Source organism: Danio aesculapii, chromosome 11 (assembly GCF_903798145.1).
Source record: "Danio aesculapii chromosome 11, fDanAes4.1, whole genome shotgun sequence".
NCBI lineage: Eukaryota > Metazoa > Chordata > Actinopteri > Cypriniformes > Danionidae > Danio > Danio aesculapii.
The window spans coordinates 28819349-28891437 of NC_079445.1; the positions used below are offsets into that span (position 1 = coordinate 28819349).

Below are 72089 nucleotides of genomic sequence, written 5' to 3' on the forward strand. Positions count from 1 at the left end.
ACTAAGACACTTGGTCTGTGGCCTTGAGCCAACACACACTGCTACTCATGTGATATTGTTCATATAAATAAAATAATAGTTTCTTTATGAATATTGAATGTTATTATGATTATATTATCAGATAATTACATCATAAATACTTTATTCTATCAACAAAAATTGTCTAAATATTATCTTAACAATGAAACAATTTTATAATATAATATCATCATTATATTTAAATATTATTATGAATGCTTTTTAATAACTACTTTTAATTACAAAGTCTAATCGAAATACTGAATGATTGTTTCTAAGTATTATTTAATAGCCTTTCATTGGCACATTGATAATGCAATTCCAACTGTGTCCACTAGAGGGCCGGTGCCACCCATGACACCATCCAAAATTACTCCAAAGCCTGTTAACACTTTCAAACAGGTTGTGCCTTAAACAATCAAACATGCAAACCTATGACTTTGTTCATAAAATGTTGTCGTTAGCATAAAACAACCATAACCGTGAGATCCCTCTTCACAAGGCAGAAGACTTGACATCTGCTGAAGCGGAGAAAAACATGGAGCTCACTTTGATAGCCCCGTCATCATTTGGCTGTCATGCTCACATAAACGCCTCCTGTAATAGCACGGGTGTGAAGGATGCTGAGACGCTAATGCTGTCGACTAGCAAAACCGAAGCCAGACTCGGGGATGAGGACGGGCGGCAAGGGCAGGTGGCAAACAACGTGATGAGGGAATGAGAAACTAAATAGATGTCACCTCTAGCTCGCCCTGTTTGTTTTATCTTCTCTCTTTTTTTTTTTTTACTTTTTGTCTCAAGGCGGATTGTGTCATTGTCGCCTCACGGTGTTCCTGTGGGGGAGGGAGGCGAGCGATTCGCACCCATTCCTCCTGCTGAGACGTGACACAGTTAAAAAGAGGAAAACAGTGAGTCCCCACCACAACACAATCGATGTAGTGCCCTCGCAATCCATACTTTTCATTTCCTCACACTACGAGCCCAGAACTACTGTAGACTCTGTTCTTGTTGCTAGGGTTGAAGCTGGAGGATAAAAAAAGTCTAATTTCACTCAAAATATATATTTATTAGCTTCAGATATGAGTGCTGATAGTTTTATAGTTGAGATGAAATAGGTTGTGATTTTAATATTATGATTTTTTTGCCTGTTGTAAAGTAGGGGAGAGCTGGGATAAAAGTACCATTTTGTATAAAAACCTCTTTTTCAAAGATAATGTTCTAGACAGAAATATACAGTATTTTTGCTGTGGTTACTAACTCACGAGTGTGGTCTATCAATATTAGGTGGTATTTTGAGCAAATGTAGAACCATTTCAAAGTAATTTAACTTTAAACATAAATTGCACATTGTTACTTTGACCCCATCAGTAGGGACAAAAGTAACACAGAGTTAAGTTAAGGCTGATTTATAATTCTGCATCGAGTGATCATCGAATTGTGCATTTATACTACTGCGTGCTTTTTGTGTTGCTCTGCAATAACACTTTAGAAACGGTATAGCTGGCAGCAGGTGTTTATGTTCCTCTGTGTTGGGTTTCTTCGCAGGTCTTTTGTTTTTTTCTGAACACTACCTTAATGTAAAAGTAGCTCCAACGACATGAACTGGCGGACGTGCAGTTAGTTTAATTATAAGATAATTGCAAAACTTGTAAACACTCGCTCCATCTGGCTCCCGGCTCTCCTCACTCTCATCAGCGCTACCAAGCGGACCAATCACAGAGCTTGCGCTACGCATCGTTGCGACATGTAGTTACATTTTTTGAGAGGTGCGTGACAGCATTAGCGTCAGCCACAGCGACCGCGTCCGACCGCGCAAAGGCTGCTCTGGACCATACGCGTGCGCTTGATGCAGAAGTATAAATCAGCTTTAACACAACATTTACTAGCTTAATCTTCAGTCATTTATTAATTTTCCTTCGGCTTAGTCCCTTTATTCATCAGCGGTCACCACAGTGGACTGAACTGCCAACTTATCCAGCATATGTTTTACACAGCGGATGCCCTTCCAGCCGCAACCCAGCACTGGGAAACACCCATACACTCTCACATTCACACACATACACTACGACCAATTTAGTTTATTCAATTCACCCATACTGCATGTCTTTGAACTGTGGGGGAAATTGGAGCACCAGGAGGAAACCAACACGAACATGCTTGGGGAGAACATGCAAACTCCACACAGAAATGCCAACTCACCCAGCCGGGACTCGAACCAGAGATCTTTTTGCTGTAAGGCCTCAGTTCTAACCACTGGGCCACTGTGTTAGCTTCAAATATATTTCGCCCTTTATTTTTGCCAAAAAAATATTAAACGGCATTTTCATTTTAAATTTCAGTTCAATCAAATGTTTCAAAAGCAATCCAACAATGTCAAATGGTAAAATTTTATAAAATTGTTCAATATTCTTCTTATTATTGGCAATATGCATTAATCTTATAAAACATATGAATGAAAAATTTTTAATGTTTTAATGTGAAAGTGAAAATTGAGGCATGCTATTAGCAGTGGGACATTTATTTTGTTGGTCCATTTGACTATTAGTAGACTGTCTGCTTAATATCTGTTAATACTGCTCCTTCAACAGACATTTAACTGACTATAAGAAACTTTGCAAGTACTTGTCAACTTACACAAACCTAAACCCTAACCCCAGCCTTTACCCCAACTACTACAGTTTACTTATAATCAAATGAGAGTTAGTTGGCATGTAGATGCAATGTAACTTAAATTCATCAAACGGCCCATCAAAATAAAGTGTAACCAAACTCAGAGATTGCAAACTTAAGGATGTGTTACTGCACTAAATAACCTTTAGATTAATCATTACAGTCATTCATAAAAGGAGAAACACATTTTGTGATAAGAATAAAAGAATCGCTACAAAAATTGACTTTCTTCTCTTAAAAACTAAAATTTGGACCTATCCGCAGGACACACTCCCAAAATCAGGTGATATTTGGCAGCTCCATCAAGAGTTGCATGCTGAATGTGCTGTCATAGCCTGGAAAGCAAATGGTGTCAGGGTTTCGACAAAATCGCTTTGTTACTTTCGTCCCACGTTACTTTTTGTTACTTCCCTATGTTTGAGTGAAACAGCTTCTTTAAAAAGTAGAGAGGGACTTGATTTTGGGATTTGGGAATTGATTGGATTGTTGTGGTTTGCTACTTGTGGATCTTACAGCATGTGAGAGACAGGTTGCTAGTAAGCTTTAGAGAAGTTTACAAAATGTTATTGCAAGAATGAGGGAAGTTAATTTAATTAAAGTTCATTCATTCATTTTCCTTCTATATTTTAGAGGTTGCCACAGCGCGATGAATCACCAACCACTCCAGCATATGTTTTACACAGTTGATGCCCTTCCAGCCACAACCTAATATTGGGAAACACCCATACACACTCATTCACACACACACACACGCACGCACGCACGCACGCACGCACGCACGCACACACACACACACACACACACACACACACACACACACACACACACCACATACGCTATGGACAATTTAGTTTATTCAATTCACCTATAGCGCATGTCTTTGGACTGTTGTGGAAACCGGAGCACCCGGAGGAAACACACATTAACATGTGAAGAACATGCAGCTGGGACTCGAACCAGTGACCAGTGCTGTAAGCTAACAGTGGTAATCACTAAGTCACCGTGCCGCTTGATTAAAGGTACAAGGGCAAATACATTAATAATAATAATAATAATAACAAATAAATACAAAACAAAACCTCTCAATCATTGTTTCATCCATGCTTCCGCCCAATACACCAATTTTTTCACAGATATTTAAGATGAATTCGCAATACTTGGAATATAAAGAATATTAAGCAGCAAAATAGTTTTTAACATTGATGATAATAGTAAAATTTGGGTAATTCAAGTAAACCAAGTAAAATCTGCCTTGGTGTTCATGAGAGGTTTTATAATCTTTATCTTTTGAACATTATTACATGATAACACTATAATTTAACCTAAACCCCTCAGAACTAACTGCTTGGAAAAGAATGAATAGTACATTTCTCCTTTTGGCTCCACATATTGTAATAAACAGATTTGCAATTACATGAAACAGAATTGTCATATTCAGGTGAAGTATCGCTTTAAGAAGCTCAGTTCTGAGGCATTTTATCAGGAATTGTTCTGTTTCCTCTTTGTATCTGCTCCTGTCTTTGCTCATTTTCACAATTCACATCTGACCTTGAGACACACGGCTCTTCTAAAAGCTTTCAAGAACAAGGCCCTGGTAAACGTAGTAAATCTTTTTAGGCAAATTGCGCTTGATGTGACATTGGTACATCGGCTGTAGGTCATTAGGTTATTGCTGTTTTATATCCACCATGAGTAAATGGAGAATGTTAATGGATCTTTCGGAAGATGGAACGGGAATATATATTTATGCAGCTCTGTCCATTAATCTCAGCGCATGATATACATCTCATGTGACTTACAGGTTCTTATTCACACCAACATGTCAGATTTATTTTTAGAAGCTCTCACTTTTACTTGGTAATACATCGCTTGTTTATAGTGTGTAGCTGAAGAGTTATGTAACGCAGCGCACTTGTGTGAATCAACATTATCACGGCTCAGGATCAGATGTGTCCGCTTCCATCACCTGCTCTTCTCCATGATAACACATTCATCCTTGATATCTAAGCGCTATTCTGACTTGGCGCAAACTTGGCATCTTTTCTTTCTACCCACAGCTTTAGACTTGACAGCTGCCTGAGCGTTTTGAATGTCCAGCACATATTCCTCAAAGGGAGGTGACATTTCAAGTATTTCCAAAGCCTCTTTTTTTCCCTTCCTCTGGGAAAACGTTGGCCTTTTGCTCTATTCCAGGACTAGTTTGCTCGGTCCAGATGCTTATCGCTAACAATTGTGAGATAACCCTTAAAGCGGCTTGAGTCTAAGAATAAAAGGGCAACATCCGCCTACACCTGTTGTTTCTATGTTGCCCCCCCACTTGTCCCGCACTGGACATCCGCCTCCATGGGCCACCGGCACCCTGCTGAGCCAAACAACATGCTGCACTTGACATTCATTACTTATTGATGCGCAGGGCTTTAATTGCATCTGGGGAGCTTTCAGCTTGCTTCCTTTCAGCAGCTGGCTTTCCCATACCGACCCAAACCAGCTCATTCATGGCCTCACGCTGGCTTTTGCTGGTTGACTTGCCCTTTAACGATGCATGAACAATACAAAGGGTCCACTGGGTTGGTGGTTCATTTATGATAAAAAAAACTATTTACTTAAAACTAGGTATGCTTTTTAACTATTTACTTAAAACTAGGTGATTGGCTGATACAGAATACAGACTCCTTGTCATGGTGATTGGTCGATACAGAGTACAGATTCCTTGTCATGGTGATTGGTCGATACAGAGTACCAATTCCTTGTCATGGTGATTGGTCGATACAGAGTACCGATTCCTTGTCATGGTGATTGGTCGATACAGAGTACCGATTCCTTGTCATGGTGATTGGTCGATACAGAGTACCGATTCCTTGTCATGGTGATTGGTTGATACAGAGTACCGATTCCTTGTCATGGTGATTGGTCGATATAGAGTACCGATTTCTTGTCATGGTGATTGGTCGATACAGAGTACCGATTCCTTGTCATGGTGATTGGTCGATACAGAGTACCGATTCCTTGTCATGGTGATTGGTCGATACAGAGTACAGATTCCTTGTCATGGTGATTGGTCGATACAGAGTACCGATTCCTTGTCATGGTGATTGGTTGATACAGAGTACCGATTCCTTGTCATGGTGATTGGTCGATATAGAGTACCGATTCCTTGTCATGGTGACCGGCCCATACAGAAAACAGATTCCTTGTCATGGTGATCACCCGATACGAGTACCGATTCCTTGTCATGGTGATCACCCTATACCGAGTACCGATTCTAATGCTTCAAGCTTTATAATGCATTAAGCACATTTTCCCTCCATGTATAATGCTTAAGTAGAGATCTTGCCTTACATAAAAGAATATATTAAGGATGTTGCATATAATCCCTTAAACACATCTTTTTTAACCATTCAGGTGTGAACATATCATGTCCAGAAGCAGCTTTATAGAAAATAATATAGCACAAATAAAAATTGGTAAGAAATATTACAAACAATCGCTCCACTCATGTCACAGCAGCTCAAAACATAGTAAATACAATGGTTGCACTTGCAACAAAGAGACCATTACACACATAATTTACCCTCTCACATGTTGCGGCTGTTGTAGGCTATTTGGAAGCACAAGTGTGTCTTCCTGTGCTTGTAAACTCCTAAACAAACACTTTTGATCTGTTCATGAGATTGGCCAGAATGGCGAGATCGTTCTTCGGCCGATCAATCAGAGCATCTCTACTTAAAACTTATATCAATTAGCATTATTAAATTGATATATTTTTAAATCAGGTTATGCAAATATAGCTTCTATATTTTATTTTATCAACTATAATCAGGAATATTTTCAAACTAGGAGAATACATTTGTGCACACATTAAACAAAAATAATAACATGTACAAAGCCAGTTTGGGGGTTTTACCCAGGCACGTTTGAGATTAGTTTCAGTAAACTAAAAGAGTTTTGGGGCTCAAGAAGGTGCAACATAGGCTCATTCTGAAACCGTAGCCCTATATACATTTCTGAAGATCGTGAATTATTTAGCCAGAGCTACGTATGGCTACAGTTTGTCTTTAAAACGAAAGCTACGGGATGATATGACACCATTTCTTTTCTCGCTTACCAGCTGACCGCTTACCTGCGTATGGATAGCTTTCGCACTGTTACCAGTTTGTCCGGTAGCTCGACATGTACGTTGGCGGACTTGAGATGCAGAGCGAAGCTGACCATGACAACAGGGTTTGAGTCCTGTGAAGAACGGTTCCAGAAAGCAGGTAAGACAAAAACAAAAGCTAATGAATATAATAAACAAGTAAATAACAGGGTGAGAATGTGGTAAAATCTGAAAATGTGTTAAAAATCAGGAGAGGGCTTTTCTTTTTTCTGAATTGCTTTTTAAAACACTGTCTGTTGGGTTTAGGGAAGGGGGTTGGCGAGTCAATCTGTGCTTTTTAAAACACTATTGGTTGGGTTTAGGGAGAGGGGAGGGTGGCTCAGTCAATCAGTCAGTCATTAGACAGTCAGTCGACAGCGGCCTCTGGTGGATTTACACGAGAACAGCACGCGCGAATGGCACTCGTGAGTGAAATTTGATATCTGAAAAAGCATACACTGTGGCCTCTGATGGATTCACGAAAACAAAAACTGCAAAAAACGTAGCTCCTGGTATGTATTTGGCGCTCTCCAGAAATGAATTTAGGGCAATGTAATCAGAATAAGTCTGGGTTGAGAAGGTGGGTTGTTTTCAGTAACTATGTAACTTGCGCTACAGGGCTATTTTTATTCTAGGTTAGAGTTTGCAAATCCAAACTGGAGCAATCAGCTGTGAGTAAAGTCATGCATATCATGATAATATATAATGTGTGACTTCAAATAACTCACTTTACAAGTAAAAAGAACACTGCATTTTAGAGACTTGTATGGTAGTGTGGATACTGGCCTACATGAGGGTGAGCGAGTAATAACATAATTTTCATTTTCGGTGACCTAACATTTTAAGATGGTAACTCACGGTCCAATAATGTCACAAAGAAACAATGCTAAATAAATGGAGTCTAAAATGATTTGAGCTGAGAGAAAACTAATTTGATAATGTATTTTTTTAGACTGCTTTTCTACCTTGAAAAACCTGAATGGAAACACGAGTACAAGCGGTTACAAGAGACGCATTTGAAAGCACATTAATACGAGGTGGAAACGGTAATGAATCTCCACTGAACAGCTGTGATCGGATCGCTAAAAACTCATGTTATTACCAGGTAGAAACAGGACTGTTTGGTTAGTTAAGATACTTTCAATCAAGTGTTTAATTGGGACCATTAAAACAAAGTGTTACATATTAATGAAAAAAATTGCAATAAAAAAGAATGTTTCTTCATTGACATAGACAGTTCTTTGAAGGTCTTTTTCACTCATGGAACCATGGTTTTCAATTTTAATAACTTTTCTTACATTTTTTTAAGAACTGTTCCCCGTGAGACTCAAAAAGTTTCTTCTGTATATCTTAATCATTGCAAAATATCACCCGCTTCAAATGTTATTACTCGATTGAATGGGCGTTATCAGTGGTTATCAGCTGATAGATATGGGCCAGCAGAGGCCTTCTGTGCCTACTAGTAGGCTCAGAAGGCTGTTATCATCCATCCACATGGTTAATCACCTACTAATAGAAAAGACTCCAGATCCAGATCTGTTTTTACATTACTGTGACGGTTGGGTTTAGGGTTGGGGTAGGGGTAGACATTCATAAAATACAATTAATGGGAAACTTAATAAATAATATAAATAATTCTCGTTAACTTCCGGCCATAGCCGTATGTGATCTATAGCTGATTAACCATGTGGATGTATAATAACAGCCTTCTGAGCCCACTAGTAGGCGCAGAAGGCCCTTACTGGCCCATATCTAACAGCTGATAACCACTGATAATGCCCATTCAATTGGAGGATAACATTTGAATCGGCTGCAAAATGTACCCTTTAGAACTTTGATTTTTAAGAGTGTATGTGGCAAAAGCAGCTGTTCATAAGAACATCTGAGGTAAAACAAAAATGTTTTCATATTCCAGTAATGTCCTGGTTAACATCTAATAAACTTGTGTTTTTAGTCTAATGCCTTTTAAATTTCCTATGAACATTTTAAAAAGCTTATTCTCTTAAATAGCATTGAGTCTTCCATGAAGCACCTTTAAAATTTATGGAACATTTAATTATAGAGTGGAAGAGTTTTTAGAGTGGAAAAGGATCTTTATATCTTTAAAATGTTTGTTTGTCACTTAAAGAAATAAAATGGCCTTTTAAGGATTTGTCACAGATTTTTTTTAAGAACCAAAAATGCTGCATTAGTCACAATACAGCAAAACACTTTTTGAACCTTTATTTAATGCATTAACAGTTTTAATTATCAATACTGAATCATTTGCTATTAAATCCATCCACAAAGTGGACAAAAAGGACCAACCAAAAAGTGTTGTCTTCAAAAACCTATATTCTTGTAAGATTCCATTCTATCGGCCCAACGACGGAATTCGATAAATGGTCGAACGTTAAATGCGTGTGAGCCTTTTCTAGTGCTTCTTAAAAGAATTCTGTTATTTATTAGAATTTATTTATATTTGTTTTCAACTCTGAATTCAATCTGACTGCAGTTTTAAGTGACCATCAAATTTAGACCGTAATTCTAATTAGGAATGGGTCATATTTGTTGTTCATGAATCAATTTAGAGTTTTGATTTATAACTGATTTCATACTCTTCAGTTATACATCCATTAGGGACCCAATACCGGACAGAGTTTTCACACCCCGGGGTTTACATGTTTCTCATGGACAGGATCTCGACATTCTGAAGTTAGTCAGAGGGTGCAGGGTTAACTAATACCCGATTAGTCGGTTACCTCCTGCTCACTCGTACTAAAAAAGTAGTTTATTTAGTCATTTAAATTTAACTTGCTAAATCAGCAATAACCAGAAATCGAATAGTCTCCGAGCTGAAGTGCCGACTGCTCTAAACAGTCTCATGCAATTCGTTGGATATCATGTACACAGATCAAGGTAGTACCAGCCTCCACATAATCTACTAGATATTAAAGATTTCAGGAGAATTCCGAATGCATCAAAACTTGACACTTTAATTTTCAGATACAAGTCTATCATGCCAATTACAGATTCAAGCAGTAAAAGCCAATTTAGAAATAAATGCACAACACCAATTACTCAAAGATAAATCTAAGAGTATAAATTGAAGTCCAAATTATACAAAGAGTTGAGCTTGAGAGCTCTGTACTATGTGCCAGTCTTAGACTTGCGACCCCCAGATATTTCGTCCTTCTCTTTAAGTGAAGTTTCACAAACTAATTTCGAGAGGAGCATGTGATATGATTGACAGCAGCTGGCCACCAATCTACATTCATTAGTTAGCCAATCAGATTAATCCCAACTCACTATAAGTAGCCTAGCTAGAACTACTCTCTTATCTTCGTTTCCGAAATAAAAAAACATCCACCCCTTCTCCTCCTTTCCTCCTTTACCACGGGGAGCTCTCGAGAACCACCTGATCTCGTACTCCCCTTACATGCTCTATGGACCAGGCGGTAGCCCTGGCCTCAACTATCTCCGAGCTCAGGGTTCTCTCCCGGGACAGCATGCCAAACCTGCTAACATTTGTCAAGCAATTTCTAAGTGTGAACTCTTGAAATACCCTATGAGAGCAATGAATGTTTATTTTGTTAAAGTTAACCTGTGACTTAAAGATTTACTCATCTGTTGGGATTTAAGTAAAATTTATCAAAGATAGTGAACAAAACCTCATTACCAGACACACCTTAGTATTTATCAATACCAGAGGAAAGTTCAGGAAAGAGGGTGAAATGTGTCAAAGTCTATCTTAGGCCTTTTTCTTCAGATTCCAGAGTTCTGAGTAAAATCCATCTCTACACTCTTTAAAATCAAGTGTTGTTCACGCTAAAAAAAATATTTTTATTTATTTATTTTTGAAGAACTGTTCTCTGAAAAGTGCTTTGAAAAACTGAAAATGGATCTTCTTTTGCATAACCCCAAAACCCTGCCTTCCGAAACCTTTTTTTAAGGTGTAAAGACCAAATAAAACTAAAGTGTGAACATGCCTCATTTGTATGATGGACACACAATCAATCTCTATCGATCTGAGAGGTCGAGGCTGGTTTTATAAGCCTCAGAGGCCACATTTACAGCTGTCTGTACTCCTGAGCAGACTGGCAATTCTGTAATATTGTGCAAACCATGTCAGCCAAAAGAAATATTTCTTCTTGTAAAAAAAAAAAAAGGAAAGAAAAATCAGTTCCTGCTCAGTGGTTAGTACTGTTGCCTCACAGCAAGAAGGTTGCTGGTTCGAGTCCCGGCTGGGCCAGTGGGCATTTCTGTGTGAAGTTTGCATGTTCTCCCTTGCATGTTTCCTCTGGGTGCTTTGGTTTCCCCCATAGTCCAAAGACATGCACTATAATTGAATTGGATGAACTAAATTGGCTGTAGTGTGTGTGTGTGAATGTGAGTGTATGGGTGTTTCCCAGTAATGGGTTGCGGCTGGAAGGGCATCTGCTGCATAAAACATATGCTGGAGTAGTTGGCGGTTCATCCCCTTGATAAATAAGGGACTAAGCTGAAGGAAAATGGATGAATGAATGAATAAATTATGTTTTGCAATGATTGTTGTCTCTGATTTTCATTGTCATTTTTCTGTTTCTTGGTCTACGTGAGTTGTAAAGTTGAAGACAATATAAAATATAGGTGCATTAGTGTGTTTAGAAACTCTTGGTTGCTATACTGTAGTTTGTGCTGCAATGGAAAATTACAGAACTATTAATATTGTTGACTATGCCAACATTGTTGCTCTGTGCCAAATAGCAGTTGTAGCAGAAATCAATGATGAGAAACAGATTTGCTTTGTTCCCTCTCTAACATTGTCCTACTAAAAAAAATCCTTCCATCTTCTTTTTTTTAATATACCCTGTCATAAATAACAGCGTGTTTGTCCCATATAAAGTTCGATATTTATTCACACGGAATGGAAAATCATGATTACAATCCCCTGTCACAGATACACATGCCCCCTACATATTTTCCATGTGCATCTAATTAATTGTGCAGTTTTATGGTAATATGGCCTCATTCCAAAGATAATTTGAGGGATCCTTCAAAAGGCTTCCGTTCTTGGACCGGGTCTGGTGTCTGTGGGGATGAACCGAGAGGAGACTTAATTTTACACATGCAAAGTTAACTATGAAACTTCAATAGAGAACTTTACCTTTGGGAATGCGCACCATTAGGAAGATGTGAGGAATGTTCTAGATACATCTTCAATTTTCTTGCATTGCAGGATCCAATCTGTTTCGTGTCTTAGATCCTTTTTACATTTTGCACAGGAAGCGTTTTATTCTGTAGATAATGAAGTTCTGAATGCTATATACATTTATATCGTATTCATTTGCACTTTCATTCAAATCGGAAACCATGTCTTACAAATGTGTTGTGATAAAAGGATTACATTTGCATCCACCCTCAAGCATACCTTATACTGCAACTCTTAATTCTTCCCTCGTGGACACATTTGGGCATGAAGGTCTTAAGTGTGAACCTAATTTTTTTTTTAAACACAACAGTCAGTTCAGACCAACCAAAATCAAAAAAATGTAAGGACTTTGGTGGCAAATGATGGCAGATACTAAAATATCCAACATTTTGATGTCACTATTTGACTGTTGTACTAATAGGCTCTTTGGGGACAGGGGCTGTTTGTGGTGGGATGTGTAAGTGTTGACACATTGAGCATGTTGCAATGGGCTCCCAGCAAGCAGTTTTTGTTTTTAAAAGATGTCTAATAGATGTCTAAACATAGTCTCTTGGCTAAAACAAGGCTAAATTTGGACTGTCAGTAAAAATTTAATAGACGTCTGAGAATAGTCCAAAACTAGACTAGTCTAGTCATCAAATAAACAGAAATGAATGACTATAAAGTTTGTCTAATCTGTCTATTTGACAACTTTGACGACGAATTTTTAGCCTTGTTTTAGCCAAAATGTCTATGTTTAGATGTATATTAGATGTCTATTAACGACAAAATTGTTTGCTGGGCTCAGACCTTAATTTAGGTATACGTTTAATCTGTATTGTGTTGGATTTATTGATTTTTATAGAACATAAAAATTTTTTTAGTATTACCCATTGATTTCCTATGGGTCAAATTGTGTGTTTAGAAGGCAAATTTAGAAAAGGTATTTAGCCAAGTCTTGAACTGCTCAGATTACACTCCCCACCACACCACACAACAAAAAAAACCTCAAACATTATGCAATTCTGATTGTGCCTCACTTGACAAACCACCTGTAGAAAATACACTCGTTCATCTCTCTGACATTTTAACAGACACTTACACCAATTTGCGCCAGACACTTTCTTAAAATCACTCAAAATATCTATAAAACATTGCGTATTTCTGAGTGTGCTTCACACAGATGAGTGGGCTTTACAAACCACCTGAAGAAACCTCTCTCTCCATATGCATCAGACACTTTACATAAACTCCACCTTACAAAGACTCAATTATGACAAGTATGTTTACTTGTGAATGGACCACAAATCATGTTGCACTACTTGTTTTTATCTACCCTAAATACCTCCTTTGCACAATGTCTTGCACAATATTGTTATGTCTTATGTAAACCTACTTGTATAGTCTGCCTTAGGTTATGTGTATAGTTTAAGTATGTATAGTTGTTACTGATGGGGATGCTGGCAACAGAATTGAGGATCCACGTGCAGTACTTTATTCACAGCAACACAGAAGCATGCAGGTTATCCAAATGAGTAGTTAGGGTCACAGGCAAAGAGATCAGTTCAAGCAGCAAACAATCTAAAACAATTAATAAGGCGAGGGTCAGAAAACAGTGCAAGGCAAGACAATGGAACACTTCAAAATGTTAGAGGGTGTTTACCAAACCAAACTCAGCAATGTGTGTGTTTGAGAGCTGTATAAATAGTCTGTGTAATTAGTCCTGAACAGCTTCAGCTGTGTGTGTTTGCAATCATGGGGGATCTGGACCAGATGTGTGAGTGAAGTGCAAGATGGCATTTGTAGTTCATCAAAGAGCTGTTCTTCGGCGATCTGCACAGGCTGAACTGCTGGTGACTGTGACAATATGTACTGTACATAACAGATCTTAGTTATGTATAGGTTTTAAACATCCCTTACGTCCAGTGTTATGCTCATATTTATAAATGTTTATTTATGTAGCACCATGTTCCTGTGAAACAACTATTTTGTTCCGCTGTATTTCCACACATGTAGCTGAATGAAAATAAGGCTCAACTTGAATTAAGGAAACTCTTTTTTAAAAATCGAAATAAAATGGTTTTGCTCAAAATGTCCTTGATGTGAATCGTCACACCCCCAAGGTGAAATGGATAGACAGGAAATGCAATTCTGAGAAGTATAATAAAACAGCGCTAAATCATTAATTTGAACTGCTTTTAACTAATTTAAATATATATATATATATATATATATATATATATTAAAATAGATATATTTTCACATTAAAACAGAATTTATTAATATGTGATTTCTGGTTTTTGGAGTTTTGAACACAGACAAACACGCACGGTTGAAGTCAGAATTATTAGCCCCCCTTTATTTTTTTTTTCCTTTTTTAAATATTTTACAAATGATGTTTAACAGAGCAAAGAAATTTTCACAGTATGTCTGATAATATTTTATCTTCTGGAGAAAGTCTTATTTGTTTTATTTTGGCGAGAGTGAAGGCAGTTTTTAATTTTTAAAAATCATTTTATGGTCAAAATTATTAGCCACTTTAAGCTAATTTGATAGTCTACAGTACAAACCATCGTTATACAATATCTTGCCTAATTACCCTAACCTGCCTAGTTAACCTAGTTAAGCCTTTAAATGTCACTTTAAGCTGTCTAGAAGTGTCTTAAAAAATATCTAGTCAAATATTATTTACTGTCATCTTGGCAAAGATAAAATAAATCAGTTATTACAAATGAGTTATTAAAACTATTATGTTTAGAAATGTGTTGAAAAAAAAATCTTCTCTCCGTTAAACAGAAATTGGGGAAAAAATAGGGGGCTAATATTTCTGACTTCAACTGTATATCTAAACAAAAAGCATAAATGTAGATGGACAACCACATGCAATACATTTTAATATGACATATTTAAATCTTCCTTTTTTGTGCAAAAAAGGTAGCTAAGATCATTGTGTTCAAGGCGAAACTGGCAGAGAGAGAATGCCTTTCTTAGTGTCAGTTTTAAAGCCTGCCTTTATTCTGGTCGAGTGCACTAAGCAGTGAGCTTTAAATTACAGTATTCACTCTAGATCATGGCTTATCAAAATACACTGTTAGATTGCAAACAGATATCACTGTGACCCCATTGTGCCATGTTACACATGTACAATTAATGTAATTTTTCTATTTTCTTAATGTCGTGACCAAACTCTGCTCTCCTAATTCCATTTACCTGTCTGGTGATGCTGATGGAGCTGTGTGCAAGTGTGAGTCTGTCTAGCTCCTCCCCACTGTCCTTTACTAAGCAGCAATGATTGAGTGAGCTGCCTGACGAAAGCAAAATGAAAGAAGACGTGCCCTTTGCTTCTAGAAAGTTCCCTAATTAACTGTGGCACTGACATCTGCTTAGTAAAATACAATAAAACAAGATAAGTGTGTGTTTTGCTTTGAAAAAAGTCAGGGACTGGTTTGAAATCGATTTATGTCATATGAAGGTCAAGCTGAGAGAATTACTAGAATCTGTTACCAAATGTTTTCTAGATTTGTTGGTATACAGGATAGATTTTAAAATCGTGGAGCAGATTAGATAATAATACAAGTGCACAAAACATGAATGCATGTATATGTTGTAATTGTGTGACCATTTATCTCACTAGGAAATGACATCACGTGTTGAGTGCATGGTCGACTCATCCCTCCATATTATACAGCAAAGACAACACAGGACAAAAGCACTGGAAGTCCATGAGCCAGCATGCTGGTAGACTTCCCCCATTCCTCACACTGGTCTCTAATCTGCATGCAGACAACTTCTGTGTGGATATTTGGATTTCCTCACCATAGCAACAGAGCTGCGAAACCGTGCTGTACAACCTTTCATCAGACAGAGTCGTGCCTGGGCATCGCACAGCACGCGGGAGCCAGACCAAAGGGAGACAAGAAGAGAGCGGGGAAGAGGACACCGCTGCACCTCATTCTCTGTGGGAATTCTCCTCATTAGGACCATGACAGCTCAGTTACAACGGCTCTGAAGTGCCAAGGGTCATGTTCACAGCCGCCGGTCGAGCAGTCATTCCAGCGCTCAGCTGAGAGACAAATGGAGGGATGCAACAATTTCACTCTTTGCTCACCATGATCGAGCCTCTCTATGCTGAATCCTTTTGTGTCAGACCGCCAGGATTCGATCAAGCGCGGGTTAATTGCGAGAGAGCGGCTGGAAAAGCCCCCCTCCTCTTCCACACTGCCAATCTGTCCGTGCCTCCGGTTTTCCACTCATTCTGTCTATATGGTCTCTGTTTACCTCTGTCTGCTGATTTCTCCACCCCTTTCCCTCAGTCTCTCATGCTTTGGCGCTCCCTCCCACAGCTCGCTATCTCTCCTCCCCTCGTGCCTTCAAAGCCAGCAGTCTGCTCCTCACTCCAGGGCTGCTTGCTACATGATCTCTCGGAAAACAGCGTGCACACCTTTCTAGAGTTGCTCCATGTGCAAGTCTTGAGATTTCTTGCCCAGGACGGCAGGATGCTCCTGCGCTGGCACTGATTCCTCTATTTCTCTTCTCGACTTCCCCTTCCCCTCCCCTTTCCTCATCTCCTACCCTCTGACCCTCATCCCCTTCACCCCTGTCCCTCTTCCCTCTCTTTTCCATTTCTTTATTGACCATGTTGCCATGTGTCTACCGGCTCCAGCCTGTCCTCGCCTTGCTCTCCTTCACTTTGTTGACTCAAGGGGAAAACTGTCCAGCCACTTGCCTTTGCCCAGACCCTCACACTGTGGACTGTAGTGGGCGCGGACTTACCCGTCTTCCAGAGGAGATCCCCTTGGACGTGCGGAGGCTGCTGTTGGCGGACAACTGGATCCCGCGGATTCCTTCGGACTTCCTTGTGCTCTACAGCGACTTGGTCTACCTGGACCTTCGTAACAACTCACTTTCAAACATTGAGCCTGGAACTCTTAGCACTTCCTCCAGGCTGGTTTTTCTGGACCTTGGCTGCAACAACCTGACGGAGATCCCCAAAGGGACTTTTGGAGAGTCAAGGAGCCTAATTAAGTTGCGCTTGGGCAACAACCCATACTTGAGCATGGTGAATGAAGATGCTTTCATGGGTCTTACCTCTTTGCGTGAACTAGAACTAGAACGAAATGCCCTGTCCGGGCTACAGGTGGGCGCCCTGAGCCAGCTGCCCTCCCTCCGGTTAGTAAGGTTAGAGGGCAACCCTTGGGTGTGCAACTGCAACTTTGCCAACCTGTTCACCTGGCTGGTGGAAAACAGTCACAAGCTTCCCAATGGTAAGTTCTTGAATTTGACATCAGTTATTGTAGCTTGTTGAATCTTGTCTTGGTGTTGCATAAATGTTACTGTATGACAAGATTCTTTGCTATTTATAATACTTCAGATTAAACAAGGGACTTCTTCCTCTGATCTAAATTTAGCTCTCTCTCCCACCCCCACAATGACTACAAGGGATTTCCAGAGTAATGATAGATAAATGAGGACAGCACAGAAACGTTGTGCGACCCCTCTAAGTATGCAGTGATGCCCTTATCCGCTACAAAGCTCACGTTTTGCATTCCATATGGGAATGGTGTTTGTGTACTATATATGTATTATGCATACCAAACACCTGCTCATTCTGCCAGGCCAGCGTGCTTGAGCATGGCATCCCTGATATCAGCTGGTTATGGACATGCTATTTATATGGGAACTTTCATCAAAGTCGTCTCTTGCTGTGATGCTGTTCTGCTGTTCATTAGGGTTACAGTGATGGAAATAATCTGTTAATGATAATCTAATAGGCTGTACTAGGTTTCACAAAAGTTAAAGGGATAGTTCCATCAATAATATATATCCTTTCATCATTTACTCCACTTAATGTTATTCTTTTCTGATTCCTGATAGATATTTGAAGAATGTCTCTGTGTTTTTTTGTTAATGTAGTGGAGGTCAGTGGGGTCTCTTGTGGTTTTGGACCTCTAACTTTTACCTAATAGTCAAAAGCTGTTAAAATATTCTCATAATAACTACTGTGTTTCTCTAATAGAAAACGTTTGGCACACATTGAAGATGAGTAATGTTTTAGAAATGAAGGGTTGTCATTTTAAGATACTAAATGTATGATGATCCATAATATGATGTATTTTTAAATAGAATACTGTGGTAATGGTTTTTAAACAACAACATTGTACAATGAATTGCGATCCATGAATATAACCGTTCCGTAACATATTATATTGTGCATATCAAATCATCCAATTAATATCCTCAATGTTTGATTTTATAGTCACAATATGTTTTTGTAAAGGCTGATTAGTAAGGACAAATCTGCTAGTACTAGGATAAATTCTCAGGTGTAATCTCTAGTCTTTGGCTAGTCATAAAACATATTTGTGAGATTGAGAGAGAGAGAAAATGAAAGATCCCCATTTCCAGTAGAAGGGTCACAACAGAAAAAAAATCAGCTTATACAGAGATTCAGTTCATTGTCAGACGAATAAAGCTCAGCGTTGCTCTGTGAAATAGATAATGATGGAGAAGGAAGCTGGGGAATTTCCACTGGAAATTTTATTTGACATTCATCTACAGAAAATATTAGAAAGAAACATATTTACCCTCTGTGGATGCCTGCCTTTATATTGCTTAAAGCAAAACCTAAATTCCTCTAGTGACTGAATAGTAGTCACATCAGTGCTTTTGCACATTTCCAACAAATATAATAGCTGATATAAAATACAAACACAGACCACAAACATTGTCATCACCAATTTATATTCTTCAACACATAGTTTACAATGTTTCCTCTGAAGCTGTTTCATCCTGCTTAAATTAATATTTTTATAATGTTGCAAACCCACACGCAGCAAAAACCAATAAATCAAATGGTGAATAAAAAGATCTTATCTCACGCTATCTATGTGCATGCTAGATTATTCCACAAGAGGAAAGGGAGATTTACAACTCGAAATTGTTTATACAAACCAAGTCATCATTTCTCTGTAGATAAAATGGAAAATAGATAGCTCTGAGCAAACATTATATCTAATGGGCAAACACCACACAAGTCCCAGAGCTTCATTATGTGTCATTTAGCTGAGCTGCTGGTGCTGTTTGTTTACATACGAACATGACCTTACTTTACTGCAAGGAGAAGTTAAGAGCTGCTCATGTGGAGCAACCACTCAACGCCTAATAAAAGAGCCTTGTGAAATGTATCATCTTAAACGAACACTCCACTATTTTAGAAATAGGCAGATTTTACAAGTTAATTCGTTGAACTGATCTCTGAATCTGAGCATTTTTAGAATAGCTTAGCATAAATCATTGAATCGGATTGGACCATTAGCATCTCGCTCAGAAATCAAAAAAAGGGTTTTAACAATTTTCTTATGTATACGTTGACTCTTCTGTTGTTACACTGTGTACAAAGAATGATGGAAAATGACAAGTTGCCATTGGGGATGTTAGTATGGCTAGGAACTATACTCTTATTCCAACGTAATAATTAAGGGACTTTGCTGCTGCACCAGATGTAAAATTTTGCAGCACTGTTACCTAGTTACTAAGGCCCAATCCCAATTCTACCCCTTAGCCCTTACCCCTACCCCTCGCTTTGCTCGTTCCCATAAAGGGGTAGTGGTGTCCCAATTCTCTTTAGCTTGAAGGTGTAAGGCTAAGGGCAAGGGGTATACACCCCTTCAAACAAAGATTTTTCAGGGCCGCACTCGAAACCAAGGGGTAAGAAAATTTCCCAGAATATAAAAGCCACAGCTGCACCCGGAAGTAAGGGGATCCACAAATTAGTACCTCTTGTCATTATTATGAATTTTTACAACAAACAAACACAAGTTTCAATATATTCATAACCGCGTTTATGCTTTACCATCATGCTTTTAAAAAAAACTAAATTTTGCGATCTATAATCCCTAATCATAACTCCTGTATAGTAGTCCCACAACATTCAGACACTCAATGACACTGGAGTACCTTGTCAGGAAAGTCTAGTGGCTGGGAATGGGCTTTTTACAGTGTCTGGTATAATGTTAATATTGTTTTTGGTGTGTTTACGTAGATGTATATGACCACTGTGTAAATGCACAGTATAGTTATGATCTTATTGCCACATTAGATCGTTATGATAACATAATATATGCCTTCAGTGATTTCCTGAAGATAAATACCAAAAAATAACACAACTGGAATAACTACAGCAGTTGCAATCGTCTGATCTCATATGAAGCAAGAGATTGCGATGACATATAACGACATGTGCAGGTGCTGTAGTGCTGTCCCAATTTTTAGGGGTAAATTTTGAAGCCCTTCCTCTTCACCCTTGGTTTTAAGGGCCAAAAGGAAGGGGAAGGGGTAGAGGTACAAAAATAGAATTGGAATTGGGGCTTAGTCTGGGACAATTTTCAGTCACTGTGTAATATCATTGCGCCTGCTACAGTCATGATATGGCTGCAAAGTCCCATTGTTACACATGGATGAGAATATAGTTCCTAGCCATACTGTTTTAACCTAAAAAAAACAACTTTTCATTTTCCATCGATCTTAGTAAACAACAGCCCCTTTCACACAGTGATACTGGTAAATATCCGGAAAATTTCTGGAACTACTTTACCAGTAAATTCACACAGGCAATGACGTTCTGCAATGTTTCCAGAAAAGACCATTTACACATCCATTCCAAAATAATGGTAAATTCTGACATTATTAACCATAAATGACCTCTAAACGGCTGTGCATTTATATGTAAATATAGAAGGGGTCTGGCTTTTGTTGATGGATTCACTTTTATTTAAAGCTTTAGCATTCATGCAGATACTTTGTCCCAGAGACATCCAAAGGCAGAATCGCTAATCGCAGCTAATTGTTTACACATTTAACTACATTACAAATTCTGTGGATGGTTAATTATTGTGAACAATTTTGATGAAAACATATGGAGGAACACTTTCGCATGTCGAGATGTACATAATATATGTGTGTGCTGGCGCTCACTGGAGCACTACTTCACTTGCACACACGTCAAACAGCTGAAGCAGAGCTTGAAGGTAAACAAACAGCAGTTTATCATAATCATTTTATCGATAATATTTTACACAGTTTACATTAAGAAGGAACATAGAAACATTATCTGACTAACATCTAGCAGCTAAATGTGTCTGGAAAAATATTCAAAGGCTTTTATTTTCATAAACAGCGTGGATGTGAACGCGTCTGAATGTTCAGATTTGGCTGGAGTAGACGTCTCACATCAGCATGTTCTAAATGTGAATGCGCTCTTTCTGGCAATGTTCCTTCTGCATTCACACAGAGCAGCATTCCGGCAAATTACCGGTAATGTTACAACATCTCTTTCTGGAAAATTGCCGTAACGAATTTACAGAGTCAAGCTTTAAATTGGGAAATTATTAATTTTGAACAAGATGCTAATTGTCTAATCTAATTCAATTATTTATGCTAAGCTAAAAGTGTTCCCACCAGATCGGGAGATTAGCTAAATGGATCCAAAATGGCAAAACTCAACTGTTTAACTCTAGGTGTCTTGTAAAAGGAGGCTATTTTGAGAGAAAAAAGTGTTTTTCTGGTGGTGCAACAGCAGTAAACAGAAAATTATCTTGATTATCCTTTCACTATTCTGTTTTCACTTTGATTTCAACTTTGATTTGGTCATTGAAAAGAAGTTTGTGTGCTGCATGGGTAAAATATGAGATCCCTCAGTGACTCCAGCAAATAAATTTATCACAGGCTCTTAAAGCAGTCATTAGGAAGTAATAATGAAATCTATGAAAGAAGGGAGCCAAGCTCACATCAGCATCAGCGTCAGCAGCAGACGGGGAGCCAAAAACAGAGCCAAGCCTCTGGCTTACCCGCCAACAGGCCCACCAAAGATGCACTCCGAAATTGAGTTAGAAGCATGCATCTCACCTCATGTTTTCTACTTATTTCTGCATCACTGGGCTCTTAATGCTCGAGGAAGTCAGAGAGCAGCTGGTTATAACTACAAACAGCCTAGAATGACCTTTGGAGCGGACATAAACACATGGCTGGACCGTGCTTGGACAGCAAGTCCTAACAGGCTGTTTATCTATCTAGCAACAGACTTCACTTACGATAATATGATGAATGACAGCATCACGCTAATTCATTTAGATTTAGCGATTGACGTGTTGTGATCTAATCAACTACTGCTGAAATTATTGATTCGAATACCGCACATTATATTTGGTGCATTGAATATCTAGTCCAAGAGTGTGATAGTAAATTCTCTGGAGAAGGAGCATAGTGTGCAGACTGAAATGGTATATTCTGCCTGGAGGTGTAGGAAAATTGAGTTTTAAATCAAATGAATGTCGTAGCTTCTCTCCTCATATCAGAGGAATGGTTTATTAGCCTCTTGAACTCTCCTGCTGAACCCCTGATCTCGCCCGAGATACTTTGCATTGGTCAGAGACACAATTGGGCAATGCATATCTGCATTATCAGAGCTCACCGTGGATTATCCCCTTAATGAGAAGATGGATTTCCCACCAGCAGGAACTATCAGTCTGTCTATTTCTAGCTGCATGAGAAAAAGATAAGGGAGAGAAACTGTTGGATTAGAAGCAGAAAATATTACTGTAGATTATCCTCTCACCGTTTCTCTGGGCTATGTTGCAGCATGCAATTCATATTTGATTTGATCTCAGAGCTTTAGCCCTAAATTGTTCCCAAAGATGAGATGTTTACCAGCATTTTCTTTAAGTGAGCTGGCGGTTTGTACAATGATGAAGATTTAACAACATATGGGTCATTTCTAGATCATTTCTTACTGGCTAACAGTTTACTCTTTCTTCGCAATTGATCCCAAATGGTTTTCTAGGTGTTTTATGGCAAGGAAAGCCCTAGTTCATGTCTAAAATAAGTTACTGGACAATTAGTGAAAGTGAAAATGCAATTTTCAAAACAAGACAAAAAAATCTGTATTCTTTTGTCAAAATTGTTTTTGATGAAACCTACGTCCATTCAAGTAGTGCTAAAACAGGAAAGCATGAAGAATAAAAATGAATTAAATGCTTTTATTTTTTAAATATTTTAAAATAAAGGCTTGGTTCTTTATTTTGGTATACAATATGCTCATATATTCTAAGCAGAACATATTCTAAGGGCTGTAAAATTGATTAAAAATGGCTGGCAACTTTCTTAAAAACACATGTGGGAAAAATATACTTGAATTTTTGACATAAACAGTCATTTTCTATTAAGAACATCCTTCAAATCCCAACCATCTCTCATAATAGTCCAAACCTGATGGAAACTAAGCTGTGTCTCTTGGATTGTGTCTCAGTAATAGTGATGATAGTCTACCTCCATATTAGAGACATTGAGTTTTTAGCTCTGCATGCCAACCAATTTACAAAAGTAACAAGATGAGAGGATATAGTAAAAATGCAATGTTTGCCCAAGCCACAAAATTATAGCAGTGCCCCTAAGGATTTTGTGTAGGTTGTACCAATTTGTGAAATACCAGCTTTTGCCTGGCCTTTCTTTTGATCCTCCTGTAAGTAACTCTATCATGTCCATTGTTGCGTCACATTGCAAATCCTTTCACCTTCATGCCTTCAGTAGTGCAAACGCTTGAGGTACATCAGAAATAAAAAGGCCTGCACACTTTGTGCTAGATCCAATGCAGACAGAATCACGCATTATAATGGGTTCAGTTTGTCTTTAGTCACAATGTGTCTCTACACCCAGTGTAGAAACAATGTATTGAGACTCCACAAAAGAATGTTCCTGATCTTGTCAGTAAGATGCTGTTTGTGAAATAAAAGCAGGTGTTTTAGTAGCATAAGTAGTTATAAGCTGTATTACCAAGAAGATAATATTTTTAGTGTAAACCCAGAGTGAACCGATTACATCGATGCTCATTTTGGCCAATCACAGACATTTCTGTTGAGCTCCTGAACACAACAGCCAATCAGCTCATACTCTCTCATCTGCTGCAGCTAGTCACTACATGTGACCGTATGTGGGGTTGAGTCGGCTGACTGGTTTGGAATATTCATCATGCTAGAGATTGGAGGCGACGTGTCAGCAAGCCTCTTTGATGCGTTGTTCAGTAGTTCAGACATAAAGACTGCCGAGCACCCCCAGATTTTTCTCCCATCACAGCTCGACCTGTCGGCGAGCTCATTAACTTCCAAATCTGGCTTAAAATCCTTTAGTGTAAACTAGGCTTTAGTGAAAAGGGTGGATGGGGTCATTGGTCGGTTTGTCAGCGACAGCGGCCTCTGGTGGATTTACAAAAGAAGAGCAGGTGTGAGAGAAATATGAGATCTGAAAAAGAATACATAGCAACCTCTGGTGGATTTGTGAAAACAAAAACTGCAAAAAACATACCTCCTGGGATGCATTTCGCTCTCTCCAGAAATGTATACAGGGGTACATATCCGTAGTGAGCCTGGGTTGATTGTTTCACTGTTGCTTAACCTGTTATATATAAGTACCACCAGGATTTGATGAGTCCAGTTGTTCTTCGGGTCAAAAAATTAAAAAGAAAAATGTACAAGATATATTTGTATTTTTCCAAAGCAAAACACAACAATTAAAACATTTAATGCCATAAGATTTGAAAAGCCATCACAAAATCTGTCATTTTTGGCTAGAGATATAAAAATATTGTCTCTGCACAATCCTGGAGGGACTGGAAGAGTTTAATACTATGTGTATGTAATACTGTATTTTTGGAAGAGACACTGGTACTGGATGCGTTCTAAAACGGTACTTACTTAAAAATGTATATTTTCTTATAGTTTTCTTGTGTAGTTGTTGTCATTTACATTTAGAAATGTCCTGCATTACCTGAATGAAGGAAAAATTCATGATTCGAGCCCAATCAAATCTCCTAGAGCAACTGACAGAATTAGAAATATTCTTTAGACCTCGACATACCCACATATTAAAATAATTATATTTATCAGAAACATCCCAAAAGAACCGTAATTTTATTCTCAACCTCTCTGCTATTGCAGTTTACATTTCACATGCAATTATCCACTGCAATCGGACCGATATGTTCAGCTGAAATGTTAAGTACGCACTTAGGGTCAATAGCATAGTATATGCGATCAGTGCGCGTGTGTTTAATACATAAGTACATGGCATCAGTATGTTGGACAGATGGAGACTCGTTTGGGGAATGAGGTTGTATAGATAATCCTCTGTGAGCAGCAACAATCAGAATAAATGAGAGGCCATTACAGTCAGTCACTGCCAAGCCTGGTTTAACATCACCAAAGTCCAAATCACTTCAGCTAATGGTGGCGCAAAACATGTTTTTAAAGCCTGTGTTCATCACTATATATAGATAGACAGATAGACAGACATAGAGACAGGCAGATGGATGGTTTTATTGAAGTCGTTTATTGTCTGCTTATCTAGGCTGGTGTGCGGCCAGTGTAGACTTGCTCTGCTTGTTTGTGCTGGATCTCTCTTTCACACATTTTGATTTCCCATGTGCCCATGTGATCATACGGCATGAGCACATACTAGGCTGGCAGGCGGAGTGGGCTGCACTGGATAATGGCTGATGTAATGATTTAATGGACGGATGGGCCCTTTACAGGCTGACCTTTGAACTTCGGTGGATGATAGTGAGGAGTTAGTCACCAGGGGTGTCGTTTAACAGATGGAGAAATAAATACATGGTGAAGTTAAATCCGTTGAGAAATTAGGCAGGCGGTACTTTCCACTCTTGTTTTCTTTTTGCTATATATAGAATACAGTACAATTAGTCAGTGCGCTTAATGATCAAATGAAATTATAGAGTAAGAAGTGTTGAATACTTTGCCCTGTCCGCCCAATTTCCCTGTATTTTATTTATATATTGTGGTTGTACATTAGTACATTTTCAGCCAGACAGTTAGAAATTAATTTATACATCAAAGCAAATTAGTCTAGGTTTAAAATTTGATGTGTATTAATAAAATTAATAAAGTAATAGTAATAATAATACATTTTATGTACACTCACCGGCCCCTTTATAGGGTACACCTTACTAGTACCGGGTTGGACCCCCTTTTGCCTTCAGAACTGCCTTAATCCTTCATGGCATAGATTTAACAAGATACTGGAAATATTCTTCTGAGATTTTGGTCCACAGTGACATGATAGCATTACACAGAAGATTTATCAGCTGCATGACCTCCATGATGTGATTTTCTATTCCATCACATCCCAAAGGTGCTCTATTGGATTGAGTCCAGTGACTGTGGAGGCCATTTGAGAAAAGTGAACTCATTGTCATGTTCAAGAAACCAGTCTGAGATGATTCACACTTTATGACATGGCGCGTTATCCTGCTGGAAGTAGCCATCAGAAGATGGGTACACTGTGGTCATAAAGGGATGGACATGGTCAGCAACAATACTCAGGTAGGCTGTGGCGTTGACATGATGCTCAGTTTGTACTAATGGGCCCAAAGTGTGCCAAGGTAATATCCCCCACACCAGTACACCACCACCACCAGCCTGAACCATTGATACAAGACAGGATGGATCTATTCTTTCATGTTCTTGACACCAAATTCTGACAGGAGTGGCACCTGGTGTGGTAGACTGGGTGTACACCTGGGTGTAGCCCATCCGCCTCAAGGTTGGACGTGTTGTGTGTTCAGAGATGCTCTTCTGCATACCTCGGGAGTAATGAGTGGTTATTTGAGTTTCTGTTGCCTTTCTATCAGCTCGAACCAGTCTGGCCATTCTCCTCTGACCTCTGGTATCAGCAAGGCATTTGCGCCCAAAGAACTGCCGCTCACTGGATATTTCTTCTTTTTCAGACCATTCTGTGTAAACCCTAGAGATGGTTGTGCGTGAAAATCCCAGTAGATCAGCAGTTTCTGAAATACTCAGACCAGCCCGTCTGGCACCAACAACTATGCCATGTTCCAAGTCACTTAAATCCCCTTTCTTTCCTATTCTGATGCTCGGTTTGAACTGCAGTAGATCATCTTGACCATGTCACATGCCTAAATAAGTTGCTGCCATGTGATTGGCTGATTAGAAATTTGCATTTACGAGCAATTGGACAGGTGTACCTAATAAAGTAGCCTGTGAGTGTATGTTTGTGTGTATTTTAATCAATCATAGGCTGCAGACCCAACAACAGCAACATAATAATAAAAACAATAATTGACATGTACATTTTAACCATACAGTCATAATAATGAGTGTATAATAATTGTTAATTAATTATTTAAAATTTTAAATTACGTATTTTATATTCATTTGCTCATATTTAGTAGTATTTCATTACATTTCTATAGAATAAGAAGTATAATGTGACATCTTTGACCTCATTCTGAATATTATAATTGCGTTATATATGCATGTACAGCCTATTGAAATGCACATGAACCTATATCATACACACACAATTTGTTTTTCTGATTTGTTTTGTGAATAATACATTATGTGCATACTGTATGTATTCATTAGCCTGCCATTTCTTCACATTTTTCTTTGCCTAGAAGACAAGAAGTATAAAGTGGCATCATTTACCTCATTCTCCTGCAGGTCAGAAATCTTTGTTTGCTTTGATTGGTTTTGAGAATTTGAATTCCCCATTTAGTTTCTCCTCATGAATGTGCTGTGTAAATGTTGTGAAACATGAGAATGCTTTTAGAAAAATAGCTTGACTCTGACTTCAGGAATTGTCCTCGGGGGAGGATGTGCTCAGTGGACTTTCTCAGTCTACCAGCAGCCTCCACTATGAATCTTTTAGGAGGGAAACAAGTGTAAACATGATCCAGCGCTGTCATCACTGCTCATGCTTTAGACAGAACAAAGCGCATCTATAATTAACATCACCTGTGACCTCAGTCTGGCCTGACCAGAGGAACAGGAGCCTGAAGGGACTCACTTTAACTGATTTACAACACACTCCTTCCACCTGAGAAGTGTTAACAGAAACCTCATGTACTGACCTCACATTGAGATGAATGCCTCTGTGGCATCATTAAGCCTCAATATGTCCTTTAATATTCCCAACACCCCCCCACCCCTCCAAGCAATATACAGTTTAGTCAAGGTAAACATTTTATAAATATGTTTGCTGGGAATTGAAGTCATGACCTTAGCACTGGACATTTTTTTCATGTGTATACAGTTTGTGTTGAATATATTTGATTATCCGCACAGTGGATACACTGTAACTGTATATACCAGTGGTCACCAAACTTGTTCCTGGAGGGCCGGTGTCCTGCAGATTTTAGCTCCAACCCTAATCAAACGCACCTGGACAAGCTATTCAAGGTCTTACTAGGTGTACTTGAAACATCCAGGCAGGTGTGTTGAGGCAAGTTGGAGCTAAATCCTGCAGGGACACCGGCCCTCCAGGACCGAGATTGGTGACCCCTGGTATATACAGTATATATATCTCAAACTGTATACACGTGAAAAAAATGTCCAGTGCTAAAGTCATGACTTCAATTCCCAGCAAACATATTTATTAAATGTTTACCTTGACTAAACTGTATATTGCTCTATAAATCTATTTTGAGGAACTAAAATAGACTGCGCAATAGACCAGCTGAGAGCAGGTCTTAAGTCTTAATACACACAGGATGTACAACAATACACACATATCTGATACAAATGAAAAAGAATTAAAGGAATAAAATATTATAAAAATGATTACTTTCTACATAAATATAAAAGCCACTGCCTTCATCCCAGTGGGGGCTTTTTCAGTTTTTGTATAATGTTATTATTATTATTAGTATTATTTAATATATGAGTATTTATAGTTGTTTTATTAAAAACAAGCTTAGATTTGTCAACTTGTCAGGTTTTGGACCATATGGGGCATAGCATGTGTATTTGGATATAACTTCATTATTATTGTTCATTGATTAGTTTGCTGGAAACTAGAACTGAATTTAGAAATAGTTTTGAAACAAATCTTTGTGCTTAAACGAAATTAAATATGTAGGCTAATGGATGTCTTCAGTGGAGTGTACAACACCGTTTCCTTATCCACAAAAGAGAGAAAGAGAAATTCTCTCATTCTCGCGCTGCAGATGCTCTGTTTGTTTTCTCACTAGTGAAGCGTTTAGTTTTTCCATTACAGTCCGCCCTGTAAATAGCAAATGCACCATGGAGCGACTTATCTGACTCTTAAAGGGAATGGGAGATGAGATTCTGATTGGTTTATTCTCAAAACACCCCCATAACTCATTAATAGAATAAGCACAACCCTGTTAGACCATGTGCCTCAGCAAAGAGCGTATTTTTCTGTTCTTAAAATAGCAAAAGTGGATTTGGACATGCCACACTGTGCTTAGACTTTGCACCTATACTGTAGATCATTAACATAGAGCCCAGAGTGTTAAAATAAATGAAATTTACTTTTCAGATAAAGTAATCAGAAAGTAAATTAAATACAATTATAATGTAATCATGTAATTAATTTCTTTTTTGAAGTAACGTAACCAAACACTGCTAGTCCTTCATCACGATTAAAATAATGGCCCAATAGTCCAGGTGGATAAAAACACCATGAAAAGGCCTTACAGTTTCATTCTATTCCACCATCTGGCATATACAGTATCCAAGACTGTATATTGACGGACATGCTGTACTTTCTGCATGTATATCCACATTATGCAATCGAGATCAAATAAATCCTCATCAGATATAGCATGTTTTCAGATGCGCACAGTACGTTCTGTAATAAAACTGAATCCTTCTGCTGTGCATCTGCTGACGTTTTCCTGTTAGTGTAATAGTGTGTATTTTCTGCATGCTTAAAATAATCCACCGTATGCTTTAAATGGCATGCGGAGTATGTCTAAGCACGCCACAGAGTGCAATCTCGTGTGTGTGTGTGTGTGTGTGTGACGTCAGCGATTGCCTGGTATGAGGGAAACCCTTCCTGATTAGAATGAGTCACGAACGGCTCTTGCTGATATGCGGCCGCAAGCTTCTTTACTATAATATCTGGCTTGCTGATTCTCTTACTCCCCTTGACCTTTCTCTGAGCTTCTTCTTTCACACTGATTTTCTGTTTAAATGCTAATACATGCAAAACAGGACCATTTTTAGGGCTCAATCAAACCGCTCATACTTGTACCTCAGAAGAGAGCCCTTGAGTGCCTGTGCAGTGTATTACAAGCTAGAGAGCAGAGCTGGAGTTAAGCTGGGGTCAGGCAAGCTGGTCAATACGCTGAAACGCACACCGGCTATTCATACACTGATAGTCAATGGCCTGAATGGAGCTGGAGAGATGGGGACCATGCCAGACTCCAGTATCAGGCTCACGCCAGCCAGGTAAATCAATCACTGAAGGGAGAGTGCGTTACACCACCGCATTCATCGCTCTCACCAGACGCTAATTTTAAATGTAATCTATCAAGTGCAGACATTACCTGGCTGATAACTTGATGTTATCAGCTGTTTGGAATGACTTGCTTGTTCACTATTCCTTGTATATAGTCAATGTCCCAAAGTTCACTAGATAGGGAACAAGTCAAAGACAGTAAGTACTGTAGGTTTGATATAGTTTAGTATAGTATAGGTTCTACCTATCTACCTATCTACCTATTCTATCTATTGAACAAATTGTCTGTTTCTAACCAACTATCCATCCATCCATACTTCCCCATTTTTAACATATTGGCTGTTTCCGTCCATCCATCCATCCATCCATCCATCCATCCCTATTATTAACAAATTGTCTGTTTCCAACCACATATCCATCCATCCATCCATCCATCCATCCATCCATCCTTCCATCCTCTAATCCATCCATCCATCCATCCCTATCATTAACATATTGGCTGTTTTCATCTATCCATCCATGCATCCATCCATCCATCTTATTAATATGTTGGTTGTTTCTATCCATCCCTATTATAAACAAATAGTCTGTTTCTAACCATCCATCCCTCCAACCCTCCATCTGTCCATCCATCGGTCTGTCCAACCATCCATCCATCCCTATCATTATTATATTGGCTGTTTTCATCTATCCATCCATCCATGCATCCACCCATCCATATTTTTTAACATAATGGCTGTTTCCATCCATCCATTCATTCATCCATCCATCCATCTTATTAACAAATTGGTTGTTTCTATCCATCCCTATCATTAACCAACTGTCTGTTTCCATCCATCCATCGCTCCATCCATCCATCCATCCATCCATCCATCCATCCATCCTTCCATCCATCAATTCATTCATCCATCCCTATTTTTAACATATTGCTTGTTTCCATCCATCCATCCATCCCTATTATTAACATATTGGCTGTTTCCATCTATCCATCTATCCATCCATTCCCATCATTAACATATTGGCTGTTTTCATCCATCCATCAATCCATCCATGCATCCATCCATCTTATTAACATACTGGTTGTTTTTATCCATCCCTATTATTAACAAATTCTCTGTTTCTAACCATCCATCCCTCTGTCCATCCATCCGTCCGTCCATCCCTCCGTCAAACCATCTGTCCATCCATCCATCCATCCATCCATATTTTTAACATAATGGCTGTTTCCATCCATCCATTCGTCCATCCATCCATCTTATTAACATAGTGGTTGTTTCCATCCATCCATATTATTAACAAACTGTCTGTTTCCAACCATTCATCCATCTATCCATCCGTCTGTCCATCCATCCATCTATTCATCCGTCCGTCCATCCATCCATCCATCCATCCATCCATCCATTCGTACATCTATCCATCTATTGCTATTTTTAACATATTGGTTGTTTCCATCCATCCCTATTATTAACAAACTGTCTGTTTCCAACCATTCATCCATCTATCTATCCGTCCATCTATCCATCCGTCCGTCCGTCCGTTTATCCATCCATCCATCCATCCATCCATCCATCCATCCATCCATCCATTCCTATTTTTAACATATTGGTGGTTTCCATCCATCCCTATTATTAACAAACTGTCTGTTTCCAACCATTCATCCATCTATCTATCCGTCCATCTATCCATCCGTCCGTCCGTCCGTTTATCCATCCATCCATCCATCCATCCATCCATTCCTATTTTTAACATATTGGTGGTTTCCATCCATCCCTATTATTAACAAACTGTCTGTTTCCAACCATTCATCCATCTATCTATCCATCCATCTATCCATCCATCCGTCCGTCCGTTTATCCATCCATCCATCCATCCATTCCTATTTTTAACATATTGGTGGTTTCCATCCATCCCTATTATTAACAAATTGGCTGTTTCCATCCATCCATCCATCTTTTTAACAAATTGGCTGTTTAGACCGGGGGTGCCCAAACTCGGTCATGGAGGGCATGGATGTTTCTAGAAAGCTTACTAAGAGCTTGATTAGCTAGCACAGGTGTGTCTCATTGCGATTGGAACTAAACTTTGCAGGACACCGGCCACCCAGGACCAAGTTTGAACATGCATTTGTGATTAAAATCAGTCTTTGTCAGTCTTTGTTTATATGCTTTGCTTTTGTCACCTTGCTGTAAAACAAAATTCTGTAAAAGGCACTATGTTATATTATTATTTTTAATCAACCAGCTCTCAACAAAGCTGCATTCTTATTCTCCATTGTTTTCAGTCTCCAGAGAAAATAACATTCATCCCCTAATCCATGATGTTTGACAATAAGACATGAATTTGTGAAGTCAAAAATTGATATATAAGAATGATTTTGGGCCCTTAAAAAACCTTCAGAATGAGCTTTGATGAAGAATGTCAGCTAATTTTTGTCTCACTCATAAACCTTTCGTTTTGAGAAATGAAAGTTATGTATTATTAAAAAATGCAAAGAAATAACCTCAGGTATATAACAGGGTCAGGTTAAATGTTAAAAACTGACAGAATCAGGTTTACTCCCTGTAGCGGAAACATATTTTGGTTGAAAGGTCAGAGTAAATCTGCGTGATTAATCTCAGTTCTCCCGGACGCGTGTTAGACAGAAGACTATCTTCTGATGCTCAGGAGAGTGAGCCTGACACAGTCTAGGCACAGCTTGTCTCAGATATTCTCATTAAAAGCAGGCGAGTGTGATAGTTTTCCTCTGGGCCTCTTAACGCTATCCAGCAATCTGACCACTTAGAGTGTTCACAGCTCTGCTTTCAGCCAACCGTGTGAAAATACTACCTATTTTACAGTGTTCACAGTGTTAAGATGTACCTGAGGTTAAATGTACTTTGAACCTGAAATCTTTCAGCCTAAAATGCACTAAATCGAACAGTATGTTTAATAGTTAGTCTAAAAGACTGACAGGATAATAAATGTTGCAATTTGCAAGTTTGTATAATTTTATTTAAAAATTGTTAGCATGGTTATATATTTAAATATGAATGCATTAAATATATGGTGTCATCATTTATTTTTGGGGGTTGTTATACACATTTGCATTTTACTCGTAGCCTTCACTTGCTGTATGCAAGTTACTGTATGTGCACTACTGTTCCAAAGACAGCCGTCTGTCTGATTTTTAAAAATAAATACTTTAAATAATGGTTTCATGGTAATATGGTATTATAATAGTAGTTTTATTCAGCAACAATGCATTAAAATTACTTGGAGTAAGTTGGATTTTAACTGTTATATTTAAAATGAACATTTCTAATATTGGAAAATATTTTTATTTCAAATAAATTGTGTTTCTTTGGGTTTTCTATTCATCAAAACATTTTTTTTGAAAAATAAAATAATCCCGTCTAACGCAAAAAAACTTTTAGCAGCACAACTTTTCAACATTGGTAAAAATAAGAAATGTTTCTTGATAATCAAATCAAAGCTTTAGAATAATTCTTAAGGATTATTTTAAATTGTAATAACTGTAAAAGATCAAAACAGACATTTTATACTTTATATATAATATACTATTATAAAATACAGCACTTTAGTTTAAGCAACTTTCCTCTCAGAATTTGGCCACTTGAATTATAAAAAATGTAAACATAATAATAATAATAATAATAATAATAATAATAATAATAATAATAATAATAATAATAATAATAATAATAATAATAATGTGGAGCTACCTGATTTTTCTACCCTCTCTTGTGAAAAGTACATTTGAAAATTCATGGATAACAATAGCCTAAATAGTATTGAAATGAACTTTTATGATCTTCAAAATTAACTGGTCATTTTTTTTATTTCAGGAATAAGGTACAAGATGTAGAATGAAAGTTACTTGTAAAATGTTTTCCCTATTTAACAACAATACAGTAGGTCAGCAGTGAAAGATGACCACGTATGTCAGTTTCTTCTCAATCTTAAACCTTCTTCGATGAGTTTTTACAATTTATGTTGGCATTGCAGTCAAATTAGGACAAATGAGCTCATGTATGGAACAAATTCTGGACTTTTGTCAGTGAGGGGTGAGCCTTTCGTACCACCCGAACCCACCCTGCCTACAGGCCTGTTGAGCATAATCTTATTGTACATCGCTAATTCTACCTAATACATAATCCATCTACTACTTTAATAACTGATAATAAAATCAAAATGCAAAGTGATAGTTATGCTTTATTACAGTTTTTCTAAGAAACAGTTTCTCAGAACACTATTTACAATTGCACAAGATTTAATTCATTTCTAAAAACAATTAGTACAAACGGCAAAACCTAGTTGATAACCTGCAAAAGCGTGTCACTTGCTCAAAATGGATAGCTCATTCCTCAAAAGCAAGTATTGATGTTAATAAAAGTGTCAGTGTCATCAAGATGAAAAATCCTGACCACTGTTTATGAACAAGATAGTCAAATGGCTTTGTCCTGTTTTCATTATGACAGTTTACTGCAAAAAAGGGACACAGGGACACTTCCTGAAAATGCTCAAGACAGCACTAGATACTATTTGCACAGCCATTTGAAAACTACCGTAAAGTTATACATCACTGCATTTAGTGGGGTATCGGAGTACAAGACACTGAAGATGTATGTTTCACATTTTTACTGCATATTCTCTTTGCAATTCTAATTTATTCACAGCATTGTGCAAAAGAATAAATACATCCTTATTTACAACAAACATAAACTCCCTTTGGGTAGAGCGGTGCACAACTGTAAACAATATTGCAGTACATATTGGAACTGAACCAACATACATAGGTCTGTTAATCATTCATCATATTGTTCAATTTAAAAGACATTTTCAGGAAAAAAAGATACATTTTTTTTAAATAAAATTAGCTTGACAGCTTTTAAAAACTAGTTCAACATTTTTGTATGTAATACTCAAGTAATGAAATAAGTACTATTAGTTTTATGACTATTCAACATTCACAAGTTTAGTTAATTATGACTGACATGACATAAGCAAATGATAATGTTAGTGAACAGCAGAGAGTTGTATGAAAGCAATTTATTTATGTCTTAAAGCATTTGCAATTTGCTGGAAGGAATGAGAAACTGCTACTATGATGTGCATAAATGACTAATTGTTTTGACAAATGCATTAACTGTCATGCAAATGTAAATACTATTGAAACATACTATTGAACATACTGTTGAAACAAAACTGTGTTTCTAGTACATGTATTTATTTGGTATTCATTTATTAAAAGATGTTATCAACATTTTCTTTGGCATTAAAAAGGTTCTTCCCCTTTAAATGTTCTAAATAAAATCAAACACTCCCCTTTAAAGGCTCTGAATAATATTAGCTGCTCCACTTTTCAGCTTACTTTTTTATGCTAGGAGAGCACACTGACACCTCAGTATCAATCAGACCATCCTTACTAGAGCTGTTCCTTTAAATTAACGTAACCCTGCCTTCAGAAAACAAACATATTTGCAAATTTCACCTGCTCTTCAGAACATGTCAATTCCATCTGCTTACTTTCCTCCTCAAACACATCATATAAATCTCAAACTGTGCTTAAAATCTCCTTGAACCGTGACACACGGTCTGCACCCAAGGACGCATAAATATGATTGAAATTTCAGAAACCTCATTTCCACAAAACGCAGCTCCCATACAGCAGGCCGCCCGTTCGAGTACAGTAACCTGTGACAGAAATAAATCATTTCTGAACCGTAACCAGGTCACGATGAGCCGAGGTCAAGAATATTTCCTGCCACACTGAGTATTGATTAATTCCTCTCTTTCTGAACACAGCCTGTGCTCTCCAGCTCCTCTGAACCAATATAGAAGAAAAAAATGATACCCCAAGCAGGTATATGAGAAGTTTTAAGCAACATTAATCAAGCTGAAGAGATGTGAAAGAACAGGCTCTTAAAGTGCCAAAGGCCAGTGTCTGAAGTTGGCAGAGCGATGAAGCAATGTGAATGTAAATACAGGTCATTGATCTCCGTCGCCCTCCAGTGAGTTATTCTGACACTAACACACATATATGTATGTCATATACTGTCCGAGCTCACATTTCACACTCGCTTTTCAATCTGATGTGAAAATCAATATGCTGACATGTAGTCTCTTACTTAGACATGAAGAGGAAAATCATATTTAAAGAGCCCCTATTATGCATTTAAAAAAGGTTATATTTTGGTTTTGGGGGTCTCCAACAGCAGTCTTATATGCATGCAAGGTCATAAAACACTTTCATTTATCAACAATTATCAACAATTTTGAAGTAGTCAGAGTGCAAAGAAACTCTTTAAAAAGTTTTTGTAGCGTAATATACAAACCCAACTTCGACAATATTTCACTTTAAACTATTAAAATGTTAATAAAAGTCACTTTTTCTAACTTTTCAAAGTTAAAAGTTGTTAGAAGGAAGATCAAGGTCTCATAATGCAATTCAAAAAAATAAAATAAATTATATATTTATTATATAAAAATAAATAAAATTGCTAATTTATGGATATTTTTTATGATGTTGAGAGAGTATTGCAGTTTTTAGTAATAGTTGGAAATGGGGGTGTTTCATTTTCATAGTTGTTTGTTTGTTTTACACGACAATGGAGCATAAAGTCCCATTCACACCAAGCATAACTATAAAGATAAAGTTCTAAATATAATTTTGAATGTAAATTAACAGCAGTGCACCTTGTTGTACCTAAGCTTGATGTTAGTACTTCTTTTCATACATCTTGGAAACAATTGGTTATACTATGGCAAACAATGATAAATTTTGCCCATATGTGACTCAGGTAATAATAGTGTGAACGGCCCAAACCGCATGGAATCTGATCTTTTCAGGTCAGATCTGTGCCACATTCATATGTAGTCTTAAATCAGACCCAGATCTGATGTTTTGCAATGCGATAGCAGTGCAAACGGTTATATCGGATTTCATGTGACCTTTACATAATCTTCGAGCGACGCGTCATCATTCTGTGCTGCAAACATCATCTCCTCCTCAGCAGCATAGTAGAATAGAGAAAAAAAAAGAGTTCCATTGGCATTTTCCCGCACATTAATTCTGACCAATCGAAAAGCAGTTTAGGTAATACGTTCAATAACATCTGGCCAATGAATGATGTGGATTTTGTCACATGACTGCATTTTGGATCTTTTCAACTGCTAAATACTGCTATGGGTTTTGTATGCTTTTAGACTGGTTGGCTTAATTATTTGTCAGTCCAGGATTATAATAGAAAACAAAAACAAGGATGTCTAAATATATAATCACTTCATTACGTTTTGGCGAAATAAATACAGCAGAAACTTGTTTATTTTGTGCATCACACTGATTTTAATAACTATGCAGCACTGCAGTGTTTTCCACTGTTTACGATTAGCTCCAGCATCATTCATCCTCCCACCTGCTCTGAGCTCGGCTTCCCCCAGTCCTTCCACCTGTGAGTTAATCAGATCAACATTTTCTGCCTGGTACCTGCAGGAAATTTACTGCAAGTGTTTATCCTGGAAGCTTGCCATTTTTCACAAAACAGGCCTACACTATGGAAAAAGTTATTGTTTTAGTTTTTGCTTAAGGGGATTGTTGAAAAATGAAAATTCACTTTTTGAAAACTTGAACTCAAATTAAGATATTTTGAAGAATGGTGGGGTGAAAACCATAGTAGGTTAAAAACTGATTGCAATAGTTTTTTTATATTATTTTAACATTTGATATAAATTTCAGTTTTTTCTTTTGGCTTGTTTTATTAATGGTTTTGTTAGTTTTATTTTAGTTTTAATTTGTGAACACATTTCTATTTATATTTCCATTATGTTTAGTTTCAGTTTTAGTATTTCTAGTTTATCAGAATGAACTTATTAATGCTAATTACCACATCCAATGTGAACCAAAGCAAAAACGTACACGCTTTATGTTTATATAGAAAAAATGTCATATTTAATATAAATATCACGCAAGTAACAGTGGTCTATGGCTGCAAACACTACCAGAAACACTACCAGACTATGGTATACTGTAAATACAGCACTATAGCATACAAAAGAGAGAGATCAACTTAGAAGGTGACTTACCAGTTTGATAATGATTTGATCTGCTGTAGTTTGAAATTCTGCTCATCTTTTCTCCTCCAAAGGTTTATTATGCTGTCTCTGTCACCATCTTGTGGTGGAACGCCAACTGTCTTTTCTCTGCTCAGTATGACAGGCTAATGGATGCCGACGCGCTGTATCTCAGAAATTATAAATATTTAAAATAGGCTCTATCCTTATGAATAAACTGCATAGTAGCAGTCTAAACTGCATTCTTGCCTAAAAAACCTCAAAAGTACATTATGTTGTCCAGCAGCTGCAATATTTGTCAAACTGTAGTGAGTTTATTGATCTGGTGTCACTCTATCTGGGTGGAGTAATACACAAGGGTAGGGAGGCTGTATTAGTGCTGTTATTACAGAATATCGCACAACTTGAATCAGATTCAAGAACCAGACATAACTGTTGTATAACTATACAGAACTAGATAAAAATACAGAACCAAAAGAGGAAGTATAGAATCAAAAATAGTAGTTCTAAATTGGCATTCCATGGAGAACCATTAACAAACATGGAAAAAAATGTCTTTAAAGTGAGAAAATGTATATATGTGTATAGAAATTCATATGTGTTCGGCTGTTTGTCTAAACAATCACAGGTCAGATTTTCCATCATGGTCCTCATTAAATCTCTATTTTCTAAGTATCATTTTGTTTCAGTTAGTTTTCAGTGATTGTTTTTGTTTTGTTTAGTTGTTCATACATTGTATTTATTTATTTTTTCAGTTAACAAAATGTTTAAGTCTAGTTTTACTTCCATGTATCATGTTGCAAACATTTTTCAAAATATCTTATCTCCCTAATAATGTCGCTTTACTATCACTAATCAGCCAGTAGAAACACATGATCTGTGATGCTGAAACTCTGTTCAACAGGAGCATTGAGCATCATGTCAGTGTTACAGACAGAGGTCACAGAGGACTAGTGACTAATGGCAGCAGAGCAGATCTCAGACTAATGTTGTCCTGTGAATAATATCCTGACAGCTTCAAGGTCTGTGCAGCGGATCAGTCATTAGCGGCTGTGGTTACCAGTCAACATGTTTCCTTTCACAAATGATCGTTTGTGAATAGAGTTGCTAGAAAATAAAGTGAGCTTCAGTGTCATAATAAAAGTGCATAGCTCTGGCTGGTGTCAGGACTGAGGCAGAGGCCAATAATTAACACGTCTTCATAGACTTTAATAGTTGTCAGTTTAAAACACAACCTAAAACATCCGGCTGTGTATGTGACAGCATATTAGTGGCTGCTTTTTAAAATGTTTTTACATACTGTGAAATCACAGTTTTAATCTCACTAAATTGGAATTAACTTCAGAGCTATTATGGTAGATTGAAGTCTTATGTTTGACAGTCAAGCAGTAGTTCATAAGATATAATAGTAAAAACATGGATTATTTATTTTTACATTATAAACATCCCTTTAAAACATAATCAAGTGCCGAAGCCCACAACATATTTTGTCATCAGAACAGTACACACAACCAGACTGTTCTATTCACTAGTACATGACTAATTTACACACTTTGAACTGGTTTTGCACTACTCATATTGCCCACAAGATGTCAACACTGAACCAGGACATTGTTTGAGTCGGAAACAGTAGGAATGGGTGATACCAATTATTTTCTATCCGATCTGATACCACAGATTTGTGCTGCTTGTTCAAACTACTTATTTAAAATGTTACGTTAACTTAATAGATTTGTGTTGGGGAAGAAAGGTGATTTAAGTAACTTTGAACGTGACATGTTTGTTGGTGCCAGACGGGCTTTTCATTCATAAACATCTCTAGGGTTTAAAGAGAATTGTCCAAAAAAGAGAAAATATCCAGTGAGTGTAAGTTCTGTAATGCCTTGTTGATGTCAGAGGTCAAAAGAATGGCCAGACTGGTTGAAACTGATAGAAAGGCAAAAGTAACTCAAATGACCACTCGTTACAACAGAGGTATGCAGAAGAGCATCTCTGAATGCACAACACGTCTAAACTTGAGGCGGATGAGCTACAGCATCAGAAGACCACACCAGGTGCCACTCCTGTCAGCTAAGAACAGGAAACTGAGGTTTCAATTCACACAGGCTCACCAAAATTAGACAATCGAAGATTGGAAAAACGTTGCGTGGTCTGATGAGTCTCGATTTCTGCTGCGACATTCGGATGGAATTGTCAGAATTTGGTGTTAACAACATGAAAGCATGGATCCATCCTGCCTTGTATCAATGGTTCAGGCTGCTGCTGGTGGTGTAAGGGTGTGGGGGATACTTTCTTGGCACACTTTGAGCCCATTTGCACCAATTGAGCATTGTGTCAATGCCACAGCCTACCTGAGTATTGTTGCTGACCATGTGCATCCCTTTATGACCACAGTGTTCCCATCTTCTGATGGCTACTTCCAGTAGGATAACGCACACTGTCATAAAGCACAAATCATCTCAGACTGGTTTCTTGAACATGACCATGAGTTCACTGTACAAATATGGCCTCCACAGTCACCAGAACCTAATCCAATAGAGCACCTTTGGAATGTGGTGGAACGGGAGATTCGCATCATGAGTGTGCCACTGACAAATCTGCAGCAACTGCGAGAATTATGGGCCAAAATCTAGGAGGAATATTTCCAGTACCTTTTTGAATCTATGCCACAAAGGATTAAGTCAGTTCTGAAGGCAAAAGGGGGTCCAACCTGGTACTAGTAAGGTGTACCTAATAAAGTGGCCGGTGAGTGTACTTTATAACACTGTATAAGATGAGTAATTAAGGTGCACATGTGTTAGATACTTGTGTTTGTGCACGCTACTTTGACTTTTATGTGTGTCACGCTATTGTAATATATCTGCCAGGTGAAAATGACCTTATTTGCAGTTTGATTAAAATTCATAGTAACATAGTAATATTCTGTAAGATACGAAGTAATGTAAATTGCTTGCAGTGTCTTACAGTACAGAGCAAGTGAAAATGAGAGACGCTAGATTCACACTTGTGCCGTTGTGCAGCTATCCCACACAAACTGTGAGTTTGCTCTGGATATAGTTACATCTCCCACACAGAGCCTCGCGCTCCACTGCATCAGATGACCTGGCTGTTAAAAGCAATGAAAGCGAACATGTCATCGCTCCTATTCTTCTGTGAGACTGCACGTTCTCACTGCCAGAGAGAAAATCACCCCAAAAAACCCATTGCTTGTTGTATCATCTTCAGGTCTTATGAAATGCTCCTGCTGTTTTATTTCTTGCTTGCAAGCGTTCAGTCGTAGAGGAAAACAAGCTGCCTTGATATCATCCTCAGAACTCATTTACTTCACTTTCTTTTTTCTTTGTATTTTCTGCTCATTTAGATGCCTTTTTTCCACCGTTAGATTCCTCAGTGTAAACTCTAATCGCACTCTTATTAACATCTACTCACATACACAAATATATCATTTACATTTCTATAATGGCAGTTGATTATATTTCTCTGCGCAGCTGAAAGCTGTTGTCGGATATTCCTCTCGGTGGATTTCATGATTATGTGCAGTAGATATGCCCGAGTCTTATATGCCCTTGATTCAGTATCATTAACACACAGCAGTGAATCAGCAGGGTGTGTGTGTGCATGTGTGTGTGCGTTTTTTTCACTTTTAAATGAGCGAGTGCTGACAATCTGACTCCTGTCTTGGTCAAACAGTGGCATAAATAAACATGAGAGCTATTTTAGGCCATCTCATAAGCCCCCTGCCATTTCCTTTCCATCTGTAAATTCAAAAGTCTTGAAATGAGTCCAGGGATTCCATTTGGGCCATCTGATCTGAGTGGTCATACAGTGCAATTGTCCAATCCAGTTTCATGTAGACTAATAAAGCTGGACTATTATGGTCATTACGCTGTTTTATCAGTCATATATTTAGTCCAGTCATGTAATATAATGTCAGATAATCAGACAACATAAACTTATAAAATGGCTTGTAGTAGAGAGCACGATACTGGAGAAATTGAGTATTGCACATTTTTTCTGCGATAAATATTTTGAGCTTTTAATACAGTTTCACAAAATATTTGGAATAGCTCTATTTGGCGGTTTTTTGGGGAGTCTAATAGTATTCAGGTACAGAAATTAAACAATCACAATGCAAAAAAGCCTTACTTTGCTTTGTCTCTTTTCTAGTCGAAATATCTCAAATTCTTAGATCAAGTAGAAATGTTGTTCCGTTTTCACCTTCAGAATATTTTTTTCCTTAAAACAAGTTAAAATATCTGCCAATGGGGTAAATTAAATAATCTTGTTTTTGCTTTGAAATGTAGATATTTAAACAAGACAAATATTCTATGTATTTTCCTGTATAAGTAATTAAAAACAATTAATCTTTGTTACACTTTCAAACATCATTGTGTCTCTACAAACCAGATGTGTTCTGTGGCTCCTGGTCAACTATAACTCAGACTCAACATTGCATATCTTGCGATGTGACTATTGCAGATGCGCTCATTGCAATATCGATGCTGAAACAGTATATTGTGCAGCCCTAGTTTGTAGTGTAGAGTATGAGTATTACAGACCCTTTTGTATGGGTACATAGCACTACAGTGCAGTACTAAAAGGGTGGAGCAAGACTCGCTGCTGAATGGTTTACTGGGATTTGTCTCTTAAACGTGCAACAAGCCAAGGAAACAACAACATTGGAAGTAAATTTTTTAAATACACAGCTGAGACATCACATAATAAAATGACGCAGCACAGCAATAAAATGGATGAGCCAAGATCAAGCAAAGGTAGTTTTCTTGTGAAAAACAGCCGCATACAAAGAAGCTAGAAAAGGATCTGTGGAAGAAAAGTGATTTGTCCTCCATTGTTGTTTACAGGACTGTTGATATGTCACATCTAAAATGTACACGAGTAGTCACTGAATGCACTTTTCAGTTCTGAAAGAGCGAAGTGCACCACACTGCCTTTCTATTGACTTTAGTAAGGAGCAGTGAACTGTACCTATTATGTTATTAGACAACCACTGTATCAATGGTCTTCATGCTGGAATGCATGACATTGGTCACTTTTTCACAAGGGGATTAAATTTTTTTTCAACAGCTGTCACAAAGAATGAGCATTCAAGAAGAAATTTGAGCGATACTCACTGCATTCTTCTGTGATTTTAGTGTATTCTGTGGCTCTGTCTGTTTGTTTACAGTGCCACATATAGGTGTTCCACACATATTGCACCATTTGTGTGTGCAAATGAGTGTGTATAGGTGTTTCCCAGTACTGGGTTACAGCTGGAAGGGCATCTACTGCGTGAAACATATGTTGGAATAGTTGGCAGTTGATTCTGCTGTGGCAACCTCTGAAATAGACACTAAGCTGAAGGAAAATTAATGAATGAAAGAGTACAAGCAATAAATTGTTGGCTGCAGTTCAATTGTTGGCCACCGGTGTCGCTAAAACTAACATTTTTTTAAATTCTACACAAAACACCATAATCAAAACTGTACTAAATGTTAGTGTTTTTGTGCTTCTTACACAGGTATAGATGGTATGGAGTGCTCTTTGCCCACGGATGGACGCCGCGTGCCTCTAAGCCAGCTCTCCCAGGACAGTTTTCGGGAGTGCCAGATCACCCTCACCCTCACCGATTTCCTCATCATCATCTTCTCGGGCATCTCCGTCTCAGTGGCCGCCATCATGGCCAGCTTCTTCCTGGCATCCACCGTCCACTGTTTCCAGCGCTGGAGCAAGGGCACTAAAGGAGATGAGGAGGAGAGTGAAGAATGAGGCATGAGAATGACCTTCAGTATGATTCAGAGCTGCTAGATCTTGACACGAGTTCAACAAACAGCACGAGTGAACGGACACCAGGTAGAACTTGAGCAGAAATAACTCGAGTGCTAATAAATATGGACGCGGTTCCCTCACAATCAAAGGATAGCAAGCCTTAGTATGCACAACTTCCAGGGATTTACGTGTTAAAGGAAATTCCTCGAGATCTTGTCCTGCAGTATAGTTCTCAGTGTCGTTGTCTGTAGAGTTTCTTCCTTTGTGTAGTCAATATAAAGTTAGCAAATTAAACCGTGCTACTTGTTGATTGTGCCAAATTAGCACAGGTAGGCAGCGATGGTTCAGACGAGCACTGATGATGAAGAACAGTGATATGAAGTCATGCAAGGTGAGTCAGAAGTCAAACGATTCTGCTTTATCCAGCCAAGTGTTCATGACGGAAGCCATTTTCCTTCCATTTTGGCTGGAATATGAGCTAAGAGAGATTTCAGAAAGCCTCACCTGAGATTACAAGTTTAGAATAGAGCTTCTTGTTAATAGTCGTGTCAAATGCCGCACTTTAAAATGGTCCTACCTAAGTTAGACTGGCCCTCAAACCACCAGGTTACACTGGTTCTGTCCAGATCTGCCAAAGAACGCTTCGACTGAGGGTTTTCAAATATAGATTTATTTTTCTTTAAAGAAAGTCTGTGATCTTAGCAAAGATTGCATTTATTTCGCGTAATTATGGTAATACTCATATATTTACCCTTAATGTGACTAAAGACAATATCTATGAGATGGAAATAAGTACATACTACAGATGTCATTGTATTATTCATGTCTTAAAGGTGTATTTGAATAAGATATACAGTAGGCCCAAAATGTATTTTGACATTTGAAGTCAAGCACACGCATTGCCATTGTCAATACCTAACAAAAAAATCAACAAATCAACACATTAAAGGTGCTGCAAGTAAGTTTTTGACTCTTCTAAAGTATAAAAATACCATAATATGTTTGTAGATATTTAGGAAACATGCCAAGTGAACATACTTGTTTATTTGAAAAACAATGCTGAAGTCAGTTATTCTGCTTTGAAAATGGACGTTCTGTGCCAGAGCGATGTCTTTGTTTTGGAAACTTTAACCCACCCAATGCCAGTTTAGCCAATTATATTTCAGCACCCTGGGTTGCCTTGGTAGAAAATAGCGTAATTTATTCAGAAAGGGTCTCAAAGCATGTGTCCGTGACCGAAATGCGACCTCCAGTGGACAGTAGCAGACTCCGAAATGAGACGCTGATTCAGAGTTCCACATGAGGTTTTTAATTAGCAAATAATATAAATATTATGAGCATAAACATAAGGTGGGCAGGTTACATTGTTACCCCGTGTCCTAACAACACGCTACGTGACAAAATTTGCAGTGAAAAGAAATTTGGCTGTTTGCATCAGACAAAACACAACAGAAATTTAAATTCAGCCATTCAGAAGCACAGAATATGCAGTTACTCACGAGATGGTAAGGTTTATTATCTATTTAATACATATTAAACCCCTTTAACATTATTAAATGCACATTGTTAGCATTTAACTGAATAAAGCACATGAGGTGTACCTGAGGTGATCATTGTCAGATTTCTGTTGTTCACCTGTGAGAAATAGAAGTCGTTTCCAATATATCAATTTGAGGTGTTGGTTAGAACAAAAACTCCTTTTAATATGGAAAATATTTCTTCTATCGCATGTCGTTGCTTTTACATAGAACACGATTTAAATCAGCCTTTAGGTTCGATCGTCAGACTCAGTCCTTTTGGTCCTCAATCTGGCAACCTGCGCTTGCATTTGTTTTGATCCAGGAACACAATACCTAGTTCAACCACTGGGTGTCAAACTTACATACTGCACCTTTAAATGAAAATGAAATCAAAGTGGCTACATAATTGAAACAATAACAAGTTGTTCTCATTGCTGAATTTGTAAGTATGACTTTAATGTCCAAATATATTATTGAGGTCGCTGTATATTTATGTGTCTTCGGATTGCTGTCTAGTGTCGACTTAAAATAATACAGTGTATAACTTAATGGCATACATATCTGTTCATAATGTCGATCCCATCAATTCTGTTTATTCCATGAACATGATTCTGTCAGTAGACAAAATAGTGGGGGAAACAATATTCGAATGTCACAAAAAGACATTTGATTGTTTTTGGTTTCCTTTACCAAAACTTCTGTCAGTCTTGCTTCTTTCATATCCTTATTTGAAAGGGCTTCATTCGTACTTATAATTAATTTGTTAAAATATCTGGCACAATTTTAGCAATTATATCCCATTATTTCTGAACATCCTCCTTTCCAGATCCTCTAGATGTGCTATTTTGAGAATATAAAGCTTTCTTTTTTCCCAGACAGGTATCACAACTTCATTTTTGCAGTGCATGAATAATTAAATGGATGTGTGAAATGAAGCAGACAGTGTGCTAGCCTTCAGACATGTTGGGGATGAAGAAAGGGGAAAAAAAAGGATTGGAAAGCTGTCTTATTTTATAATCATTTTATTCTGCTCACGCATCCTCAGCCATCGTATTTTGTTGGATGTAAGCACGAGCGCATATTAATGCAATGTAAATGTTGTAGTGTCAGGACACGGTTGACCCATATGCACAATCTAATCTTTCAAAGCTAGACTGTAGCATGGTATCATCAGCAGAACTCAAATATTTGCAGCTATAATATTTGTCATATTGAATGACTTCATATGTTTTTTCCCTCTTCAAATAGCTGTTCATGCAACCACAAAATCCAGTACATTTATCAATATGTGTGTATTTGCAAGTGAAAATGAGGTATTATCTTTAACTATTCTAATTATAATCGAATGTTATAGACATTTACGATGCCATGATTATAATGTTGTTGAGTAATGATGTCAGTTATAGGCTGATCTCTCCATGGTTTCCTGCTGAAATTTCCAATGGGTTTTCTATAATTAGCTTTTTGATTTTGCACAATGAATTTATTTAAAAATGATAATAAAATAAATAAAAAAGCATTTTTGTTCCACGATATAAACTATACAGTTTAAACTGTGGAAGCTCATTTCCACCATAGAATAAAACTAACACAATTTATATATTGTGATTCTTCAATTTATCTCACATTTTAAAGAAGAATGCATGAGATAAACTCACAAATCTGAGAAAAAAAAGTGAGATTTGGGAGATCTTTTAAAAATAGTGTAGAAAAATATAGAACCTCAAATATAGAACCAAATATAAAAACTATGTATGACTAGGCAGGGTGTGGCATCAATTGGAGCAGAGGAGGGACCAAACAAAGGAACAAGCAGCTGCTTCCTGCAGAAAGACACAGAACACTTCCCAAAAATAAAAAGAGCAGTATTAATACATAAAGGGACATAACAGCAATGTAACTACATTTATAATGTGCTAAAATGTTTTATATTTATATGTAAATATATAGAAAAATATAGAAATATATCTCAGTTCTAACTTTCTCACAACTCTTACCTCTTCACAGTTACTAGTTAATAACTGCAAGATGTTAACTAAATTCTGAGAGGAGTGATTTTTTTTTTCATTGTTTATTCAGTGGAACAAAAAAAATCCCTTACAAATATCAAATGTGAAAAAAAGAAAGTATTTTAAAACCATACATTAATATATGAAGTCAATCATTGTATAAGCGCTATACAAGTAAAGGTGAATCACATGTAACATAAGCATCTTATTTAAAGTCAATAAATCAAAATCTGCTGACTCATTTGAAATTCCTAAGGGAAACCTTGAAGGAAAAGCTGTTAATTGAAAAGCTGTTCTACAAACAAAACAGCAGCTGATTTCTCACAGATCATTGCACATGACAGAATGCATCAGATTTGCAGAATCAATACTTTCCTTCAATGTCTAAAAGAGCAAGTCCAATATAGCGTGTTCACTGCTGTACCGTCTGTTTCTGAATGCGGTATATGTGTCGCTGCCCAGAGCTCCAGCATCAGTCATATCAACTGTCACACTGAGCGATGTAGTAAAGATGTGTGTTGCATCATAGCGTGCAGTATATTTGTTCTCAGTCTTAACTGAACACCACGTATACCTAGAAAACCAACTACTATGTAGTTATAGTGCAACGAAAGTGAGGGGGAAAATAAAGGTTTTTCCTGCATGACCCAATGGCGACATCATCCAGTACTTTGTTTTTTACTCCATATGGCAGTGCACTGTTGATGAAATACAATATAATATTAAACAGTAAACTATTTTGACTGATCCTTTATTTCTTTACAGTGATTTTCTTTCTTAACCTGAGTGTTTCTTTTCCACATAGAGCTTAATTAGCCATTAATGAAATGGATTTTGGGGTTTTAGTGACAATGAATGTTAAAGCAAGTACTAATCAGTACTCACTTTAACTGACTCAGACCACAACATAATTTCACACTGCAGTATTAACACTCGTGACATCATTCGTCCAGTGATAATGAACTGTCAGCTCATGTCTGCAATCTGTCAGCAGCACACACGAAGGGGGGTTTTAGCTCTTTATATGCTTGCTAATCAATAACAGAATGTTTGGACAGAAACGTGCCGAATAAAATGATGAAATCAATACATTTATTAAAGGTAGAAACTCTTATACTGTCCAAAATTGAGCTGTCACTTTAAGAAAGGTGTTGAAATGTTTGGGTTAAATCAACTAAAATGGAAAATTGTGTTATCATTCACCCAAGCATCACTTTGAGTGATTTAATCCAACACATCTAAATAGACACAGTCGCTTTATATGAAGATAAGATTTCATTCGGACTTTTTAATCACATTTAAACATAACTCAGTGAGTATACACAGAAGCTCAACCATACCTGCATGGTGTACAAGTAAAAACCCCATTAGTTCTTGCTAAAGCTCGTGCATGCTGTGTGACACAAGAATGAAACTCATCAGTTCAAGTATTAATGTAACCACATTAGAAAAAGATACAACATGGGGCAAAACTAGATGAAGAAATAAAGTAGAAACACTAGACTGAATGGGTAAAAACTGGACATCTGGTCACTTTAAACAGTTGGATTTCATGCACAAATACAGGGTGGGTTTAGAGTACTAGGCATTAAAAATTGGTAATAAAGTCCATATTTCTAATACTGCCTTTCATGTCCAATGGCTGTATATCAATGTGGGAAATAGGAAATCCTACTTCATCTATTTAAAAACTATTTATCAGTGACACTACAGCCTCTAAATAAAGCAAAGTTCATTTTCGTCCACCCTGGAGATTAATAGCATATATCAATTTAACACTTATCAGTGTCAACAAATGATGCTCTCTGCTCTAGATTACAGTGGAGAGTAAAGCGAATCTATCTGGGTTGCTTGACACAGGTGTTTGCAAACATTGCTGTTTTATAACACTGCTCATTCTGTATTTACACTAGTGTGTTTTTGTGTTAAACTCTATATGGAGAGTTTACTTGCAAAACGAGAGAACTCCGTTTTTAGTGATATCATGTTTTATGCTGTGCATTGAAGAGTCCACTTGCAAATTACACGGTTTATGGCAATGACTAAAACTGGAGATTTTAGTAGTTTTCAGACCTCACATTTTTATATTAAGTATTGAAGCAAAAATTTAAAAAAAACTACATTTATTGAACAAAAAATTAAATAACCTCTTCATATTATTTGACTGTTTTAAATCTGACAATTTTACTGGCCACGCAATGGATGGAAACAGAATGAAGAGATATAGTGCTATATTCTAACTCATTTTCTGCATTAGGTACATGATTTTTACAGTGATTGGAGATATCATCTTCAAGACAGCACTTCTGTATGACATTTGTACAAAATTTATGCTAAAATGAAAGACTAAGTCAGTTTAATGGTGAATCGCCTTGATCGCCTATTGATCGCCTATTGCCTATTGATTGAAGGTTTGTAAAGAAATTCCATGCTTCCTTGTAAAAGTATTTTGTAGTATTTTCAAAATTCAAAATGCAGTATTTTATTTTGATACTTGTTGTGGCTGCTGTGTTTTGTAGTTTATTTTGATACTTGTACAAGTGAGGTATTTGGTATTTTATTTTAAAATACATTTACATTTGCCCATCCCTGATGATAATAAAAAGAATAATAATACCATTAAATTGCACTGAGAGATAAAAGTCTGCTTTCTATATTAAAGTCTGTTACCTATATTCAAAGCAGGACAGGTCAATAATTAGGACAAGTACAGTATACATTCATAGTACAATATAGGATATGCAGTTATTATAAAACACAAATATAATAGTTTTATTATAAACCTACATGTGATATCAAATTGAAAAATCTGAAAATATGTATACACATGTATAAATATATATACATGAAACACAAATTAGCATTATAATTACATTATAATGTTGAAACTACTTTAAAAAAGAATTGAGTTCTACAGAGTTCTAACAGCAAGAAATGTGAAACTGAAATGAGTTTGCTTTTGTAAACTCACAATAAAAAACTACATGTGGCATAAAAAAGCCTCCAGGATGTGCTTTCTGTCATTACGGTTCCTTTGAACTTGAGACGTGTGTCACAAAAATTAAATTAAACTCATTTTATATGTAATATGACAACAGCTTGACGAATCAGATCCGTAGTGGTCCAGAAGAGCCAATCAGAGAGCAAATGTACCCAGCCACACCTTCATTTGTAAAATTCTGATTTGGTCCATTTATACTGTGTTAGTTTGACAACAGCAGATGTCAAACTAACACATTCTGCAGTGTTTCTAAAAATGTTAAGGGTGAAAAACTGTAGAGTAGCATGGATGACATGCACATGGTGTCTGCGGGGTCGTAAAAAGTATTAAAATTTGATATATCAATTATGAGAAAATTAAGGCCCTTAAAAGGTATTAAAAAGTCTTAATCGCATTTTTACAAGGACTTAAATATTGTTCAAGCATTGTCCAAAGTGCTTAACCCCAAAAAAAGCATAAATATATTTATTTTTCTCCTAATATTAACAACGGTTCAGGCCGGGGTGCGTCTGGCCAAGCTCCTTCGTCCGGGTGATGTCACATAATTTGCGACAAATGCGGGAAGGTGATGTGACATTCTCCACATGAAACCATAGAGCATATCAGACAGCAAAATGGGCAAATGTAAGTTTGCGTACTCCTGGTCGGAGAAAGACAAGTTTAAACAGTGGCTGAAGCCTGTCGCTGAAAACAAACACGTGATATATTATTTCAAGCTTTGTCTCTTCTGAGCTTATCTGAGTTCTGTTGCGTAGTAATGCTCTATTGATTTAACTACAACTGTTTATTAACAACTGTTTATTAAGTTAAAGGTTTGATATTAAATAGAAATTGAAGTGGCGATGAGGTTTTAAAATATTCTGAGAATGTCTTCAAAAAGTCTTAAAAAGATTGAAATTACCTTTAGGACTCCTGCATATACCCTGATGCAGAGATCTACCAAAAGTTGAGCATTTTAAAACAAAACTGCACTAGTGTAAACAAGAAAAGCCTATAGAGCATATAGCCGTAGGAAGAGTAATTTTTGGGAAGAGCCGTGTCTTCAGATGGCATCCTTTGATTGTTTCTCAGCACTAAAGAGCAGGTATGGGGTTCTTTGTGCTGGAGCTCAGTCTCCTCTCATTAGTTGTGGTTCACGTAATGCCACTACAGGGAAGTCTCTTCAGATTAAGATGCTGCTGACCTCTATTTTTTCACAAATACACACTCGCGTTCAAAAGCTCTCCAACATCAGCCTAATACTCACAGGATTTTATGCGCAAGAGTAGCCAGAGACATGAGATGGAGCTTTAGTCCGATACTCTCGGTCCACAGTGGCACAGTGAGCGCTTTTGATAACAATTAATACCCTAAGCCTTTTGGAAGGATTTTACTATCTGTTTACAATCATGTTCCTACTTTTGCCACAACAAAAAACAAGCAAAAGTGGCTGAGGAATGGTGCAATAAAAGCATAACTTTACAGTAAATGATTTAGTTTTAATTCAATTAAATTCATCTTTATCTCTATAGCGCTTTTACAATGTAGATTGTGTCAAAGCAGCCTAACATAGAAGATTATAGTAAACTAAAACTGTGTCAGTCCAGTTTTCAGAGTTGAAGTTCAGTTCAGTGTGGTTTATTTCACTGCTGTGGTTTATTTCACTGCTGAGAGTCCAAACACTGAAGAGCAAATCCATCGATGCACAGCTCCACAAGTCCCAATCCATGCAAGCCAGTGGCGACAGCGGCAAGGAACAAACTTCAAGAACTTACAAAAATGAAGAGAAAAAACCTTGAGAATAACCAGGCTCAGTTGGGCAGGACCAGTTCTCCTCTGGCCAAACTTCTTGTGCAGAGCTGCAGTCTAAGCGCCGAAGGCTGAAGAACGCTGGACGACCATTGTGGAGAAGCTGCAGTTGGGAGAGGTCACCGTCTGGTGTACAGGCTCGCCCTTCAGGATCAATGCAAAGATTAATTTGTCTCTGGGGTTTTACAGGAATTAGTCTCATGCTCTCCACTCCTCCATGACCACCTCAGCGGCTGCTCAGGATACGGCCTGGTCCAGGATTATAGAAACCTCGGGAATAATAAAAACAGACTAACATATGATAATGTCTTTTGGGAAGTGTTTCACTGTAACATATCTATAAAACCCTGCATGGAGATACACATATTAAAATGCAGAAAAAATGTAAATAAAATATAAATCAGGACCCCGTGGCAAGAGATATTGCATCTTAATAGAACCTTCCTAGTTAAATAAGGAACCAAATTCTTGTTGAAAAAGGTAAAAATGAACAAACTCTGATTAAGTTAAAATATCGGTATTGTGCTGTCTAAGATTAGTATAAATGTCTGAAAACATGAAACCATTTTTAATTTTAATGAATAGTACTGAATAAAAAGGTCTAATTTACAACATTTAAAAAGTTTGTAGTTTAATTGTATTTAAGTCATATTTTTCTTAGACAAGATGTTTATCGTGCAGTTTTATCATGATTCACAAAGACATTCAGTGAGTGTAACAATAGTTCATATTAATTTTTGATAAAACTTGTCATATTTATTGACAATAAGGATAATTTGATGACATATTAATAACTGATGATTTAATATTTGTAAAATTACTAATTACCATTTTTAAATACTTTGCCACTATGTTAAATCTTAAAATAAATAAAACATCACATTTTCATAATCACATTCTTTTACTTAGTTTAATAAGGTCAAATTATTGTTCTTTATTTTTCATAAATACAACTGAAGTTAGCTGAAAGCATAAAGTAGACATATTATATGCATTTAATACACTTTCTGTGTATATAAAATCAATTTTGTAACTGTTATTTGATGCAGGCACCAAAACGGGACAAATGGTGTTTTCCCCCAGCAAACGCTGTGAAGTGAATTAGAAGTAAGATGACCTAGAAACCCCTGAGAGAGAAACAGCGCTGAATGCTGCAGAAAGAAACAGACACCTCTAGAGAGATCTTTGTGCAAAGGCTCGCTGCTTCTAGCTTAAACTTAACTTGAGGTAAAGTAGGTTTCTCAGGTTACTGTACTGCAGCCACTGGGGACTAATAGTGCACCTCCATCCTCATTTACAGTACAGAATGCTTCAAAAGATAAGACCTTTTTTCTCTCCCCAGGTATCACAATTACGGTATTTATAATACAGTTCAATAAAGGTTTAAGGTCAGTAAGATTTTCTTAAATCTATGTATGGATTGTTGGTGCAACGTTGCAGTTTCTGTCACACATGACAAAAATCTATATAATTAATATTGACATCCTTTTTAAATGCAGTAAATAGTTTAACATTTCTTTGTCTTCCATAAACATCTTGTTATAAAAAGTGCTTTATACATTTTTTTTAACATTTTTGAGCCAAATCTCAAAACCATGGTGTGACTGTGTCAAACGTAGTTCAATTAGCTCTAAAGATAATTCAAGAGTTCACACTTAGCTCACGATTTATGCATAGCTTGTTTGGCGTGCTGTCCCGGGAGAGAGCCCTGAGCTCAAGGTATCCTCGAGCCCAGGGCTCCCTCCTTTCACAGGGCGAGGGGAGACTGAACTCAGGTCAATCTGAAATTCCCCCGCTGCTGAGGCCAAGGTGAACTTCCTGAGAGTAAGACATTAGAAAAAAGATTTAGGCTTATTTTATCTATAATATAGAGCACATTTGGATGGTGGGAGGAAACCCACGCGGAGAACATGCAAACTCCGCATAGGAACACCAGATGGCCCAGTGAAGACCCAATGCCATTGGTATTCTTGCTGTGAGGCACCAGTGCTAGTCACTGGGCCACCGTGCCGCCCATTCTGGATAAAGGTGGAAGAAAGGGAGGAGGAGGGTTTCTTCCAGATGAAGATACAGTAGTTGTAGAGAGAAAATGAGGATGTATATAGTGACCTGGGATCCTTTGATTGGAGGATCATGATTAGCTAATGTGGACCAGCTGGGTCAATCATGAGCACATGTTCCTCTCGAAATTAGCTTAAAATTTTAAACTTCACTTAAGCTAAGGAAATCGTAAAATCATTAATAAATGCATCAGGCCTAACCCTACAAGTGGCTGCTTTACACAAAATATGACATTAGCTGTTTGTTCAAACTGAACTTGAACTGAAGTTTAATTCTTGTTAAATTGAACTGAAACAACTTTTTTTTTGTTGAAATTTGTAAAATCTAATAAGTTAATTTAATTCCTTTATCTTGTCCCAACACAAATTAATTGTGTGAAACCCAGCATTTTTTACAGTGCAGTAAATACACACTACATTACAGTGTAGTTTTATGTTGTCCCAACACAAACAGATCAAGTTGAAACTTAATTGTTTTTCCAAATTTAAGTGGATTGAACATAAAACAATTAAGTTTCCAATAAATCTTAAGAATTGTGGTTTTAGCTCATTTTAAACAAGTAGTTTAAACAAGCAGCAGAAATCATTTTTTATTGTTATAATATAACAATTTTTCATCCATCTGTTTCTGAAAAAAAAACATATATTGATACATTTTTGTTTGATCATTTCCACTGAAAACTTTAATGAGTTGAAGGAGCCTATTCAAGAACATGTGACTGAAGCCCCCGTGTGAAGCCCATGATGTGCACCTGTTAAAGGTGCAGTATGTAAATTTGACACCCAGTGGTTGAACTAGGTAGTGCACTGCAGGATCAAAACAAACGCAAGTGTAGTCTGCCAGATTGAGGACAAGAGCGAGTGATTTAAACCGTGATCTAAATAAAAGCAGCGACACCCGACAGAAGGAGTATTTTCCATATTAAAAGGAGTTTGTGTCCTAACCAACACCTCTCGGATTGATATATTAGAAACAGCTTCTATTTCTCACAGGTGAACAACTGAAAACTGACAATGATCATCTCAGCTAAACCTCATTTGCTTTATTCAGTTAAATGCGAACTATGTTGAATAGTTTAAACAGCATTTTACATGACATTTATTGTCATATACTGAACGCAGCAGCAGATAGATCGCCTCAGATCTTGAAAATAAAATAAACCTTCTGAAATTGAACTTTAAAACTAAACACATATAGTTCAAGTCAGAATTATTAGCCCCCATGTTTATTTTTTCCCCATTTTCTGTTTAACAGAGAGAAGATTTTTTTACATATTTCTAAACATAATAGTTTTAATAACTCATTTCTAATAACTGATTTATTTTATCTTTGCCATGATGACAGTAAATAATATTTGACTAGATATTTTCAAGACACTTCTATACAGCTTAAAGTGACATTTAAAGGCTTAACTAGGTTAATTAGGTTAACTAGGCAGGTTAGGCAAGTTATTGTATAACAGTAGTTTGTTCTGTAGACAGTTGAAAAAAATATAGCTTAAAGGGGCTAATAATTTTGACCTTAAACTGCTAGCAAAATAAAACAAATAAGACTTTCTCCAGAAGGAAATATGATCAGACATACTGTGAAAATACCCTTGCTCTGTTAAACATAATTTAGGAAATATTTTAAAAAAGAAAAAAAAAATTCAAAGGGTAGCTAATGAATCTGACCTCAACTGTCTGAGTGATTCAGCATGTACATTTAATATTGTTAAAGAGGTTTAATATGTATTGAACAGATTATAATTCTCGTGAGTGAGTGCATATTCTGTGCTTCTGAATGGCTGAATTACATTTCTGTTATGTTTCGTCTGGTAAAAACAGCCAAATTGCTTATTACTGCAAATCTCATCACATAGCGTGTTGTTAGGACACGGGGTTACAATGTAACCTGCTTGTAACGTATATCTGCATCTCATTTCAGAGTCTGCTACTGTCCACCGGAGGTCGCATTTTGGTCACGGACGCATGCTTTCAGAGTCTTTTTGAGCGAATGAAATACTCAGTTTTTATGCTTTAGAAAAGTCAATAATTTACACACAGTGCCTTTAAGTTCTCAGAATTTTTCACATATTTAACCTTTTGGAACCACTATAAAATGATATATTTTGTTATTTTTTGGTGTGACACCCCTGTTTACTGAAGAAAAATAAAAAATATCATAATTTTATATATAATACATAGCACTTTTTGTCCAACTTTGTGTGTCCAACTATGAAGATAAATCGCTCTGATGCTATTTGTATACTATTAAGAGTTTTTCTTAATTTTTGCTATGTCACACCATAGTACATATTTATAGTAGTTCAGAAACATGTAGAGTAAATGAAGAAACAGTGACAGAACTGAGAAAGTTAGTGAGCGCTTATATTTTCTTAAACATCAGACTAAACTATATATATATATATATATATATATATATATATATATATATATATATATATATTTTCATCAAACATGAAAAAAAATGGCTGCCTATCTGTCTGAAGAGTAGATTACAGTGCATCTAAGGCAAATATTGCAGAGGCATGCTAAAAATGAATGACTTGATCATGATCTCTTGCTAGTGTATAAAGCTGAAGGGAGTTTCATAAATAACACACAAGTGTCTTCCTCACAGGAACTCAAGACTGCTGGGAAGAGAAAAGGGGAAAAAATAAAGCAGCGACTGATACACAAACTACTGGATCGATGGCTTTTCAGGTCTGCAGTTCAAGAGCAGTGTGTGTGTGTGTTTGTGTGTGTGATACAGTGGACCCACAGACCACCAGAGATGACCAATTCAGAGGACGTCTCTAATTGACCTCAAATCTAAAGGTAATCTCAGCATAATGCAAATAAACATCATCAAAACACTAAATGAAAAATCCAGCTGATAAAAATGCTCGCTAATAAAAATGTAATTGTTAAAGGCCATTTTACACCAAGACAAATTACTATAAAGATAATAAAATGCTTTCAAAATCATTCATGGAAATTTAGCACAGTCCACAGCACAGCTATTACAGCAGAGCAGAGCAATATCACTGGAGCAAAAAAACCGGAGCACCTAAGGAAACCCACGCGAACGCAGGGAGAACATGCAAACTCCACACAAAAATGCCAACTGACCCAGCCGAGGCTCAAACCAGTGATATATATATTTACAGAAGATTGTAACTTGCTGTTTTTTATGACTGTCAAAAAATATGATCTATCTACAAATTACGTCAATTTGCTGCCAGTAGAATTCATTGACTGAGACCTAAAGCCCCATTGATCCCAAAATCCCTTGATTTGCAGCATATTAACTGCATAGGGTTAGTTTTGCATGTCAATTAACTTCAGATGACATTTGTAATGTCTGTTCAGGCAGGATTCATGCACCCACTGACAACACAGGTAATTGTCCAAATACAAAATATATTGTATGGTGTTGTACATGTGATCGCTCAGGTTTGAGACTGGTAAAGCATAGTTTCAAAAAAAGAGATAAAAGCAATGTAAAATCAAGGTAAAACTACAAGGTAGCAGTGTACTTTTCTCTTACTTTGCTTTTGAAAACCCTTTTGATTGGGTTTAGAGAAGGATTTAGGTCAGTGATTTTCTAGGTGATCTGTATGACAAGCATCTCATGTACATGTACAAGAAAGTCATGTATCTGAAACTTACAACAAAACAAACCCTAAGGGCCCCCGGTATACTTCAAATGAATTTGAATAATGACATTATCAAAGACATAATTTCAAACAAAATCCAGCCAAAATAAAGTTCACTTGAAAGAGCTCACCAAAACATTTTGTGGGAGTTTGTTTTAGCTGTGAAACACCATTGAGCTACCATTGGTCAGTGACAATTAAGCAATCAGTGGACATGTTCTGGAACTCCATCTTCTTTAAAGTGTTTTATTCGTATCTCGTATCCATGGAAGTCGGACAGGAAAACAGCATTAAAAACAACAACACCAAACTAGCAACATGAATATACTAGAAGGTTGAATAGCATCCACATGTAAAATGTACCCACACCTGTAACCTCACTATTGGACTTGAAGGGCGTCACACACTGGACGGGAAAAGCCACAACGTTGTACTTAAACATTCATTTATTCATTTTCTTTACAGCTTAGTCCCTTTATTCATCAGGGGTTGCCACAGCAAAATGAACCGCCAACTTATCCAGCATATATTTTACCCAGCGGATGCCCTTCCAGCTGCAACCCAGTACTGGGAAACACCCATGCACACTCAATTCACACATACACTACGGCCAATTTAGTTTATTCAATTCACCTGTAGTGCATGTCTTTGGACTGTGGGGGACAGTTCAAAGCCAACCCGGGGAGAACAAGCAAACTGCACACAGAAATGCCAACTGGACCAGCCAGGACTCGAACCAGCGACTTTCTTGCTGTGAGGCGACAGTGCTAACCACTGAGCCACAAGGTTCAAATCAGTATACCTCACTTAGCATTATTGCTATCAAATGAAGAATTAAATAAATATATTGTTATGTTTAAGTTATTAAGTTGTTAAAATGAATGAAACATAACAATCAGTGAGTCTCTAATGATGCTGGATGAAAATGAGAAGACACAACTGCTGGATAAGTGAAACAAAAAATTAAGTATTTATAAAACAGAGTATTTCAAACAACGAATATAGGAAATTAGAATGTAATTTTAAATAACCGAATTAAAAGAAAAACAGGAGTGTTGCCAAAACATAGTAATAAATATAACAAAACAATCTAACTAAACCCCAACCCACTAAACTAACTAACCAAAGAAAAATGCAGAAACAAAACCATAATCTTCAGCACAACGCTTTACTAAACTTTATAACTACTCCAATAGCATGATGACAAATGTGGTAACTCCTCCAAAACTAACTAACAGAAAAATACTGTGAAACAACACAGCAACAAAATAATAATACAAACACAACGAACAGGCTGGCCGACATGAGTGAGGAGTTTGGCAGAAAGCCAAGCGCTCCTGCTGAACAGTGCAAGTGCACGCCTTTTATACTGGGCGGACCAGCTCCTTATTGCTGCGCTAATTGCGTCATGATGGCGACTGACAACTTTGCACACCAATGGTTGCACACCTATAGAAAAGGACAGAATACACAACGGATGAGAGAAGAAAATACAAAACAGAAAACAAACACAAAACACCACAAAACATTCATGAAACGTAACAATATATTTTTTGAAGTATATCGCGGCGCTCAGTAACATTCAAATTAGTGAAAATGTAGACAGTGCCCTCTAGTGGATTTGTCATTTGAAACGTGCAATAAAATGTACCCAGAGCAACATATTTTACTGTATGCAAAAACGTATATACAATGAGCCTGTGCTGACTACATAATAATAATAATAATGATAATAATAATAATAATAATAATAATAATAATAATAATAATAATAATAATAATAACAGTTCGGTGGATGAGGATGTGGTCCAACATTTCACACTTGCACTGCAAGGGTAGTATACGTGCACCTGTGCACCTGTTATAATGCATTGATGTGAATCATAATACAGTTAATTCTTTCTGTGGTTATCATTCTTAGTGTGAACAGCTGCTATATGCATGCATACCTCACACTATATCAATCATTAAAACGACAGGAGTATTACACATACAGTGATGCCCTATGAATAGCAACCTAAAGTGCACTTTTCATAACATTTATTGTTTGCTATTCTCACATTTGCATGGAGAAGATGGATTACAGACATCTTTCCGCACCTGAGAGCCGACCTCCCGTTCGCTCCTGACAGATTGAGGGCATACGGGCGGCTTTATTATGATACAAAAAAAAAGCATGTGACCTGAATCATGCGTGTGGGCAGAAGTTGGCACGTACCTCTCAACAACCTGACATTTTGACCTGATATTTTGAAGGGATAAAAAGAAAGAATCAATCATCGCGTTTAAGAAACAACGCCTGCACAAACAACAGGCAGATTGCGGGTGATCATCAGATTTTAATTTTCACGTCTGGTTTTCGCTGTAATCATCCATCAAGCCTTGACAGTGTTGCGTCTGGCTTTGGAAATGGTGGATGTGGCCTTGTACAACGTGAATGAGTTTTAATAGGATATTCCTCCAAGGCCACATCCCTCTAATGTGATTGATGTTTGCTCGTCTTTCTCCGATTAATTCAGCGTGGCAAAACTGATTGGACAGAGAGGCAAACGGGGAGGGAGATGGACAGGAAGACGAAGAGAGGGAGACAAACCACATTTCTCAATCGGTATTGTCATTCTTAATGAGGTCGACCTATTAGCCATTCATCAAAAGCATGTCCTTTCATGAGCTTCTGCTCAGTCACAGAGAACATATTGAATAAAAGGATGCTACGCTCATTGGATTTAGATAAACTGCCGTGACTTTTAAAATATTTGATTGTTCTTATTTGCTTATTCACTTATTCATTTCCCATAAAAAATAAGTGCTGCAACTAAGCACTCCCCTGTCTGACAACATATAGCCCCGCCCCAAACTTACACCATTGGCTGAGACGGTGTTGGTGTTGTTAGGCTGGTTTGGATGTTTTGAAAGTTTCAGGGAGTGTACAGCTATTTGTCATAACAAATTGAAATGGGATCTTAAAATACCATCTCTGAATGTATCACCTAATAAACATTCTAAAAACATAGCCATCAAGCTACAATTTTAACTTAAAATCTTAAAAGCTCAAAATTATAATATTATATTAAATTATATATATATATATATATATATATATATATATATATATATATATATATATATATATATATATATATATATATATATATATATATATGTGTGTGTGTGTGTGTGTGTGTGTGCAATAGTTCTGTCTTGTTCCTGAATCTGATTGGCTGATAGCCGTGCGATATTCTTCACCCTTCACCCTTGTACATTACTCCACCCACATACACCTACAAGCAGAGGACACTCCACATTTTGACAAATAATGCTGCTGTTGGACAACATAATGTACTTTTGAGGCTTTTTAGTCGAGAATGTAGTTGTTTAGATTGCAGCAGTTTATTTGTAAGGACAGTGCCTATTTTAAAATATTTATAATTTCAGAGATTCTGTGCAGGCGACGCAGTGGCACAGTGGGTAGCACGTTCGCTGCACAGCAAGAAGGTCGCTGGTTCGAGCCTTGGCTGGGTCAGTTGGCATTTCTGTGTGGAGTTTGCATGTTCTCCTCGTGTTCGCCTGGGTTTCCCCGGGGTGCTCCGGTTTCCCCCACAAGTCCAAAGACGTGGTATAGGTGAATTGGGTAGGCTAAAATTTATCGTAGTGTATAAGTGTGTGTGGATGTTTCCCAGTGATGGGTTGCGCCTGGAAGGGCATCCACTGCGTAAAACATATGCTGGATAAGTTGGCGGTTCATTCCGCTGTGGCATCCCCAAATTAATAAAGGGACTAAGCCGAAAAGAAAATGAATGAAGATTTTGTGCATCGGCCGCCATCAGCCTGTCTGAGCAGAGCAAAGAAAGTGTATATATATACAGTTGAAGTCATAATTATTGGCCCCCCTGTTTATTTTTTTCCCCAATTTCTGTTTAACGGAGAGAAGATTTTTTTTTTCAACAAATGATGACAAATGATGGCTTTCTCAAATTAAGCCTAATAATTGCACTGATTTGCTTAAAAAAAGTGAAATCTTATCTCTTGATTTTATTAGCAAAACATTCACAATATTTTATAATAAATCCAGAATATCAATTTTTAAAAGAAAATATGCACATTATTTTTAATTACCACATCCATTTTTTTATGAAAATTACAAGCCTTAAGATAATTTTTTTACAGTGTATCTCTCTTGTAATTCAGTTTGTATCTCACTATTTTGAGTTTTTATCTTATTGTTGTCCTTTTTTTCCTAAAAAAATGTTACTTGATTATTTGAGTTTTTTATTATCAGAATTGCGAGATACGAACACACAGTTGCAAGTGTATGAATTCATGAGCTGCAAGATAAAGATTTTTATTTTTAAAACCCAGAATTGTGAAGAAAAAAAAAATTATTTAGCAATTTTTTTATTGTGTGGCAAGAACAAGCTTTTTTTCCCCTCTGTATATCTGCATTGCGCTGTTTTTGCACTGTTGCTAGATGGATGTATTTGCCACTGTGTATTTGTCTCCATCGAAAAACTCAAGTTCAAGTCTCAAGAAGCTTATGTTATAAAAAGTAATTTTCTGTGGGTATGGCTCCTTATGAGTGTGCTTGTTAGTGTGCGCTTGCAAACAGCTTTGATTCCCAAAGCTTTTGAAAATAGAGCATGGATCCATATGGCCTATATAAACTCAGTAAAGAAGTGTTGAGTTTGCAGTGCTGTACAGGTAAATGGAACATTGCGTATTGGCCAGAAGTGCTTGTTCTCACATCCTGTCTAATGACTTTTCTATCAGAAATTACTCTCACTGAATGAGCTATGATACTAATCACCACTATACATTTAAAGGTGTTACGCTAATCTGTGACTGAATCATTCAGCGCTGTAATTACCCACTACTGAAGACACTTAGATATGCGTATATACACTTAGATGTTGCCTTATGAAATAATGAAATAAATAATGAAGACATGACATTAGAATACAGAATAATGACATGAGAATACTGAATTTGTACAGCAGGGGGTCTGCAAACCACAGGGAGTCCAAAGTGGAACTGTTTGATTGCAAATTAATTATGACGGAAGAAGGAAAATATGTATTTATGCACTTTAACCGAAGCTAAAATGAACAAGCTAGGTCTATATATATATATATATATATATATATATATATATATATATATATATATATATATATATATCACTATATGCATTTTATCTATAATAAGGGAAATTGTAATCTCTGTTTATATTTCCCTGCTGAAAGGAGAAGTTTTTATTTTTATTAGACCCTCTGGAAAGTATTCATAGCACTTTTTCCACTTTTTTTTTTTATTATACAGCCTTATTCCAAAATGGCTTAAATGAATTTATTTACTCAAAATTCTACACACAATACCTCATAATGACAATGTGAAAAAAAGGTTTTTTGAAATTGTTGCAAATTTATTAAAAACAAACAACCTGAAAAATCACATGTACATAAGTATTCACAGCCTCTGCCATGAAGCTCTGAATTGAGCTCAGGTACATTCTGTTTCCACTGATCATTCTTGAGATGTTTTAGCAGCTTAATTAGAGTTCACCTGTGGTAAATTCAGTTGATTAGACATGATTTGAAAAGAAGTACACCTGTCTATATAAGGTCCCAGGGTTGAAGTGCATGTAAAAGCACAAACCAAGCATGAAGACAAAGGAATTGTCTGTAGACCTACGAGACAGGTTTGTCTCAAGGCACAAGGCTGGGGAAGGTTACAGAAAATTTTATGCTGCTCTGAAAGTTCCAATGAGCACAGTGGCCTCCATCATCCGTAAGTGGAAGATGTTTAGAACCACCAGGACTCTTCCTAGAGCTGGCTGGCCATCTAAGCTGAGTGATCAGGGGAAAAGGGCCTTAGTCAGGGAGGTGATCAATAACCCAATGGTCACTCTGTCTGAGCTTCAGCGTTTTTTTGTGAAGAGAGGAGAACCTAACAGAAGGACAACCGTCTGTGCAGCAATCCACCAATCAGGCCAGTATGGTAGATGGCCAGACGAAAGCCACTCCCTGCCTAGAATTTGCCAAAAGGCATCTGAAGGACTCTCAGACCATAAGAAACTAAATTCTCTGGTCTGATGAGACTAAAATTGAACACTTTGGAGTGAATGCCAGGCATTATGTTTGGAGAAAACCAGGCACCACTCATTACCAGGCTAATACCATCCCTACAGTGAGGCATGGTGGTGGCAGCATCATGCTGTGGGGATGTTTTTTAGCAGCAGGAACTAGAAGACTAGTCAGGATTGAGGAAAAGATGAATGCAGCAATGTACAGAGACATCCTGAAAGAAAACCTGCTTCGGAGTGCTCTTGACCTCAGACTGGGGCGATGGTTCATCTTCCAGCAAGACAATGACCCTAAGCACACCGTGAAAATATCAATGGAGTGGCTTCACAACAACTCGGTGAATGTCCTTGAGTGGCCAAGCCAGAGCCCAGACCTAAATCCTATTCAACATGTCTGAAGAGATCTGAAAATGGCTGTACATCATCACTTCCAATCCAAACTGATAGAGCTTGAGAGATACTGCAAAGAGGAATGGGCAAAAATTCGCCAAGACAGGTGTGCCAAGCTTGTGGCATCATATTCAAAAAGACTTGAGGCTGTAATTGCTGCCAAAGGTGCATCAACAAAGTATTGAGCAAAGGCTGTGAATACTTATGTGATCTTTAAATTTAAATCTTCTAAATAAACTTGCAACAATTTCAAAAATCTTTTTTCACATTGTCATTATGGGGTATTGTGTGTAGAATTTTGAGTAAATAAATGAATTTAATCCATTTTAGAATAAGGCTGTAATGTTAAAAAAAAATGTGGAAAAGGTGCTATGAATACTTTCCGGATGCACTGTCAATATCTTAGCCAGCAAGATCTCCATATTCAGCCTTCTACACTGTAAAAAAATATCTGTTAATTAACAGTTAACATATTTTGTGATTTTGTATTTATTTACAGTTGTGAATTTAATTTTGATGGGATTTCTTTTACTTTTGATGTTGAAAACTCAACTCTACAGTTTAACAAAGTGACTTTTATTGACATTTTTGTTTGAAATAATAGAATGTATAAGAAATAACACATAGAGTAATAAGTCTGTAAAATAACAAAAAAATGTGCTGGCAGTTTATTACAAGGCTTTTGTACCATAATGTACACCAACCCAAAGAATATATCACTTCAAACTATTAAAATGTTAATAAAAGACACTTTTCAAGGTTAAAAGACGTTGGAAGAAACATCAAGGCTCCATAATGCAATTCAGAAGCAAGATTCAAATTACAGGGGGGTTTGGGGGGGGATTTACCCCCTTAATTAACACTTGATCCCCCCTGAAGGACATGAAAACAAGATGTATGTTGAGCCCTATAATAGTAAGAAATAGCTTTCTTCAATATTAATAATTAAAAATGTATAATATTAATATACATTTGAAACCCCAAAACAAAAAAAAAAAAAAATTGGTTCATATCACTGTGATGATTTAAATTGGGCCAATCAATGGTGGGAAAAATATCATTCAACATTTGTAGCCTAAAAAAAGAAAAATAAGACACATAAATTGTCCTTTGACCTTCAGTAATCTCTAAAATAGTCACTAAATATCCCTCAAAACACAAACGTATACATTGTATTAATAAATTAGATGTAATTTAAATAATTCATAAATTAGATTCACTGAAGTATGTTTTACCTAACTACTACTGAAAAAGTTGACCCCTCCGATTGTCAATGTATAATTCCTACACTATTCAAAAGCATAAATAAACAGGGGAAAATAAAACTATGAATGACAAAATACGGAAAACGGCTAATTTATGGATATTTCTTACAGTGTAGTTTTGGAGCTTATACCAGCATGCCTATGTTAGTCAACCAGCAACACTGGTACAAGAAATGCTCATCATTTCAGAAAGCATATTTTATATTGTAAATGCCAAGTTCTCTAAATTATATCTGTTAACAAAATGAGCTCAGACAGAAGCCCCATAAAGAGTACTAACTTTTCTATTGAAGATCTAATATCATCTACACCTTATTTTTTTTCTCCTTCTCTGAGCCTTACAAAGCACACTGAGATATGCATATACCTGAAAAGGTCAACTTTGTTTTTGCTCACCTCAGTGCACATGAATCTGATGTAATTAGGCCTCTGCTGCAGTGGCCTGGAGCAAGGGAGGAGAATGATGGCTAAATTCAAAATAAATGTAAATAACAAAACAGTGGGCGAGCGGCGCAAACACGCAGCAAGAGGAGAACAAAACAACTCCATGACAATTAATGTGCTGTGCCCGATAGTTCTTTGGGCGACAAGCCAAATACATGTATGGACTGTACAAATGAATATATTAGAACTAAGATACTAATTTGATGTCCTCTGATTAGGTTTTCTGCGAATCCAATCACCGAGGTCTCATTGAACTGCACTTCTGCTGGGAAGGAAGTGGTTGTAGGCTATTTGATGGAGGAAATAAACGTTTAATTTGCACATAACGAGACCGCAAATGTATTCGCAGCTCATTTTGAAGGCATGTTATGACAATGTGTGAAGATGTTTCTAAAACAAGTGAGGTTCATTACACCTTCATGGTATTTTTAATGCAAGTGCCATATGAGAAAGATGCAAAATGGCTTAAATGCAAAACTACTGAAATGAAATTATAACAATGCTTTTATCCAAAGAAAATCAGAATCAGTTTTATTGCCAAGTGTGCTTCACAAACAAGGAATGTGTTTTTACAGAAGCTTCCAGTGTACATAAAGTGACAACACAAAATAAATATGAAAAAAGACGATAAACATTAAACAGAGATGCAGTTAGTCAAAATGAGCTGGGTGTTAAATTGTATGCACAGATTTGTTATAAATAGTTACAGTTGATGTCAGAATTATTAGCTTCCCTTTGTATTATTATTGTATTATATTTTTTATATTTCCCAAATGATGTTTAACAGAGAAAGGAAATTTTCACAGTATGTCTGATAATATTTTTTCTTCTGGAGAAAGTCTTATTTGTTTTACTTCGACTAGAATAAAAGCAGTTTTTAATTTTTTAAAAACCATATTAAGGTCAGCATTATTAGCCTCTTTAAGCTAGATTTTTTTCGATAGTCTACAGAACAAACCATCGTTATACAATAACTTGCCTAATTACCCTAACCTGCCTAGTTAACCTGATTTATCTAGTTAAGCCTTTAAATGTCACTTTAAGCTGTATAGAAGTGTCTTGATAAATATCTAGTCAAATATTAATTACTGTCATCATGGCAAAGAAAAAATAAATTAGTTACTAGAAATTAGTTACTAAAACTATTATGCTTCTCTCCGTTAAACAGAAATTGGGGTAAAAAATAAACAGGGGGGAGAATAATTCTGACTTCAACTGTAAAAGGTGCTGTGTACAAATGCTTATGGAGAAAGTATTGCATTGTATATAAGGTGCTGTGTACAAGTGCATATGAGAAAGTATTGCATGTTTTTTACACAGTAGGGGAATATTTGAATGAATAACATAATAAAAATTAAGAAAATGGGAAATAAAATGAATAACATTTGCAGAAATAAATGTTATACCATTACATTTGGGAATCATTTTCAATTTACCATTAAAATTGTATTCGTTTTTTTTTTTTTTTTTCTGAGGAGAAATATATACTATTTTTCTCTATTTTTTTATTCATGTTTATTTATTTATTCATTCATTTATTCATTTTATATTTTTTTTTATTCAATTATAGGGACCTTGATCTTTCCTCCTGCACTTTTAATGTTGATATATACTGTACAGTACATATTTGTGCGTGTGTGCACTTCTGTGTTCTTGACTGTTTGTTGCCATCTTGTGACTGAATAATAATACGAGTAGATTAGTGCAGGTTGCATTTCTGCTAGCTTTACATTTACAGAGTTAGTAAATTATTACAATTCAGGTCAATGTTTTATAATTGATTGTTTACTTTTGTGGCAAGTATCAGTGTAATAATCAGCATAATGTATATCTAGCTGATTGTTTTCGCCGAAAAAAAGGCCTGTTGTTTATATATCCATCCTCTGACAGTCAAGCTCAGTGTTGCCAGGTTGGGCAGTTTCCCGTCTAATTGTGCAGTTTTAAATTTGATTGTGAGGGTAAAAAACTAAAATTGAAAAAAATTGGGCGGGTTGACAAAAATTGGGCGGTTTTGAAACCTCCTACATACATCACTTAATCTTCACTTAATACCTGCTTATGATTACCACAACCACTCCCATGACAGCCATTTGTGTGTTTGGGCGGGTTTTGGACAGCTTTTGGGCTGGAATTAGTCAGCTATATCTGGCAACACTGGTCAAGCTGCTGATTAGCCTGTTGGGCTTCAACCAGTCCGATGTACACTATCCCTTACATAAATACAAAACTAAACAGAAATACATTGCCGCACAATTTTGTTGGGTCTGAGTTTGCATGGGTCTGTCTTTGGCTGTGCTCCTGTCTCACTCAGCATTCTGTAGCCCTCTTCAGAGGCCTGTCGGAGCTAATTAGCACATGATGCGGAGTCGAATGTCCCCTCTGAGTGTATCTAAGAGTGTGTAAGAAAAGTAGAAAGAGACAGAAATAGGCTGAGCTGCAAAGTGCAAATACAGTAGAACTTCAACTAGAATATTTATTAAGGGCACAAATACTTTTTTTTTCCCCAGTGTGTAATATTGCTTCGATTAATTGAATTCATTTTCTTATCTACTAGATCCGGTGGAACATCATTTGGATGCAAATTAGCAATGGAAAAAAACTAACTCTGGTCCAGATGTGATTGGCTCATTTCCTGACCCATGATAATTAAGTCAGAGCTTCAGTGTCATTAGGCAGGAAACCAGCTTGCTGTTTGAGTGTTTTGAACTTCATAACATGAACAGAAGGTTCTACAGGGCCCCTGAGGGGAATGGAGAAAAATATGAGATAGTAGGAAGAATATGTCTTAATCCTTTTAAATTCATTCATTCATTCATTTTCTTTTCAGCTTAGTCCCTTTATTAATCAGGGGTCGCCACAGCGGAATGAACCGGCAACTTATCCAGGACACGTTTTAGGCAGCGGAAGCCCTTTTAGCCACAACCCAACACTGGGAAACACCCACACACTCTTGCACACTATGGCCAATTTAGCTTATTCAATTCACAGATAGCGCATGTCTTTGGACTGTGGGGGAAACTGGAGCACCTGGAGAAAACCCACGCGAACATGGGGAGAAAATGCAAACTCCACACAGAAACAAAAACTGACCCAGCCAGGGCTTGAACCAGCGACCTTGAGATGATTGTGCTACCCACTGCGCCACCGTGCTGCCATTAAAATCACTAGCTCTTAATTTTGTAATTCTTTTTGTTTAAAAAAAACAAACAAAACAAAAACACAAACACTCAAAAAACAACCCCCCTTAGAAACTTTGATTCTCTCACAAAACATGTTCCTCCACCCCCACCCCCACAAAATCAAGACAAAAACTGTCATATCTGTAAAATTAATATTTACAATTCTGCTACATAGGAAACGTGCTACATTACCCGAAGAAACATTGCATTGTTTCTCTGACAAAAACTTTCCCAAATTCTCCAAGGTCTTCTTTTGCAAAATATTTACCCAATAAACTCATTTAATTTTTTCTGCTAAATAAGAAGAGTTCAGATGCAAAAACCTCTAAATGCCATCTGAAATTTTCTTCTAAGATGAACATTTTATCAGTCTCCTGTGTGTAGTTTCAGTAATTTCACATTCATGGCAAAAAAAGGTTATTTTCATGGTCTTTAAAGTTAAATAACTCAACATTCATGTTTTCAATTCAATTCATGTTTATATATGCCGATTTTGTGAAAATAGCTTAACATAATTCTAGTAAAGTCCAGATTTCAGAGCTGAAGTTCGGTTTAGCCGGGAGCTGGGAACACTTCCCAAAAGACAATATAATTTGAACTGCATCTGCACTTATGTTAGTCTGTTTTTATTATTCCAGAGGTTTCTATAATCCTGGACCAGGCCGTATCCTGAGCAGCTGCTGTGGTGGTCATGGAGGAGTGCAGAGCATGAGACTGATTCCTGTAACACCCCAGTGACAGACGAGTCTTCGCATTGATCCTGAAGGGCGAGCCTGTACACCAGGCGGTGACCTCTTCCACCTGCAGCTTCTCCACAATGGACATCCAGCTATTCTCCAACCTCCTGCGCCTAGACTGCAGCTCTGCACAAGAAGTTTGGCCAGAGAAAAAATGATCGTGCCCAACTGAGCCTGGTTTCTCTCAAGGTTTTTTTTCCTTCACTTTCATCAATTGGTGAAATTTGTTCGTCGCCGCTACTGGCTTGCATGGTTCGGGACTTGTGGAGCTGCGCATTGATGGATTTGCTTTTCAGTGTTTGGACTCTCAGCAGTGAAATTTAATCCACACTTAACTACTGAACTTCGACTCTGAAAACTGGACTGATACTGTTTTAATTTACTATAATCTTCTAGGTTAAGCTGCTTTGACACAATCTACATTGTAAAAGTGTTATAGAAATAAAGATGAATTGAATTGAATTTAGTTCAGTTCAGTGTGGTTTAATTTTCCCTCCTGAAAGTTTAAACACTGAAGAGCAAATCCATTGATGCGCAGCTCCACAAGTCTCAAACCATGCAAGCCAGTGGCAACAGTGGCGAGGAACAAACAAAAGAGGCTGAGAATAATGCTAATTTTTGATGGAAATTTCAGACGATACTTAGAGGTTTTTGCATCTTCATATGCACATTTTTCACAAGTGTTGCATTCCCCAAAAAGTTCTCTTTTGAGTTTGCCATTCCCTGAGTTAATTTCATTAAATTAAAAAATGTCAATAAATGTTTGCACTATTATGTTGTTAAAGAAATGTGCTAGAGTCATTCTAACAAAGAGACGCCGTGTTACATTTTCTTTTCTAGTGTATATTGTGTTGTCAGGCTAGGTGAATGTCACACCACATGGGGACTATGAGGACAAAAACCCTGAATCAGCCTGACTGTCAATCAAACTGACAGATTCTGTGCCACTGAGCTGAGGGAGAAATGACTACACTTCAACACTATGCTTTTGCATTGCTTTAGAAAGAACAACAATATAACTCACTGAAAAATGATATTTGTATATATTTTCCACTTAATATTTGTACTAGGGCTGCACGATTCTGGCTAAAATGAGAATCATTTTTTTTTTTTTGCTTAAAATCAAGATCCTGATGTTCTCACGATTCTGTAGATGTAAAATAAAGGTTAATATGAGTAGACTATTATTATTGTTATTTCTCAAACATAGTAAAACAATAATAATAATATTAGGCCTATGTGTAAGTCTATGTTGGTTGAAAAATGCTGCATTTTTTATAGACTTGGATTGGTTGATTTGAACAGACTTTAAATATGTCCTGGTTGTTAATTCACAGTAAAGTGATGACATCAAAATACAACTATTCATAATTGTGAAGTTGAATTAATGTGTTTGAGACATTTGCTTGTCATTTGTCATTGACAACATTATTAGAGCTTTTTTTCACTGATAAAATGAGCCATTTTACATTATCAAATTCCCTCTTGCTTTATATTCAACATTATATAGGCTAGAGTAGTTATACTGACCCAGTAAACATTTATTCTCATGCACATCACTTTGTCACTTTCCACTGGCTTGCATGGTTCGGGATCTGTAGAGCTGCGCATCGTTGGATTTGCTCTTCAGTGTTTGGACTCTCAGTGGTGATTTTAAACCACACTGAACTGAGCTAAACTGAACTGAACTTAAACACTACAAACTGAACTACACTGTTCCAATTTACTATGACCTTTTATGTGAAGCTGCTTTGACACAATCTACATTGTATAAGCGCTATACAAATAAAGGTGAATTGAATTGAATTTGTGCTTGTTATGAAAGACAAAACATATCAAATGCTGAATCATAGAAAAGCTGACTTAAAATCATGTGT

The 72089-nt window shown here is 37.0% G+C and overlaps 1 protein-coding gene across 1 annotated transcript; it reads left to right on the forward strand.

Annotated features, from left to right (window-relative positions):
* The first annotated feature begins 15653 nt into the window (after positions 1-15653).
* On the forward strand, positions 15654-48367 carry lrrc38b (leucine rich repeat containing 38b). Its single transcript, XM_056468765.1, has 2 exons — positions 15654-17236; positions 43852-48367. The coding sequence occupies exons 1-2, from the start codon at positions 16609-16611 to the stop codon at positions 44097-44099; spliced, it is 876 nt and encodes a 291-aa protein (XP_056324740.1). The 5' UTR covers positions 15654-16608; the 3' UTR covers positions 44100-48367.
* The last annotated feature ends 23722 nt before the right edge of the window (positions 48368-72089 follow it).

Excerpts from the sequence above, each read along its gene's own strand:
- lrrc38b (XM_056468765.1), top strand. The coding sequence starts at position 16,609 with ATGTTGCCATGTGTCTACCGGCTCCAGCCTGTCCTCGCCTTGCTCTCC. Across the intron at positions 17,237-43,851 it reads CAGTCACAAGCTTCCCAATG|GTATAGATGGTATGGAGTGC; the intron begins GTAAGTTCTTGA and ends CTTCTTACACAG.